This window comes from Equus quagga, chromosome 4 (genome assembly GCF_021613505.1).
Source record: "Equus quagga isolate Etosha38 chromosome 4, UCLA_HA_Equagga_1.0, whole genome shotgun sequence".
NCBI classification, from domain to species: Eukaryota; Metazoa; Chordata; class Mammalia; order Perissodactyla; family Equidae; genus Equus; species Equus quagga.
In genome coordinates this window covers 3557281-3629369 of record NC_060270.1, presented here as the reverse complement: position 1 = coordinate 3629369, position 72089 = coordinate 3557281, and the positions used below count along the sequence as shown (strand labels likewise).

At 40.7% G+C, this 72089-nt stretch overlaps 3 protein-coding genes across 6 annotated transcripts; 1 reads left to right on the top strand and 2 right to left on the bottom strand.

The window, feature by feature from the left end:
* Positions 1-23212: 23212 nt before the first annotated feature.
* On the bottom strand, positions 23213-25072 carry GPR15 (G protein-coupled receptor 15). Its single transcript, XM_046659459.1, has one exon. It carries the CDS (start codon positions 25042-25044, stop codon positions 23962-23964), a length of 1083 nt encoding a protein of 360 aa, XP_046515415.1. The 5' UTR covers positions 25045-25072; the 3' UTR covers positions 23213-23961.
* Positions 25073-32930: 7858 nt separating this feature from the next.
* Positions 32931-42498, top strand: CLDND1 (claudin domain containing 1). 4 transcript variants are annotated; one of them, XR_006888268.1, is made up of 6 exons: positions 33974-34078; positions 34309-34618; positions 36749-36859; positions 38248-38385; positions 41364-41565; positions 42218-42491. XR_006888268.1 is itself a non-coding variant. In XM_046658961.1 (5 exons), exons 2-5 carry the CDS (start codon positions 34327-34329, stop codon positions 38768-38770), a joined length of 762 nt encoding a protein of 253 aa, XP_046514917.1. In that variant the 5' UTR covers positions 32931-33028; positions 34309-34326; the 3' UTR covers positions 38771-39971. The 4 variants fall into 4 exon arrangements, 3 of the variants coding, with proteins under 3 accessions (XP_046514917.1, XP_046514918.1, XP_046514916.1); XM_046658961.1 differs by lacking the exons at positions 33974-34078; positions 41364-41565; positions 42218-42491 and adding exons at positions 32931-33028; positions 38550-39971; XM_046658962.1 differs by having other exon boundaries at positions 41364-42498.
* A 25023-nt stretch (positions 42499-67521) lies between these two features.
* On the bottom strand, positions 67522-68487 carry LOC124238628 (olfactory receptor 5K1). Its single transcript, XM_046659802.1, has one exon. It carries the CDS (start codon positions 68485-68487, stop codon positions 67522-67524), a length of 966 nt encoding a protein of 321 aa, XP_046515758.1.
* Positions 68488-72089: the final 3602 nt, after the last annotated feature.

Below are 72089 nucleotides of genomic sequence, written 5' to 3'. Positions count from 1 at the left end.
TCACACACAAAAAGAGGAAGACTGGGGGCTGGCCCCGTGGCCGAGTGAATAAGTTTGCGCTCTGCTTCGGCAGCCTGGGGTTTCACCAGTTCGGATCCTGGGTGAAGACCTACACACCGCTCATCAGGCCATGCTGAGGCAGCATCCCACACAGCACAACCGGAAGGACCTACAACTAGAATATACAACTATGTCCTGGGGGGCTTTAGGGAGAAGGAAGGGAAAAGAATGGCAACAGATGTCAGCTCAGGTGCCAATCTTTTAAGAAAAAAAAGCAAAAAATCTTAAAAAAAAAAAAGAGAAAGATTGGCAGCGGATGTTAGCTCAGGAAATCTTCCTCAGTGAAAAAAACAAAAGAAAAAATTTAACTAATATTCAAAAAAAAAAGAGAAAAGTGTTTAAAACCCACTGAGTTGAGTCTTCAGCAAGATGTGGGGATGGGTGGGGCAGAGAGAGGTGTGTCTCTGACTCACACAGTTGCTAGGGTTTCTCTTTAGGTCTTCAACTTCCCCACCCACATCACCCGTGGACCTCAGCTACCAAGTGCTCTCATCTGCTGTGTTTTTGCTTTGTTTCTTGTTCTAATTTTCATCCCCCCCCAGACTCAAAAACTGATGTTAAAATGATGAATGAAATGGTCAGTGGTTGCCAAGGGTTAGAGTGGACAGAGGGATGGACCGGCGGAGCACAGAGGGTTTTCAGGGCCCTGAGACTGCTCTGTATGATACTATAATGGAGGACACATGTCCTTATACTTTTGTCCAAATCCATAACATTTACAGCACCAAGAGTGAGACCCAAAGTAAACTGTGGATTTGGGGTGATGACGCATCAATGTACGTTCATCAACTGTAATGAATGTACCACTCTGGTGGGGGATGTTGACCATGGGGAAAGCTGTGCATGTGTGGGGGTAGGGAGTATGTGGGAAATCTCTATACCTCCCACTCAATTTTGCTATGAACCTAAAACTGCTCTAAAATATAAAGGATGCTAAAAAAAAAACCCGTGATCTCAGACCCTTTCTCACACTAAAGTGACCAATGGAAGTGCTTCCTCTCCTGAGGGCCTTTGTGTTTTGACAGGGGACGAAACCGTAAAGCGTACGGCTAAGGCCTCAGTTCTGGCTGCAGGTTACTGTGAGAATTTACCAACATCACAGCCTTCCATGAATCACAGGTGAGGAGGGGAGCACAGATAAAAGGCTGGAGGCAAAACTGTGCAAGTGGAAGAACTGAGGGCGCGAGATTTGTGCTCTGGTCATGGCTCTGCCATTTCCTGGATGAGTGATCTTGAGAAGTCCCTGAGACTTGAGTTTCTCACCTCAGCAACAAGCCTAATGAGAAGAACATCCTATCAGGGCTTTAGTTAAGGTAAATCGAGGTAATATCTGCAGAATATGTGCAGACGTGCTTCCCTAATTGAAGGAACACAGAAGTGTCGATCATCATTTACAAAGGATGCAGACGTGCTTTCAGAACATGTAGCCTGAGGTGGACAAAGGGATCAGTCTGTCTGGATTCCATCAGTTCACTCTCCTTTGCCATTAACTTGGGGTCTCAACTTTTTCACCCCTGAAACTGGGGTAACAACATTTACTTCTCCAGGTTGTTTTAAGGCCTCAAATAGATATGCTGGTAAAGTGTTTAGAAAAGTATCTGTTTCTCATCTCTCTCACCTCAGTAAGTGCTCAACAAAGGTTGTCGTTGTTGCTCCTATTTCCTTTCCAAATCCATGTGGAAAGACAAGTGTCTGTCTGTGAAGTTCAGCTCAACCAGTCTTGCCCCAATGCCCCAGGAAAGCAGAAACTCTGACCTTCCCGTGACTTCTTAGGGCATTTATCACTTTCCATCTCCCTCTGCTCAAGGTCCCACTGCTCACTCCTCAACACTTTGGGTGGGTGTGTGGCTTTTGCCCCCACCACTCTATTAAAATTGCACCTGTTTCTGAGGAAATAAACTATAAAGTGTTATTTGGACAGTTAGAAGTAAAGTGATGCATTTAGAAAAGGTGAGAATTTTAAAAACACAGAACAGCAATCAATTCTATTTTAACGTGCAATATATAGCAGAGAGCAGCAGGCATAGGTGAGAACTAGAATAATTCTCATTATTTGTTCCTGTTGACAAATTTCTGAAAAAGCTGTTTATTCTTGTTTTCTTCAGGTTTGTGTTTTCAGTTGCCACCTGTCTTCTTGGATAGAAACGACGCTGTTTCTACAAAGCTGCTGGGTTTCTCTGGGAGCAGGAGCTTCTGAACCTTGCGTGTGACTGCCGTCCTCAGTTCAGTCAAGAGATCAGTCAGCAAGTCGCCCTTTGCTCTCCTGCGATGGTTGCCACCTCTCGTTTTCACAAGAAAGATAAAGCAAATGAGTCAGCCCCTCGGACCCTTCCAGATTGGCACGCGATGCTCTAGCTAACCTCAGCTTAGCTGTAGCTAAAGAGAGTTCAAAAAAAGCCTTCAGAAACCCTTCTTCCAGAAAGACAGACACACATCTGGCTTCCTTCTTTTTTTCTCTTCTGCCTCTTATTGGCTTTCCGGATTTTTTTAACTTTTTAAAAACACCAAAGTCTGATTTTTATATATAGTAGCCTGTGATCTTCCCCTTTAAGGTAAGATTCTGCATAATTATGTGGAAAGAGAAGGCATTTCGAACAGTAGAAGAGGGTGGGTTTGTTTACTTCTACTTGTTATCAGCCGCCTCCTGGCCACCAAGCGCGATGTTAGAAAGATGGTTTTGCTCATCTGCGTTGTTGGTTTCCTTTTCTTCCTGCGACAAACTTGGCTTCAATGACTGTTTTCATAACTCATGTCATGTCTTCTCCTCTGTCGATTTTCTAACTACCTTTTTCAAAATCACAACAATTTTTAAGTACTTGGAATGACATGTACAATAAAATAATTCTTAAATAAGGGGAGAGAAGCAAAATATGTGACCAAGAAATTCTAAAGGAGACCCAGATCTGAACTACTTTTTTAACAGGCTCTGTAAATAATTACTTCTTCATAAGGGAGGTGGTAATTCATGTAGCGGGAGGGGTAAAAGCATTTTGGCTCCTTTGAACTAGATGTATCCTCTAGAAAGAAAGCAAACCAACAGCGTTTTGAAATTGTTTCGTCGCTACTCATTGTATTCCTGAGCATTCTTTCTCGTTGGCAAGAATTCAGCGTGTTACCGTCGGACTGAGTAAAGTGAAGCCGCAGAAACAGAACTTTAGGCAGCAGGAGCCTGAATAAAGTTGAGGGGAAAGGAAATGTTGATATTAGAGAAACCAACTTAGCTCAGAACCCAGGATGGGAAAAGTCAACTATTTGGCCAAAGCATCTATGTTTTAAAAAGAGAGAATTTGAATCAGATGAGCAGCTAGGACTTCAGTAGGAATGTTTACTTTTGTCTGTTTATACACATTCTTTATAATCAGAGCAAAGGACACAGATTAGGCAGCATTATGCTTATATATTCTAGTAAATCGATAGCCACAATAAAAAATGTTATAAGATTGTAAGAAATGCCAGACTAGGCCAGATCCATGATCATCCACCGTAATCTCATCTGTTTCCGACCAGTCAGGATACTGTGTGTTGCCCTCCAGACAACTTCCGAAGTTTAGGAAGAGCCTATAAACAATGCCGATAGCAGAGCCTGGCAAATGTGCGCTTGGTAATGATTAACATTTGTGGAACAAATGAACACACCATAAGGCCAACCGCCAAATAATTATCTTCATTCCCTTGAAGCTAATCTTGGTTTATGTTACCTGTTGTATAAGACAAGTACTCTAAGGGTCCTGCATTATCTTTAAAATTACCTGTCTGTAGCATCAAGCAAGTTTTTTTTATTTCCCCACTTTGGTGTTCCAGATTTGATGGGTTTAGGTAGACTTAAAGAGTAAAACCGAGAAGGAATGATATATTCCCCTGGTTGATGTGCTCCCTGCCTCAGTTGAACCCCTGTTTCACTCAGAAGTGGAAGAATTCCGGCTTAGGTTGTAAACAACAAAGCCGTAAGAAAACAAGCTGTTTACCAGAGTGTTTACAGAATAGCCTACGTGAGAATGAATGTTAATTATGACCACTCCTTAACTCCAGGGATGTCACAGGATTAATAGGGGCAGATAAGAAAGAGAAGAGTAATTTGTAAGTAATGCTGGCAGCAGGTTGATTATAGGGCAGTGCACTATTATCATGTGGTAAGGATTTATTGCAATAGACCCTACCAAGCCTTTTATAGCATATATTACTACACTTGGAAAGGCCTGGAGGGGCTGAAAGAGGAAGGAAGCAGAAGCTAAATCCTTTGTCCAACTGAGAATCTGTTGACAGAGACACTCATTACCGTAGTTTACAATTTCTAGGAGCGTGAAACGGTCAATTAGTCACATCTGCTGTGAGGATGGAAGTGAAGAGGATGGCAGTTGCCCTGTATTTGCTACCCCAGGTTAGATGTTGCAGAGAATTTGGCTTATTCTTTTGGGTAGAAATGCAATTAAAAGAATAGATCCAACTGGGGATTTTTAATAAAGAAATATACTGGATAAAGCTGGACAGTATGAGATTCTCAGATTGATATTTCAATCTCAATGATGTGACTGTAGGAGTTTGACCCCAGTGGCCTTCGGAAGCAATGCTGGGTGTTGAAGAGAGGGCTGCAATTTTAAATCTAGGAGTTTGTTTGTGGGTGAAGTATATTCCACTGAGTGTCTCCAAAGAAAAATCAATCTCTCGAGTATTAAATTACAAAGAATAACAAGTAATAAACTTTTAGGACTTTTTTTTTGGCCAGCCGTCTGACCTCTGGTAGGGCACGCACTCTGGGGTAAGGAGTCCTTTGGGGTCTGTGCACTCCCACCTCTCCCACACCAGCAGGTCTGCGTTGCTTGGGGAGAGTGTTGGTGAAAGGGCTTTCACCTCTGACTTCTCCTCAGTGAGAACATACTTTCAACAGATTGGGGGAGTGAAGAGAATTCAGGAACTGCTTCAACTAGCGAGGACTGAGATGTCTTCAAAATGCCTTGCCCTGGCTGCAAGGACATTTATTCCCCTGGCTCCCTCCCTGTAGGGTTGATTCAAGTTGGCAGCCTTTTCTGGAGATGTTTCGAGAGGGCTGCGCAGCTCCCTTCTTTGGGGGGCTGGCTCCCTCTCCTCTTCCTTTTGGACGTAGATACAAGCTCCGTTCTTACCCACTGAGTTGTTACCAGGCTATTGCACCACCCCTTGTGATCCCCTGTATTAAGTTCCTCTTGAATTACAATTTTGGCAAGCCATCTGTTTCCTCCTAGGATCCTGATACATCACCTCATATCCTGAAAGAATATAAGAGGCATCTTCAGTGTGCAGTAAGAGTTTTGTGCAATCTGAGAGAGAGAAAAGATTGGTTCCACTAATGGATCACCCAACTTGTGATGGGATTTTGTGCTCAAACCTGGAAGAACATTGAGCGCAGGGAGTGGTCAGGTAAACTGAAAGACCCCCAAGGACTCTGCTTGCTCAGTGGGCCCCCCTCCTGGGAATGGCTTGGGCGGGTGCTGTTGGCCATCTTACTTCTCTGTTTCCACGTGGGGTCATTTGGTACCATAGCATGTTTCTTAGCATCTACCACAAAAACCCTCTGCCTCCCTTTGGTAATGCTGCCATCCCTTCAGTGACGATTCTTCTTTCAGTTCTTATAAAATTAACCAAAAGTGTGAGATCACTGCAGCATCCATGCCCTGCTCTGAATTTAGATTCAGAGTCATAGGATTTTCAAGTTGGACGGTCATTCGGGGCTGTGTTGTACAACTTCCTCCTTTTACGCATTAGGAACTGAGAGTCTCTGTAACCAGATGCTGACAGCCCTTGTGACAAGCACCAGAGCTCGTGGTGACTGTGAGTGTCAGAGCCCATGAAACCCACAGCCCGTCTTCCCTGGTCTGACCGTTCTGTCCAGAGATTTTGGACTTGACACGTCCCACTACTCCAGAGGCATCTGTGGGGAGTTTTGCAGAATGAACGAGGAGAGAACAGTATAAAAAAGGGGAAATGTTTTTAACTCCTGTGGGCATTTTCTGAGGCACGCTTTGAGGCCTGTGCTTTAACAGGAATTCTACAACAATCCAGACACCAAGGATTTCTGCCATTTTTTTTTAAAGGGTGGATATTTTCAAGAAATAGTCAGGGATTGGGGCCATGTATGAGGCCGGCAGCTCAGGAAAGCAGTCCACCGCACCCCCTGCTCTGCTTTCCTCACGCCCAGTAAATGAGGGCGCCAGGGTGGCCCCGAGGCTGGTGTGTGCGGGGCTGAGCTGGGCGCAAGCATCTCCCTGTCAGCATCGGGCGATAATCCTGAGTGGAGCCAGTAAATGTTGTAGGTTTGCTGTCAATCCTTGGATCCCAGGATCATTCTTTGTAATTAAAGTTCATTCTTAATGTAACATGGCTGGTCTCTAAAACTAATATTTTATTTATAAATGTGGCAGCTCCAGAGGCAGAATATGTCCATGACATCTTTCAGGAAAAGAGATACTTTCTTAACCATTTGAAATAAAAATTGAGAATATGGAAATGGCATTCCTGGCAGTTTAGTTTTATCACTTTTGTGCCTTCATGGGCGGGGTTCTTCTTTGTATAAATTTCTGCTGACTTCCCGGAGGAGGTCCTGAGCTTCCACGAGCTACTGGGAGTGGGCAGAAGAAAGTTGAGGCCCAGTGCTTTTAGGAATCTGTGTGTTTGGAGGGACACACTTGCACATGGTGTGTTTCCTAGGGCGGCCACAACAAAGTGCAACACAGTGAGGGGCTGGGAACAACAGCGATGTGTTGTCTCACGGTTCCGGGGGCCGTGAGTCTGAAAGCCGGGCGCCGGCAGGCCGTGCTCCCCGTGGAGGCTCCAGGGAAGGGTCCTTTCTGGGCCTCCTCCTAGTTTCCAGCAGCTCTAGGCATTCCTCGACTTGTAGGTGGCCATCGACCCCCTGTGTCTGCATCATGTTCCCTCTGTGCATGTCTGTGTCCAAATTTCCCCTTTTTATAAGGACGTCGGTCATATTGAAATAGAGCTCATCCCGAGGACCTCGTTTTAACTTGATGACGTCTGTAAACACCCTGTCTTCAAATAAGGTCACATTCTAAGAGACTAGGGGTCAGGACTTCAACATATCTTTTTAAGGGACACAACTGAACCCATAGCAATACAGGCTGTTGAAATTGAATGGAATTGCTACTCAAAGTTTCTGAGCTACTCAGAACCAAACATACTGACTGGGCTTGTCACAGCCCAGCCGGGTCCCGCCTCTGCTCACTGTGCTGCTCGCAAGTTAGGGTACAGCCGAGTGTTTGAAATGAGTGGTCCTGAGGTGTGGGCTGGCTGGCTGTTTTCTCTCTGCCCTTTCTGAGTCTCCTAGGCAAGCAAGACGCTTCTCAGAAGTTAATGATGACGGCGCGCTTGTCTTGTGGTCTAAGGCAAAGAACGTGGCTTCGGGCAGAGCTGTGAGGGTTGAAAAATCACAAAATGCACATTTTGGGAATTTGGTTATAAAATAGACAACTTTGTGTCTTGTAATTATTATATTCTTAGCCAAAGTTGCTAATGATGTTGTTTTCCCTTTGGGTTAAGCATCCTCCTTTCTCTAAAAATTACCTAATGATAGCAATAAAGATAATTCTCAATTATACATCTTCTAACTCAATGGAAATGATGTTCAACATTTCAAAAAAAGTTTTCTGTGACTAAATACAGGAAGGTACAAAAAGTATAGTTGTAATAGAGGACTCCGGAGGCATGTTGATTCCCTTAGCCATATTCAAACGTATGGAAATACTTGCTTTCTCAGATCTATAAAATCAGAAACGCGTGGATTTGCAAAGTGACACGTGTCCCAAAGATGAAAGCCGTTTGCTATTTTATAGTTATGACCAGTGCGTTACTTTTGCTGCTGCCCGTGCTGCTGCTGACAATGGTGTTTACTGAGCACATCCTCTGTGCCGGGCACTGTCCCGGCTGTTCGACCGTGTTTTGACTAATTTCACTTCCACCACAACTCAGTGAGGTAGATCCCCTTATCTGTGATTAAAGAAACTGAGGCATGGAGCCTAATGTTACACAATCAGTGGCAGAGCCAGAATTCAAATCTGGACTCACAGCTCTTACCCTTAATCACTAAAAAAGTCTTCCAGGGAAATACATTCCAAAGTCTGTGCCACAGATCACTGACTTTATTAAAAGCTCCAGGAAAAAAGAAAAAAGAGAAACTTTACATAGTTGAATCCTTTTGGGAACTACTGCAAACAATACCCGCTTTGTGTAGACTCATCATGCATGCTGTATCAAAACTTATGAGAATCCTCCCAGAAAAGAAACCTGGATAACAGAAGGCAAAACTGAAATTTCGGCTCGGCATCAAGATAAAATAAATGCAAAATTCCCCGGTGAGGGTTAAGTCACTATATGCATATGTCCAAGCACAACATCTGGGAACCGGTTCCACAGCTCTGGAGCCTCTTGGGGAAGAGCGAGGTTTGGTAAGACATCCTCAAGAGACACAAGCAGCTGTGCTATGGGCCCCAACCTTTTCCCCTTGGAAAGCTGCTCCTCCCACACCAAGCCCAGTGGGCAAGGGCTTCAGGGGATGACTCCGAGAGCTTAATGCTGGAACACTGCAGACTGAGGTTGATTCCCTCCTGGGAAATGTAGATGCGAAAGCCCATCAGCACTTTGGTGGCAAATCTAGGAGCTTGCTGCTGCTTGGAAGTAAGGATGTCTCATGCTTCCCATGGACCAAGGGTGGGCTGTAGGAGTGACAACTGGTGTGGGGCCTCCCAGCTGATGGCCTAGGGGCTAAAGTGGGGCAGGCATCCTGGGGGCATGAGAGGTATCACTCAAGTCTTGAGAGTTGACACTGGAGAGGACCCCCAAGTTGGAATGTTCAAAGAACTCCTAAAATTGGCCCATAAGGAGCCACTTTCACCATCTGCCATGCCCAAGGAACATGAAATCACTCAGCAAAGTAAGGACTGGAAATCCCCTCACCTCTTCTGCCTGCCCTCACCTAGGGGTTGCCAGAGAAAATACAAGGTGCTCAGTTAAATTTGCATTTCAGATGAACAGTGAGCACTTTTTATTATAAGGGTAGCCCATGCAATATGTGGGACAGTCTTACATTAAAAATTATTTGCTAGTTATCTGAAATTCAAATTTAACTAGGCATCCTGTATTTTTATCTGCTAAATCTGGTAACTTTACTACACCCCACCTTCCCGGAGCAGCTGGTGAGGAGGTGAATGATGACAGGAAGAGAAGAATGGAGGTTATTCTGTTGTTGGAATTAATGCTGTGTTTTGAGATTTAAAGTTCTTCCCAAAGAATAAGCAGAAAAGTCCATAGACCAGCCAAAGTCTTCGGGCAGGGGCAGGAAATGATCAGCATACTGAATAAATTAGAAAAGGATTGGGTGAGAAAAAAAAATTAAATTTAAATTTTGAGTACACCACAAATCTTCTCTGCCGGGTGATCTAGTTCTGTCTGTTTGACTTTTCTTATTGAGCTGTTCCTCTCCAGGACCATAATATCTATTAACTTCTCTTGGAATTCGTGCTCTTCAGAATATATCTTGGGAAATTCTACTTTGTTTTATAACTTTGTGGTATAATTAACTTTAGGGCTGTACTGGATAATTTTGGCAAAACTTCACTGGGGAACCAGGGTATGAGTTTATGAGGTCCCTTAAGGTTTCAAGTAAAAGAAAACCAAACTGGGAGGGGCTTCAACAAGAAAAGAAGTGCTTGGGTCAGGTGACTGGGAGTCCAAGATGTAGTGAGGACTTCAGGGATGGCTTGATCTAGCAGCTGAGCTCTGCCAGCAAGGACCCAGCTTTTTTTGTTTTGTTTTGTGTTGCTTTGCTTTTCTGTCTTTTCTCCATACTGTCAACAATGTTAATTTTATTCTAAGACTGGCTCCCTTGCTGTTAATGAGGTGGTTGCAAGTTTCAGTAGGGCCCAATGCCAGAGAGAGCAGGGCTGTCTTGCATTCCAAATAGCCTGACGGGCTGGTCACATGCTTACCCTGTGTGACCGTGGCCAGGGGATGGAAGTCTGAGGACCTGAAGTCTATCCAGGCTTTTCCATGGGGCTGAAAGCAAGTTCAGCTTTTACTCAAACACATGAGTCGTGTGGGAAAGAGCAGAGAACCGATTGCCTAGGGGTTGGAGTAGAGCATGAGAATGCCTGCCGGGTCAACCAAACAAATGTCCAGTGGGCTGGGAATTTAAGTTTCTGTCATTGACTGCATGCAGGGGTGGCACTCAAAGCTATTTAACAAGCTGCACCCTCCTGGGCACCACCCAATGGAAAGGACACTGCTGTCAGCACAGGAGGCTGGCTCCTAGCGGCCTCTAGCTTGGAAAGTGTTAACCCTTCAGTTGCTTGATGCTGAAGGGTCCAGGAGCTCCCGGGGAAGGTGTCCAAACGCCGCAACAGGAGGGCACTCAGAGCACTCAGGGCAGGGTTGTTTCCCGGCTGGCACAGACATACATTATTCTCTTAACAATGTTTGTAGTTGTAGCCATGAGTACCAGCACAATGTTGTAAAAAGCACAACTGAGTTTGGCTTCTGACTAAGACTCTTCACTTAATTTCCTCATTTGAAAAACAGTGGGTTGAATGAGAAGATTTTACAGTTCCCTTGACAGCCATGTGTGTGTTGTATTCTATAAAAATTTATATAAAGGAGCCTTTAATTCTGTCTATCATGCACACTGTGATATGTCTGCATTAGATAGAATATTGCAAACGGTTGTTATGAATTTTAAAATGCAGAGAACCAAATTTCCTTTTGAAATTCAGCACATTAAATTGAACTGAATTTAAGTCTGAATTTAACCAGAGCTTTACCTCGAAATTTCCAAATACACTATTTCTAAAGACGATGAGGAGCTTCTTGCTGTTTCTCATTTTCTGTATTTTGCAGTAAAACAAAGGAAAATACCCACCGTTTACCCTGTCAAAAACCGTTAATGCTGTTTTGACCTTAATGGAGAGCAGAGAGGCACAAAACCAGAAATGGCTGAGGAAAATTAGACTTGAGATGAAAGCCATGCATTCACCTGAAGATGGTTCAGCGGCTGAGTATTCCGTGCATGGCACCGCTGCTGGCAGCGTTACCCAAGGGTGAGGATAGCAAGGGGGTATCGGCCCCAAGGTCCCCTCCCCCCTCCCCCCTTCTGGGCCGGCGCCCTCACAGGGCACAGCTGAGTGCAGTCAACAGGCGCTTTTCTCCAGGGCTTTGCCTGCTGGTTCTAACACTCCTTGGAAGCCTTCCCCACCCCTTGGGTTCTCAGCTGGCTGGTCATCTGAGCCACAAAAACACACAGGGGAGGGGGCTGGCCCTGTGGCCGAGTGGTTAAGTTCGCGCTCTCTGCTTCTGGCGGCTCAGGGCTTCGCCCGTTAGAGTCTCACCTAAGCCAAGCTGAGGCGGCGTCCCACATGCCACAACTTGAAGGAGCCACAACTAAAAATACACAGCTATGTACCGGGTGGCATTGGGGAGAAAAAGGAAAAATAAAATCTTTTAAAAAAAACAGCACAGGGGAGGAATTTTTTCCTAAAGTAAATGGAAAATCAGTAAGAGTGAAGATGCCGTTTTCTTATTTCTCATCCTCTTCCTTGTCTCTCCCACATGCCCCCCACCCTGCCCCCAAACTGAGCTCATTATTCCGGAGGGTAGTGTGGTGGGCACCACAATTACAGGCAAGAATATTATATCTATCTCTTTCTTTTTTTTTTTTACAGACATATGCACAAAATGTGTGTGATATTTTGAATTTCAATCTATCTGATGGAGCATTTTAAACATTCGCAGATCTATATTCATAGATCTGTCTGCACTTTTTAAGTTATCAAAAATGTCAAAGCCAAGAAAGGGTTTGACTTTCAAAGAGAGAAGTTCTTGCCTACAGCTAGCATTTTCTCCTACCCTCAGAGCAAAACCGCGGCTGGTAGATATTTATGTCCCTCCCTCCCTCCTTATGTATAATTTCTGACAGAGATATGTGTATACACACATCTGTGTTCATTTTTCCAGATGAAAAACTTGACGTACAGAGACTAAGGAAAGACACAGAGTCACGGGAATAGGGATGATCACCTGATCCCCTTAAAGGTGTTTTCTGTTACAGCGGGAGCTGGAGCTAAATAATAAATGTATTATAATGATTTGAATAAAAATCATTCTCAAATATAATTTACATAATTTGCTGCCCAGAGGCTAAAATAGATTTATTAACCATGAAAGAGGGGCCTGGTTCTTTGGGTCTGCATGCTTGGGTATGAATATAGTCTGCCTAAGACATCATGTTATGTATAGTTTATACAGACTCCAACAACAGCTTGATGAATGTAAGTCTCCACAATTAAATTATTTTAAATTAAAATTTGTTTTTTAAATATATATATATATATGTATACATATTTGTGTCTGTGCACACAGGGTTAATAAAGAATATAAGAACAAAGCAGACATTACTTTCACAACGTACATAAGTTAGCTCACTTATTTAATTCTCAACAACTCCAAGGAGATTAGAGTTATCCTCATTCTCCAGGTGAGGAAACTGAGGCAGAGAATGTAAACAACTTGTTCAAGGTCACATAGGCTGTACTAGTGGTTTCTTGTTACGGTTTTCAACTCTAGTTTTCTGATTCTAAAGTCTTTGTTTTCCATTGTATCACACTATGGTTTTTCACTCCATTATTTTAAGGCACTTCTCATTTTAATTTTCCATGGAAGTGGGAGAAAGTTTGGAAATAGTAGAAAGGTGCAAATAGACAAACTCTAATAATATATTAGACATCACTATAGTACTAAGAATTATTACCTATCGCCTAAGGTGTCATTGAGGATTTTTCTTAAGTCAGTTAAAAAAGATACTTCTCAGAGGCACATTTCTACAATTCTCTGCTGAATATATGACTTTCACAGTACGAAAATGCACAAAATACTTGTTATTCTGTTGTATAGTGTGCTCCGTCTTTGATATGTCTGAAAACATTTCCCAAAAGGATTCTTGAACCCTCAGAAAACTTATATTCTCTCAGAAATTTTTTTTGTCTTCATGTGTTAGTTCAGGTTTGCAGAGAAGCAGACCTCAAGACAGGAGTAGGGAAGAGATTCTTGGCGGAGGAAGATAGAGGAGGAGGGAACGGACCCACAGACTGAGCCGAAGAAAACAGAGGGCAGGAAGGAGCAGAGGGTAGGCCTTTCCACAGGCTGGTTTATGGGTTAAATTAGGTGAGCTAGTGTATTGAACCATCTGACGGGTCCTTGGTACTAAATGAACACTTGATAACCACAGATTTGATTCTCAACCTTCATTTTGGAAAGTCTTTGCAACGAGAATTGTAGACACTGATGTACTGTCCTCTGCCCTGGGCACTTTTCTTGGTGATAGAGCCTCACTGTTAACAATGGAAAATTGACATCAGGCCGGTGGTTCTCTTTCCTTGAGAGTTTAGTGAACAATCTTCAGACATTGAAACTAGAAAACTTTCTAGGTAAATCCAAGCGAAAGGGAAAAACATTAAAGGTCGACATTATCCTCATATGACTATTCAAATAAAAGATTCAGTACTTTCGTTTTAGAAATTTTTTGCTTGCGAGTATTTGCTCTTTTCTGGAAGTATCACGTTATTTATAAATATTTTAGAATAGAGCATTTGGAATGAATGATAAAACTCACAGTCTACTGTTATCCTATCCAAGCAACTCTAACTTGCACTTCATTGGAAAGTTTAAATATTTAAAAATTAGATAAAGACTGTGTCTATATACACAAACTAGCCTGACCTTTGACTTAATGGACAAGTCAATTTAGCAAAAGTAAATCAGAAGCTTTGAACCAAACAATAGCTTTCTGCATTTGATATGAGAACAAATGTGATTTGATTAAGTTTTAATTTGATAAGGCTTTGCCTAAAGTTAAATCATCCCAAAGTTATGGATATTAAATTTAAAATTCAATATGATGTTTAGAAAATTCCTATTTTGACTGTAGAGGAGAAGGCAAAATTATACTGAAATGTTAATAGTTGTTTAATGCCACCTGTGACATTTAGTTCAGCATCTTTTATTTTAAAGTTTAAAAAAGAAATACATACTCATTATAGAAAATGTAAAATATTCATTAAAACATTAAAAAATAAATTAAAAGTAAAAGTAAATTTATCCTTATTTCTACTACCTAAAACAGGTAAAACTAGTTTTAACTAGGTTAAAACAATTGTTAGCATTGTAATATATTCCCTTAGAAAAACAAGCTGAGATAATTGTTCTTTGATGTTAAAAAATAAAGAACAGGTTTAATACTCAAATACCATGCTGTCTTATTCTAAAAAAAATTATGTTTCCTTTTCTCCTTGGTTGTGAGTCAGTAATTCTTAACCTTATTAGCGTTTTCCTTCATTACATTCTGAACTCCCCCTCCTAAGAATGCTGCATGGAAAATATAATTTCTTGTTTAAAGTAAATTTAAATTGTTTTACTTTATGATTATGGCAATCTACAATGTTCCTGATTTGAGAAACCCCTGTGTTTCCTAAAACTAAATTTGGGAATCCCTATTCAAATTAGGTTGCTCGTACAAACGTGCCTTCTGAAAAGTGTAAAGGGATCTCCTGCAGGACAGGAGCACTGTCTGCTGAGTCTCTTCTGCACACAGGCTGGTGCAGCTTCTTGTCGTCCCAAACAGCGTCTGACAAGAGGGACGGGAAAGTCTGAACTTGTGATCCTGGCTCGGGTCGCACAGCCCGTGGGCACACAGTGCACAGAGGGAGCGTTGGCATTAGATTTACTTTGTCTTCTTGCCACACGTGTATTACAAGAAATATGTGACTAGAAAAACTTTCAGGGATAGAGAAAATGAGGCTACAATTCTTACTTAGTCTGTATATGCTCTTAAAAAAGTTGTTTTCCTGTGAGGGCCCCTCCTCCAGGTGCTGCTGTCCCTTAGTGTGGGACTGGGTTTGGGGTACGAAGTCAGTAACCGTTCATGTCTTACAGGCAGCATGAGATTTTTACTCACCATCGGAAGGGACAGAAGATGCCATTTCCAGTGCATCACTATTAGGAGATCATGTTACAGGGAAACATGTTACAAGAAAGCATTTTCCTTTTGGAAAAAAAATGTATTTTTAATAAAATGGACTTCCTCCTCCCTCAAGCCACATTTTCCTTACGTTAGTCCTGAGCAGGCAAACTGTTTGGTGATTTGGGATATTTGCACTGGCAAAAAATAAGAAACGTAGTTTGAATGTGAGAAATTATTGTAGAGAGAGAGAGAGAAAATAAACTAAACCAAGAGAAGACTGTGGTGTTAACAGAATCTATCAAAGATTCTGGGAATCCGAGAAAAAAATATGGTGAAGTGGAAAAAGCTTGTGGTTTGGGATCACATAGACCTGGGGTTAACCGAAATCAGAGTTTCATTTTTGGTTCAGTCACTAAGAAATGCGTGAAATCTGATTTCTTCGAATCCTATTTTCTTCATTTGTGAAATGGAGTTGTTTCTGAACTATGGTTTATCAAGCTCTTCCCATGTACCAGACTCTGTGGCAAATCCTTACACTCCCACTTCAGTTAATCAGAGCTGCCGCCATCTAAGGCCAGTAGGGCAGTCCCCATTCATGGAGAGAAATAGACTCAGAAAAGGTAGGAAACTGGCCCACATTCCATAGGCAATCAATGGCACATTTGGGTCTATCTGTGTCCTTCAACCACAATGCTGTACTACCATCCAGGGGAAGCAGCTGGATCATAGTGAATATGATCAGCTAATGATTTAAATGTTTTGTATCACGGTACTTGAGTTAGCTCTGCTCTTTTCAGGCAGCCCCAGAAAGATACTATTAACCGGTATAGTGTTTTTTACAGTCTTTATGGAGTTTATCTTCCAATCAATTATTTGACCCATAATACTGTTCCCAGTCCCTCTCAAGAGTGCAGAGTCATACAAATTAGGCACTACCTAATGTGGAATATAGGCTTGGAGTTTGTGAAAAGATTTATAACATCCTGGCGATAGCTGGAGGCACTCTTCACTCTCAGATGATTATAATTGGGAATCACTATTTTTTATCACAAATCATAGTGGATTTACATTAAGAAAAGTCTTCCACTTAAATAGGAAATCAATGTCACAGAGAGAAAGAGCTGACTAGGACTCAAGTAAAAGTTATGTTTATTTCTCTAATCATAATCCAGCTAGAACGACCTAAAAAGTTAAAGGAGAGTTCCCAAATGAAGTATGACTGGTATAGACTTCTGGCCCCCATAGTTACAACACGTTAAAAGCAAGGAAGTTAAAAATACAAAATTTGAATAATAACATTTGTAAAAATTCTTCATTTTACTTTTAGCCAAAGGTGTCAAGCTTCTAGCATGTTCAGTGCAGTTCAACAGTCCCGAGTGCCCGATTTAGAACAGGGATGTGGATGTACAGACGTGAAGACGTGGCTGTCCCCGTCTTGGGGGCTGTCTCACCTCAGCTGGGGGACAGCCCACCAGATGATTCGGCACGCAGGCTGTAATAGCTGCTGGGCTAAGGGAGGACACGGAACATGCTGGAATGGTCAACCCCTCATCACCATTTAAGAATTTTAAATGTGTACCAGTTCTGAAAGTTTTTCTCTTAGGAAATCAGGTACTTGCAGAGGTAAGAAGAAAGGCCCTTCTAAAAGAATCAGAAGATTATTAGGGAAGGTCTCAAGGCCAGTGTAGGAGTTATACTCAGAAATCAGAAATACACTATGATGAAGAACCGGAGGACCTGTGGTTCAGAGTCGATGTTCTACAGCAAATTTACTTTAGCTACTATTTTTATCTTGTGTACTTCATTTAGAAAAGCAGCTAAATTCAGCTTTTTTTCTTACTACAAAATTAACACATGTTCTTTTCGGAAAATACAAGCAATAATAAAAAAAATAAAAATCACCTTAACTTCACTACCTAGTGATGAACAAAGTTAACGTTTTGCTGCATAGTGTTCTGGCATTTTTGTATTCTCACATAAATGAAATAGTCACAAATGTGATTATTATGTAGATACTATTTTGTAGTCTGCTTTTTTCACTTAATTTCTTTTAATTTGTTATGAAGACTTTTCAGTGTTGGTAAATGGCACCTATTTTTAAAGGTTACACAGTCTTCCATTGTAAGGATGTATAGGAACCCTAATTTATTCAGACAATCCTCTATTAGTGAACATTAGGTTGTTTTCACTTTCTACTTTTGCAAACAATACTTCAATAAAAATGCATGTACTTATATCTTTGCACGTGGCCATAATTACATTCCAGGGTAAAATCCTCGAAGTGGAATTGCTTTTCATATATGTTTCTTAATTTCCTCTAGAAACTTAATCAAATTACACTCAATTAATAGTCCAAGAAGTCTGCCCACACTCCACACCTCCAATTCTGATCAACCTCAGTATTTAACGTTTAAATCTTTGCTAACTTAATAGGTAAAAATTATACCTTTTATTTTAATTTGGCCATCCTTACTTATCATGCTAAATATTTTCATAAGTTTATTGGCAATACTTTTTCTATGTTTGAATAATAGAAGTGAAATTATGGTTTAAAATCCTAAAGACTGTATAAGTTATGCAGTTCTGCATTGACTTTTTTGCAATTCTTTGCTAATTGTCTAATTTTAAACCACTTTCGTTAATGCACACAAGTCAGGCCTGCATCGCATGAACATCTTTTTCATTAGAAATAGAGCAGCCGTTTCCAGCCTCCTCCAACTCCTCTGAGTCTGCGTTTTTTGCTTTAAACCTGAAACCACAGGCAAGTGTCTTTTTTTGCTTACCACGTCTTCACCTGACCTGTCAGTTTTGCTTTTGGTGTAGACTGAGGGTAAGGGAGAGGGCATCTCATGACATCCCTGTCTTTGGGCAAGGTTTGTGTAGTCACCACTTTGCATATCTTCTTTACTTCATCATTTGAAAATAAATTGAAACCTAATGCTTTTCAAAGATGTGCTCTTTGGTTTAAAATAATCTTTTATGTGTAAAAATCTTTAAGGATGATGAAAGTATTTTCATTTGGTGATGCCAGTGTGAACATTTCTTTAAGAAAATATGACAATATTTAGTAAATAACCATATCAAAATGGCGGGTAACTAAGTGACTTGTACATGGACTAAGTATGGGCTTCTCCCTGAACATTGGAAAAGAGCAAAGAGGGTGATCTGACTTGTAATTTTCTTTTCATCTACCAAGTTCTTCTTGCATGCCAGTACCTCATTCTTTGATTCAAAAATAAGTAACTATTTGGATCGTAAACTCCATGAAGAAACAAGTTCTACTTCTTCCTCTTTAAATTTTAGAGTTAATAGTGCCATATATAGAGCAGCTGATTGTGGAACAGGCTGTTTGTTCAACCTTTTAATAGGGAATTTTTTTTTCTTTTAAAGATTAGCACCTGAGCTAACAGCTGTTGCCAATTTTTTTTTCCTGCTTTTTCTCCTAGATCCCCCCAGTACATAGTTGTATATTGTAGTTGTCGGTCCTTCTAGTTGTGGCATGTGGAACGCCACCTCAACGTGGCCTGATGAGCGGTGCCATGTCCGTGCCCAGGATCCGAACCAGCAAAACCCTGGCCACGAAGTGGAGCACATGAACTTAACCACTCAGTCACGGGGCCAGCCCCTTAATAGGGAATTTTAATCCATTTGTATTTTATTGTTGCTGTTGATATATTCATATTCATATGTGCCACTTTGTTTTGTATTCTCTATTTACTATATTTTTTTCTTTGTCTTATTTTCTCCTTTCTTGTATGTTCTGTCAGGTACCAAAGTCTGATTATTAGCAACAAGATTCATAGATGCTTATCAGTTTCATTTGCACACCATGTGTTTGTGTATTTGTGTGTGTGTGTGTGTGTGTGTGAGATAGAGAGAGAGAGGTTTTGTGAGTGAGAGACCACTATATGCCTGGTTCAAAATCTATCAGTTACAATAACAAATCCTTGGCTGTCGTAGTGCATTGTGCACAGCAAACACTTCGCATTCACAGTCTGATATTGAGATGCTGACTGTTTTCAAGGAACTCCACAGGTCTGTAGCATAAAGGGCATAAAATTAAACCACTGACCTATGATGTGATGAGGAATGAGTGACTTAACTAGCGAGTCGGGCCAAACATCCAGGACTGACATCTCAATTCTGCTTTATTTTCCGCACATCATGCAGTAGCTTTGAAGAGGTTACACTTTACCAAATTTGTATGGAATAAATTATATGCTATACCAGAATTTGCAAAATTTAGGGATTTGTGAAAGTTTTGCAATAGACAGTTGTTAATACCGTCTATACGCTATAAGGGAAAGAGCAGAGTTGCTTGCTGAAGACTGCCACAGAAACATTTTTTTAAATTAAAAATAGTCTTTAGCCACACAATTTTTGATGCATTAAATTTTATTTGCTCTAAGAACATCACAAGATCTAAATATTCTGCGTTGTATATAATTAAGAGCAAATGGGAGAGTACACTTTTGAAATATAGATCATAAAGTATTCTAGCAATGAGGACCTTTCATGTTTCATTTGAACTGATAGTAACAGAGAAATGAAATGTTTCTAATCAGAATTGATAAGAGTTAGCAGATAAGTATGTTAAATTTCCCATCAATGTTGACAAACATGAAATACTCATAGATGAAGCTTAACTCTTGTTAACGTGGGCGTAATAGGAAACTAGCTAATTATTAACTCCTCTTAATTAACAAATAAGAAAATCTCTGAATAATGTCAGATTGATGATATCTTCCCTTGGTCCATAGAGCATTATAAAACTAATATGAACATTGTATCATAAATCTTTTAAATTGACCACTTTAAGTTAACCAAGATTCAACTTAACCACATGTGGCCAACTCAATAAAGTTCCACTGTAATTTTAAAGCACCTTTGGGTCTTAGAAATTTGGTATTCATGTACGTACACCAAGAAATGTTTAGTTTAATAATGGCTGCCAACTAACACAGTACTTCCCTCCACTTTTAGATTGACTGATGGACATTTCATGTGAATTATATTTTGCTATGATTTAATTTGTCATAAGAACCTTCACTTTATTAACAGTTTAAAACATTGGATATTTAAAGTAGGTGTTTTTTTTAATGCTGTAGGTTAATCTTAGGATGCAACGCCCACTGATCAAATACATTTAGGAAATGCAGCTCTACTAAAGAAATGACAAGGATAACAAGAGACCAGGGTGACCTATCCCAAGCTGTATTTTTCCGTCTGCAGGACAAAGGCCGGTCACTGGCACTGTTGTTTTCCCCTAACACTTATACTTAAAGTCTAGTCATAATTGTTTACTCACAGAACTGATAAAAACAAAGAATGTTGACTCACAGAAAAGTACTTAACATACGAACAGGCATTTTCAAGAGGCAATCCAATCCACACCAACCTCTGCGGAAGGCCAAGCGCAGTGCCGTTTGCAAATATTCTGGCGGTTGGAACCATCCTCCTGCTTTCTCTCCGAGGGCACTTTTCTCTCGGGGCTGGAGGCCTCATCTTGCTGGCAGTCTACACCAGTGGCACTTTGAGAAGTGAATTTGTAATTCTTTTAATAATGCTTGACTTTTGTGAATGAGCACTGCAGGGAAAGCCAAGGCTCACTGTCTTCTGTGGCACACATTTGACAAGTCATTTCTTACTTCTGAGATTGCTGGGGGAATAGAGAATGATTTGAGGAGTCGAGATGAATCATAGAGGAAGACTTCTTTCACTCAGCTTACCATCGCACTGTGTATTTCTGCATCTATTTAAAAATTAACTTGTGACCCCTAGCAATGGTCTACTGTCAGTCACGCACATGGCTTCCTCCAAGACAGCCGTTCTCACTCGGAGGTGATGTGAGTTGTTAGAGAGGACAAAGGCCGGGGCTCCCAGGAACGTCAGGTTAGTCTTCATCTTTCAATGCGACCCAAAGAGAGCAAATGTGTGTTTGCGACTTCATGCGCCTTGAGGATATCTATTTTAAAATCAATTGTAAGTTACCAGACAACATCTTACGTGCGCTTTAATGGAGAGTTTTTCTGTGGTAGGTTCACGAACAATTGCTTGAGAAATCCTTGGGAGATGACTCTCCTTTCATATTTGTGATTAAAGTGCTGGCAGTGGCTTTGGTCTGCTTAAACAAATGACAACAAATAGTATTAATCTGCACTAATTTCCTTACGCAATTATTCTTGTTAAATTTTATTTTGTTTTTCTCAGTTTGCACGTAACCAGCAAGGCATGATCCTGTTAGGGTGCCCAATTAATTTTCTAGAAATTTGTGGCAACATGTGTTGATTTGTTCTGTAATGACATTAAATTCCCAGAAAGTAGCCCTCAGCGAAGTTTAATTGAGAGAATAAAAATATTGAAAAGTTATAAATATATGTCTATGTTTCTATATATGTGTATCTATATATGTATATAAACAAAATTTGTTCACATCAAAAATGTGGAAATTATTATGGTTTAAAATACATTTAAGTGGTTAAAATATTATAACGTAAATTACATTTCATACTAGAGGAATCCATATACGACATAGTAACATGCCAACTTAATCAAGTTTTGAGTTACCTTCCATCAGAGTTATGCTATCTGTAAAATTATGCCTATTTTTCCTTCCATCACTGGTACATTATGAATATAAAATACACTAAGTTTCTTAAGGCACAAAATTATCATATCCATTTAAAGTAGTAAAAAGCTCAACAGTATATTTTTCTTCTATGTTATTTTAAATATTCCAGAAAAAAGTAAAGAGATAAAACAGAAGTGAGACAGAGTCTTAATATTTGTTAAATGAGAGTGATTGTGTCATTTGATAGTCTAGTTTGGAAAATTTTAAGTAACATTCAATAATTAATAATAGAAACTCAATCACTTTATATCGTAACTTTTTACTCAATATTTTAAAAAACTTTATATTTATTAGTCTTACAATATCCTTGAGAATTCTATAGACGTGGGTATTACATAGGTATGAAAGATTAAAATGATTTGTTCAATGTGCCAACATTAAGGATGAAGCTCAACCTAATAACTCCAGTTTTCTCATTTCCTAACAAATACCTCAGCTGATGGACTGGGCTCTTGTTCAAGGGTTATATCTCTCAAAGGTGATGCTTCGTGATGAGTAATCCTGCTTTTGCTGATTTTGCTTTTGTTTTATAGAAGTGAATGTCTTCTATTCTCTGTATTTTGTTTTTATTTAACTTTTGGAGATCTATTCAATTGTTTTGAAGTTTTCCAACAACTTTATTTCTTATGATTTACACAGTCTTTTCTTTCTCTATTTATGATAATTTATTAAAAGGCTGTTTGAATATCAGTATTAATATCAATATGTTGATAGAAATTAATACAACATATAAGAATACTTATACATGGAAATTATATTTTTTATTTAATAAAAGTTTAAGAGAAATTAACAAATTAACCAATGTATAAAACCAAAAACTATATTTTCAACTTTTAAGTAGATTATAATATAAGAAAATGCCTGGTATTTGAGATTTCATTTAATGTGAAAGGTACATAGGATGAACTTGAATTACCTAGTCTCTGAAAAGATTTAAAGCTTTCCCTGATTTTCAAATCTAATATTTAGAATTAAAATAGTAATTCATTTGCATCAACAGGGGGGTAAAAACATAACCGTTTCTCCTGAATCAAAAGATGTTTACCCAATAGTATGTTGCTGCTCCAAAACCTTTCGTGGTTGCTGCTAATCACCTATTTTTCACTTCAAAGTCTTTAAAAGGAATATGGGTACCAATTGACTCAATATACATTTATTGGGTGAAGGAATTCAGGAAGGTTGTCGGGTTTGGAAAAATGTATTTAAAATACGAGTAACATCTTCATTATAGATTTTTCATTTCAGAGCATCCTACCTTCCTATACTACTGGACCAAACCTTGAAAGTATATACACTGAGCAAATGATGCTACAGGGAATGTGTACTACTAACATTTTAATTAAAATACAAAATAATAATCTGCATGTAGCTAAGCATTTGATGACCTCCAATTATATTATTAGTAACATTTTCATTTGATAACTAGATAACTGGGTAATTAAAAACATGTAATTAAAGCAAAATCATATCCTAATTTATAAAGGCAATGAAAACAAAAGAGCATAGTAAAACCCCATCGCAAAGTAGTTATTGCATCATTCCAATGAGATACATTTTTACCAACACAGCTTATAAAGAAAATAAAGGTCAAACCTTGCTCTATGCTTCCTTGTTAAAATACTCTAGAAAACCGGGTGATAAAATAAATCATAAATGCAATCATAAACACAATACAAAATGATTTTATCCCCAGGAGCTTTTGGCTAGGCCAGAGTTACTGTGAAAGGCACAGGGTGGAAGACAGTGCTGGAGATGGTAAAGAATCACCATGCAAAGTTTCAAAGATTAGGCCAGACCCTCACTCATTACACAGGAACAACTAATTACAGAGCATAGATGTATTATATTTTTTTCTACCTGCATTGTCACCACATTTGTCACCAGATGAAAGTGGGCAGAATCCTTTAAATGTAGTCCAAATGGAGCCTGTGCAAAAGGTCGTATGGAGGAAGGCACCTTGGTTCTTGGAGAGGAAAAGGCCTGTACATGCACGAACACTCCTGAAGAAAGCTGGTCCAAGCAGGAGACTTGCCCTCAGAGTTCAAGGCCACAAAGCTGTATTGTGCCTGGTGAACTTGATTGTCAAAGGTCAGATAAGGCCACTCAGCTAAAAAACAGCACACAGCTTGATTATATCCACAAACACAGGGACTTTGCAGTCACGTCTTCAAAAGTCAACTCTTGTATTTATGAAGTAATGTGAATATCATCACTAATACTTTTCTTTGTCGCTGACAAGTTAACTCTCCAGCCAACAGAGCTTGAAATGTCCCAGTCTCCTTTAGAGTGACACAGACCTCTTCCTCCTTCTGGCAAAATCCTCTGCATGGACGAAGTTGGAGAGAACCTTAGTGAGGTGACTGTCTGAGGTCTCGGTGCTGCTCCCAAAGTCATAGTTCTTCAGGCAAGGGCACAGGCAGCGCACGATGGCCCGGCGGATGTAGCCATCAAAGACGTAGTAAATGAAGGGGTTGACACAGCTGTTGGCAAATGCCAAGGGCCCGCTCACGTACATGCCCTGCTTCAGAAAATCTTGGGAAATGTAGAGTTCTTGCTGCAACCCAGAGACAATGGACAGGAGCTTGAAGGTATTGAAGGGCAGCCAGGAGAAGACAAAGGCTGCCACGACAATAAGGATGATCTTTATGGATTTCCTCAGCTTTTTGTTGTGCTTTCCTGACTGCTGGTAGTGGGCACACAGCTTCCTCGCGATGCAACAGTAGCAGGTCACAATGCTCACCAAAGGTGCAAAAAAGGTAAAAATTAGGGTCACCAGGCTCCATGCCCACTTAATCGAAGTGGCTCTCTTCTCTGCACAGTATGGCTTGTCACCAATCATGGTGAGCTCCCTGGACAGAAGAGTAGGCAAGCCCAGGAGACAGGAGATAAACCAGACACTGGCGCAGACTCCATACGCACAGTCTCTCCTTCTGAATTTCCTGGAGATGGCTGGACACACGATGGCCAGGTAGCGGTCCACGCTCATGCAGGTGAGCAAGAAGACACTGCAGTGCATGTTGACTGTGATCATGTAGGAGCTGGCCTTGCACAGGAAAGAGCCTGTCCTCCACAGTCCTGATGATGCTTCTTTATCCACCCAGAGAGGCAACGTGATGAGGAAAATGAAGTCAGAGGCAGCCAGGTTGAGGATAAAGATGTCAATCAGTCTTCGGCTGCCCCGTTTGAAATGCAAGGCACTCATGAGCACGAGGTTCCCCAACACTCCGGCCAGGAACACCGCCGTGTAGAAGATGGGAAGGAAGATGGATGTGTAAGGCACAGGGGAGCGGGCCTCCTCAATTTCAGGGTTTTGGCTTGTAGCATAGAAATAATCCAAATAAGCTGAAGTTGCTTCTGGGTCCATCACTAAAGATCAGGAGCCAAACCTGGTGAGTTTCCTTACCCAGGAAGTTTTTGTATGAATTTTAGAAATCTCAAGACAGTTTCTTTTATACAGTACCTGCCTTTCCCCAACCCCCACCCTCAAAAGATCTAGGGACAAACATAAAAACAGAGATGAAAAACTGCAGTTTCTACCAATCCTCAGAAAGGGCCCACCAGGAACACCCCCTGATTGGTGTCGGGTGGCTGTGGTTGTGGTTTTCTTTATTTGCATTTGCCCAGGAAACTGAGGTGTTTTTTTGACTTTTTTCTTCAAGATATTCAATTTGTTTCTTTAAATCCAGAAATTAGGAAATGAATGTTTTTCCTCATCAACTTTAAAGACATCCTCTGCTTTCCTGACGCTGACCCCTCTGATCCAGCCTTCCATCTCACATAGAGGATTCTCTCGTATTTTAGAATTTTAAGGTGATGATGATGAAGATACTCTTTTTACTTACATCATTGATGAAATGTGAAGAACACAGTCTTTCATTGCATAAAGAGTAAATTGAAAATTTCCCGATTCAGACCAGTCCACATCTGCGGCAAACACAATGATTCCAACAAGGGTTTGAGATTTTCCCCATTTATTTCGCTCTTTTATGTCAGACATAATCGATTCTGTCACATTCAGCATGTTCTTAAAAACAACTTGTGCTTTCATTACTACTTTCCAGACTTTTCCACTACAATTAGCACAGCAACTTGCATATATCTGGTGCTGTGGAAATGTTACTTTATTTGAGTTGATTAGGAAAATGTGTGTTTCTGTGATCCAGTGTTGTCGGCAAGGATGAATTCACTGGGGTCTAGCTGCAGGCATTCTTTTTATTTATGTAGTTTACAAACAGGTTTAAAAATCACAAAGTGCTATTTTTACACTCTTGTCTGCTATTCTAATTCAACTGATGAAGTTCCCTTAGGTTAGAGGCACCATCCCTGACCAGGAGCTTTTCTCCCGACAACCCTCCATACCCATCCTCCAGCGGACTCCAGACTCCCTCTGATCTTCTCTTGCTCACACCTACCTCCAGTGGCAGTGAGTTTTCAGCTTTTGAGCGATGACTTTTCCTTAAATACCTCCACACACCAGTGAACTTCGCTTTTGGAATTACAGACCCGGCAACAGACAGACCTATAGTAAGTGACGTTATAACGGAGGTGCCAGTATAGACACAATAAAAGGAAGATCTTTGGTTCAAAACACTTTGACAAACAGGCTAACACCGAAAGGATCCTATTACGTTTTCCTCTCATCTGTTCATCTTTAGACAATAGCAAAACATAACAAACTCTAGAACTGACTCCAGCTGTTTCAACTCCTTTCTGGCCGAAGCAGCTGGAGGCTCTCTCACATTCTCCTCTTTTCCCTTTCCCTCCATCTCATTTCATCGCCAAGATCATAGTTCCAGGCTGATGTTATACTGCACAGAAGAATGTATGCCGGTAGATGAAAATACAACTGTTAACCATTTGAAATCCTTTCTATTGAATTTCTATTTCTTCCGTAATTAATACATATTGAAAAGCACGATCCTACCCGCTGGACGCCCTCCCCACCTCCTTTTCCTGATGTGTTCTAATGTCACCTCAGTCTCTAGGGAAGCACGAGGGCTCCCTGATCTGGGGCAGCCCCGGGAGTCACCTGGGAGTTGAATTATGGGCCTGCGTCTGCCTTCTTCTGTGTCCCTGGCGGCTCTGTGTGGTTCATGGGGCATATCCTTCACCCAGCAGAAGCCACAGGTGAGAGAAACGAGTGAATACTTGACATTTCTGGGATACAATCTTTCCCCTGGGTAAGCATTAAATATTTAGTAGAGTAATTCATTTTGTCAAGTAGTTTGAAGTAGGACAATATTTGAAAAGGATAGATGGTGTAAACAGAATATTTAAGCACTCTATCTGTGTATATGTGTGTGCGTATTAAAGTACCAATCATATATATATATGATCGTAAAGTGTATATATGTACATATATATACTTTATTTACTTGATTTATAATTGCACTTTAATTATACTGTTAGAATTTTGCATTCTACAACCAGAACTTCTTATGGCATTTGAGAAAATTGATGAGATTGATTCTGGGCCTAAGATATTAAAAAGTTTCTTTTTTAGTTATGTCTCAAGAATTCCACATAAAAGTATTATAAAATGAAAAAGAGTTCACACGCATACTCTAGAGGAAAACATCTGGCCATACGTTTATTCTGTGGGCCTTACATTTTCTTTCAGCATTCAAAACAGCATTCAAACATTGTGGGCCTGCTGATATAAACTATCTCAAAGAAATCTGACTTCCTCAGTAACCTTTGAAGCAGTTTGTAGACAAAATGACTCACTTTATCATTCACAGTCACTTTATAATATGGTAATTAGTGTAGAATGCTGCCACACAAGAGCATCCATCACTGACCAACACTATCTTGGGACCCCAGTTAGAAAACAAATCAAGTGTTTTGAACCAAAAAAAGGGGAACAAATAGCATAGTACTGGGCTTTTAATAACTCAAAGAGTACAAAGCTTTTCTAAGACAGAACCCACAGTAAAAGCTGACTAGATAAAGGCGGAGGTCATACTTCTAAACAAGCTTGGTGCAACGGTCATTTTTAGGACTTTCCCCTTTGAAATAAAGGTGAGGTTTCTAACAATAAAACAACCAACTATACGCAGACCAAAACTCAGGAACAACACTGGACACCATAAGCACATGGAAAGACAGCGTGAACAGTCCTAGCAAAAAGAGAGTAAGATGTAAATATTAGTCACTGCAATATAGCACACATGCCACCTCTTAAGAATTGTTTTCCCAGGAAAAACGCTCCGCTTTCCTTCCTCTTCCCTGGCAGAGATAATTACTTTCACCTTCGTGTTCTCTAAGAACTTTACAAGACTGTTTGCAAAGTATCTATTACCTCATTTCACATGGTTGGTTTGGAGTCTGACCTCCTGAGCGGATCAGAGCAACTTGAAGGGAGATACCATCTGTGCTCTCTCCACCGGCCTCTGCTCATGGTAGTTACCCAACTACAGTCTTTTTTGGACTTTCAAAACCATTGTTTTGAACCTGTGGGTGCCAGACCACGTACCCACATTAGAGTCACCGGGGCTGCCTTCTAACTGTAGCTTTCTGAGCCCCGTCCCAGAGCTATTGATTGAAATCATTCTGAGTGGAGTCTAGGACTCTGTATTTAACACGCGTCCACAGTGATTCTTACTCACACTAAAGTTTAGAGTCACTGTTCTAGTTTACAGCTGAACCAACCTTGTATGTTATGCTTTGTTATTATTTTGGCTAGCTTTTTAAAAAGTTTAAAAAATCCCCTCTAAATTTGAACTTCTTAGAAGTCTTCTAGCCTGGATCTCACAAAATTTTAGGAATTAGTTTAGACTTCTGGGCCCTCCCTATTCTGGGTCCCAATTCCTGAGATATGTTCAGCATTGGGTCAGACATTGGAGATGAGGAGAAAGTAAGGTTTTGTCCCCTGAGACACACGCTCGAGTGAATCTATCATCATCTATTACACGGCCATGGCTGCAACTTGCAGCCTCTGCTTCACGGGTGGGCTGCAGGTTTCGAGTGAACACAGCCATCCCTAATGGCATTACAGTATATTACTTCTGCTTCTTCTCTGTCAACTGCTCTGGACCCCATATTAGAGATGGATTCATCAGACTATATAGCATATGACATGGCAGAAAGAAACCTCTATTCATACCTGCTCTACTGATGTGTCCTAGAATAAATGGCAAAAATCATGAAGCAATCAGAGTGATATGTTCATTTGTTAGAGAGAAATACTCTCTTGTCCATTTCTTACTTGAGCATCATAAAGTATATAACCATTTAAATAGTCCAGTTTAAGAGATGTGTTTATACTTTAATAATTAATGATTTTTTTATTCTGACAGTTACTTGGCGAGTTCAGTGCAATGCAATGTAATATATCATGCCAAGTTAAGTGGCATGTATTTGCTGTTATCAGGGTCCTCCCCCACTTCATTTATTGGATTATTTCCCTTGGTACTCCACATTTACATAAACAGTAGTGACATTACTATTCTAGGTACATATACTTTAGGCTTCTTCATAATAGTTGATTTAATCTGGATTAGGTTGTGCATAACACAAACTGTATTTATTTACATTGGTGTCCCTGGTACCAGCATGGTGTCTGGCGTAGAATAGGTGGTCAGTAAACGTTTGTAGATAAGGACTGAATTATGCTTGAATTTTGAGTCATTTCCAATGAATAGTGTCTTTTCACAAACTTCTTGGATGGCTTCCAGTTTCCATGATTACCGTTTGTTGTTGAAACAGCAGAGGGCTGTGTTGTTGTATCTTTTCTAATTAGAATGCAGAGAGCCTTCTTGCTTTTCCTTTGTCTGTCTGCGTCTCCCACTCTCTCTCTGCCTTGCATCTTTCCTACGCTGGAGGTGTAGGATACATGAATTCCCCAACGGAACCTGAACACTGTGGATCTATGACAGCCACATTTTGGAGTTACGTTCTTCTTCTTCCAGCAGAATTATGAATCATAAAATTCTAGAGCTTCAAGTGACATTAGCGCTCATCCAGTACGACCATTTTATGAAGGAAGATACTAGGGCCCAGAAAGAGGTCATTCCCAAAGACTCACATTGATGACTTTAAACTTCTCTTGGGGCCAGCCCAGTGGTGCAGCAGTTAAGTTTGCATGTTCCACTTCAGCGGCTTGGGCTTCGTGGGTTCAGATCCCGGGTGCAGACATGGCACTGCTTGTCAACCTATGCTGTGGCTGGCATCCCACATACAAAGTAGAGGAAGATGGGCATGGATTTTAGTTCAGGGCCAGTCTTCCTCAGCAAAAAGAGGAGGATTGGCAGCAGATGCTAGCTCAGGGCTAATCTTCCTCAAAAAAAAAAAATAATAATAAAAATACACTTCTCATCTACACATGGTCCACTCCCTGTCCTTCAGAAGCAGGGACATCTACACAGCTATAGTTTGTTACTTTGTGTAGATTTTGGCAGAAATTGCTCAAAGGAAAGAGCCATTTTAGATGCACATTTCCATTTGCCTCATCCTTGATTAATTTTGCCACCATTCTAGAGTGAAGGAGTACAAAGAAATTCAAAGACTGATGCATCTTTTTTGAGGATGGCTGTTGATTGGAACTCAGAGCTTGCATATATTCCTATTTTCCTCCTTTCTGCACTCCAAAGTTCACAAGGAGAACAATGAGGACAAAATTATATGAGAAAAGCATAACGTAGATCTATCTTGCTTAACATAATTTTTAGTTCCTAAATATACGTGCAACTAAAAGGAAATATTTAAGGGATTAGGGAATTTGGTATTGAAGGGGATTCTCACATGGAACTGTTTGTAAGTATGTAATATAAACAAGTTATAATATCTGCATATCTAGATCTTCAGTTTTGGGGTTTATTTAAAATGTAGTGTAACTATACAACCTTCCTGCTGAAACCAGAACCATCTTCAACAAATTAAGCCAGAGGTCTAGTGCAACTTCGCTTTTAAATCTAAATTTCACAATCTGTACATGGTTGCACTAAATCATCTTTAACATTTGTAAAAATACGTCAGGCCAGCCACTGTTTCCCAAACAGCAGAGTAAGAAACAGAAGCAGAAATTTAACTCCATTAATTCATTAAGGATTTATTTTGCCCACCCACACAACATGCAAGCAGAAATAGAAAACAGAAAACACTCACAATACAGGGAGAAATCAGAAATACGGCTGTGTGCTTGGTGGTCCTGGGAGGGAGGAGGCGGTTCCAGTCCTTTGTGCTGAGCGGGAGGACAGTCTCATCTCCACACGCAGACTGAACGGGTGAGTGAAATGTGTCTTATGTGTTCTTGAGGCATTCTGCAGACTTGATGGGTGACAGTGTCCTCCTCCTTTGCAGGGCTCCCCAGAAGCATCCACTCTTGAATCACGAAGACTTAAGTATGCTGTGAGCCCAGCCTGGGAATCTCCTGGGCAGAGCTAAGCATGGATGCCCGACATCTGGTCCCGGCAAGCCTTTCCTAGTCGTTTGGCAGTTGGTCCAGAGGCTGGTAAACCTGCTGAAGTGAGCAGGGACACCTACCTCTATAAATGGCTTATTTCTAGCCTCTGGGGAAATTGGGAACTTTTAAAGCTGTTTATACTGACCCTACTCAAATATTACAGATGTTCAATAAATATTTGCAAATACTAATTATTTAATAATTGTTTACTAGGCCCTAGGTCCTGTGCCGGGCATTTTATGTGTATTTTCTCATTTTATCCTCACAATGATCACATGGGACAAGTGTTATTGTCAACATCCATATTTTGAGAAAAGAAAAAAGACTAAAAGAGGTTAAGAAAATTGTCTAATGTCACAAAGCTAGTCAGCTCACCCCAGTACTCAAGCTTGGTAAGTCACTTATTCACCCTGGGCTCAGTTCTCTAGTCCATGAGTCGAAGTGGTGTCTTTCAAACTTCCTGTTTACCTGGGTCTGTCTACTGTGTGACTTCACCGGACAGGTTGTTCTGAAGGTAGGGATTTCCAGTGAGGGCCATGGATGGAGATATTTCCTGGTGCATAAATGCACTTAGGAGTCAAGCTGCACAGAAACAATTTGCCTGTGCACCTCCACCACTTTCTCTAGCCGGTGCCTCTGACAAAGTTCTCCTTTGATCAGGTATTCTACACGAAAATCCAGTCATATTTGAATATTACATTTGGCCGTTACTTTATTTTTTGTTACTTTTATTTTATTTATTTACTGGATATGAATACCAGTTCACCAACTCAGGCAAAAGAAATATAACTCCAGATAGAAAAACAGATCAATATCATACCTCCAATCTGTCATGAATGCCTTCAATCATGCCTAAATCTAGAAATTTAATATCAGTGTGAGGCTCCCACCTTTCTCCCGTGCGGTGGCTAAATTCCAAGGCACTGGGGGATGGGATAGCGTTTGCGAGCCGCTCTGGTCCTTGAGTCGGCTGTCTCTGCAGATGTCTGTTGAGAAACCCATCATTTGCTGGTCCCAGGCCACGTCCACGGGTCCACACACGTCATTGCTAAGATGTCCCTGCTTCCTGTCCATTAATTTCGGTGCAGCACTTGACAGCTTAGAATCATTCCGCTGACTCTGTGCCACACAGTCATCTGCAAACTCTGAGGCTGTCTGCCACCTTATCTGCTTACGGCAATATTACGCCAAATTCAGTCTTTTTCCTAGTACGTAAGCAATTTTCTTATACACGTTTTTTGACATATCTGGTACCCTCACTATTATTATTAATTTCATATTTCTGTTTAACTAAATGGAGTTTATTTTAAAAGGAAACTTACGTACAGTCAATAGAAAACCAGTATCGTGCCATAAAGAGAAGTATGCATAAATTATTTGCATCCCCATGTCATCACATTCTAGATGAACCCTGTCAAGTCACATCCTTCTTAGTCTGAAGTTCAGCGATAAAACCAGGACTATCTGCTCCAGTGGGAGTGAGGTTGTGAGAAAAGAAACAAGCAGGTTAATATTTAAAAAGCGTAATCTCGTTGCTGTTCACAAATTTAGAGGTCGGGAGGTGTCACGGGGGAGCACCGGACTGGACCGCCTGAGTATAGAGGTCACAGGCAACGACTAGCGGTGACCGCAAACAGATGGCCTCCGACCCAGGACCTCGCTCTCCTCTAAAACCTACAAAGGCCTCAGCCCACACCAGCCTCTGGCGCACGGACGTGACTTTCCTCTGGCGCGGAACTACATCCCCCACAATGCATCGCGCGGCGCCAGGCCCCCGCTCCCCCCCCCCTTCCCGCCTACAATTCCCACAAGCCCCCGGGCGGGGCGGGGCGGCGCGGGAGCGGTGGGGGGCGGGCTCTGCGGGAAGTGCGTCAGACGAGGCGCGCGGAGGACAGGGCTGCGGTCCGCGCTGGACGGCGAGGCCGGCGGAGCAGGAGGATGGGCGGTGAGTGCGCAGCCCGGCGCCGGGCGCGGGGCGCGGGGCGCGGCGCTGCCCTCGTTTTCCGGAGGGTGAAAGGGGTCCTGTGCGCGGGGGCTGGGCTGCGGGGCTGGACGGCGGGTCCCGGCCGAGCGGGCTGGGCGGGGCCTGGCGCGGACCCGGGTCCCTGGCCGGGCCGCGCGGCCGCTCGACCCCCGGCCCGCCGTGCGCCCCCCGGGTGACAGCGCCGTGTCGGCCCGGGCGGGCGGCCGGCGGCGGCGGGACCCTCCGAGGTCGTGGGCGAGCCCGGGCTGGAGCGGGTGGTGACGATGAGCGCGCGGAGCCGGCTCTGCCGTTGCCGCTGCCGGTGGGCTCGCCGGCCCCGAGTGCCCGGTCCCCCGACGCCCGTTCCCCCCTGCGCGGGGTTCGGGGTCACGGCGGACTCTCCGGAGGCTGACTCAGCCTGTCCGCCCTGAGTCATGGTGCTGCGGCCCTTTCCCGCGGCCGAGCAGCCGTCCGCGCCTTGGGAGGGCTCCTGTTTTCCTCGTTCAGTTTTCTTTCTGGTGGAGGAGACATCGTTTAGTTTGCAGATGAGGTTCAGAAGTTTGAGGAGTGGGGAGAGTAGATGGGAGCGAAGAAGTCGGCAGCGCGAAGGAGTTGGCTTGGCGTTGGTGGATTAGGGGCAGATTAATATCTAGCATATTACATGTTGTTCTCTTTGCTGCTCTGTGCACCCGGAACAGCTTTTCTCTCTGGGTTAACAAACATCTTCAACCCTGTCTCCCAGATAGCGCCTGACCCTTCCCCTTGTTGTAGAAGGTTACCCTCTTCAGAGGAAGAGCGGATTTCCTCTGCTTCCTTTCCTCTGCCCTCTTCACACTCAAACCCAGAACGCTTAATGCTCTGCAGTTTGTATAAAAATTCAGTCTGTAATTACAGAGGTATTCACGGTGCCTTGCTGACTCCGGGCATGTCTGTTGTTTGTATCTGTAATGTGTATGTCCATTTCAGTGTTGTCTGTTTTAGTGTGCAGGTGATAGACTAGAGAACAAGACCTCTGTCTCCGTAGCATCCTGGGTATGTGAGCATTCAATAAGTACTTTCATGATCATGAGTTTTGTTTTGAACTTAATTAAGAACATGCTTGCTTTTTTTCTTTTTTTTTAATTCCTTAATGATCATATGTTACTTTAAAGAGTCAAGGGATGGGGAATAGGGTCAAGGGTGATTTTCAGATAATTCTTTTCAGAATAATCTCTATTTGTCCTTGAAGTCTAACTTTTCTTCTTTCTTCAACTTTTAAACAGAGCAGTCTGAATGCCAGAATGGATAACCGTTTTGCTACGGCATTTGTAATTGCTTGCGTGCTCAGCCTCATTTCCACCATCTACATGGCAGCCTCCATCGGCACAGACTTCTGGTATGAATATCGAAGTCCAGTTCAAGAAAATTCCAGTGATTTGAACAAAGGCCTCTGGACCGACTTTGCTAGTGATGAGGCAGATGAAAAGACTTACAATGATGCGCTTTTCCGATATAATGGCACAGTGGGACTGTGGAGACGGTGTATCAGTATTCCGCCAAACACGTACTGGTACAGCCCGCCAGAAAGGACAGGTATTCTCTTGTTTCAACTTCTGCCGCCTGCACCTACTCAGTAGTAGACAGAGGGATGTGCTGAGGCCCCACTATGTAGAAGCAGGTTTGTGGGTTCTTGTTCTCCCCAAAGAAAGAAATCTTACTTGTCTCTTCTCTCTCTACCACCTTCCTCTCCCCAGCTTCCATGAATTACCATGGTGCTGATTAATATTGGTTGGATGAGGAACTGTCTTTATCTTGGGAAGGCCATTTTAAATTTTTGTAGTTATTTACCCACTCATTAAAATTTTTTTTATTAACCTCACACATGTTGTGAGGAAATAGTTGGAAAAGTACGTTAGAAAACTTGAAATACTTGGTAACTGGTAAAAGGACTAGTATCCAAAATCAAGTCAACAAATATGAATTGGTAGACTTTTGTGTGTTAGCTGTATCTTAGTAGATATTAGCATTTGCCCCTGAAATCTTAGAGGATATAATCTGACCAATTCTACATTTAAATCTGTGCATATTTGAGGCTGTTTTACAACAATCTTGATAGAATTTGTAGGTTAAAAATATGCATTACAGAAGTAAAAAAAGAAATCTAAGAAATTGTGTCAGGTTTATTTCGCAGGCATTCTTAACATTTAAAAATTTTAATTTCAGTCATGAAAATGGAAACTTTGGAGCTCTTTACCAAAAGGGAAAACGTTACAATTTGTTTCTATTTGTGACTACTTCACTTGGCCTCTTAGTGGGAAGCACTGTATTCAAACCTGAGCACAACAGGCTTGAGTTTCCATACATCAAAAGAATGATAGTTGTGATTATATATGGAAGAAAGAAAGTAGTTTGGGAAACAGGGGGAAGTTAGTTAGAATTAGTTGTAAAATGTTCAGTTTTACTTATGAGAGGATAGGCACACTTGATATTTGAATCTTACCGGTCATTTATCATTCAGTCAACAAATGTTTATTATGTGCCTCCTATTCCACAGCCTAGTAGCTTGGAGGAAATCAGAGAAAAACAAATATTCTTACTCCTGGGGAGCTAACATTCTAAGAAGGAGTGACAGGCAATAAACAGAATAAGTAAGTGTAACAGTATCAACAGAATAAATAATTATATAGATGTTAGCAGATGACACGTGCTATGGGAAAATACAGCAAAATAAAGGGGATTTGGAAATAGGTGGGAAGGGGATGTTTGTGGGTGTATGTTACGATGTTCAGTGATAGAGGCGGGATATGCTTCAACGAGAAGGCACCACTTGAGTAAAGATTTGACGTAGGTGAAGGAGTTGGCCGTATGGATAATTGTGGAGGCTGGGGGTTGATGTGGATTAGAGGGAACAACCACTGAAAGGCCCTGTGGTGGTAGTCAAGGGCCAGCAAGGAAGCCAGTGGGCTGGAAGGAAGGGAGAGAGGAGAGTTGGTGCGCTGTCAGATGTACCCTGGGCGTGGAGTGGGGCCGGTGGGGCAGGATTCCCTGGGCATGACGAGGACTTTGGTTTTTACTCTAAATGTGATGGGCGCTTTGAGCAGCGGAGAGGTGATCTGGTCGCCTAGGCTGATGTGCTGAAAACAGACAGGCGGCAGGCAAAGGTGGAAGCCAGGAGACTAGCTGGGAGGCCGTTGGGCTAATTCAGATTTGAAATGATTATGACTCAGACCAGGCTGGTAGCACTGAGCACTGGCTGGATTCTAGATGTGTTTTGAAGGTAGGGCCTCTAGGATTTCTTGATGGAATGCATGTGGCAAGAATGACTCAAAAGTTTCTGGTCTGAGGAACTGGAAGGATGGAATCGTTGTTACCTGCGATGGGGAAGATGGGTGGAGTAGGTTTTGGGGGAGAAGAGCCAAGTCTCTGTTTGTTTCAGGCTCTGTCCCCGCCTCCTCCTTCCTAGTTGTCTTACCTGTCTATTCTCATTCATTTTACTCCTCTCATTTTCTTTCCCTTCTTTGTGCCCATGTCTTAAGCCTGCCGCTGAGAACCACTGGCACCCATTGGGCATTGATGGATCGTGTGTGCCACTTAGGGCCAGAGAGGTTGCTGTCCCTTCCGGGAATATCTTTCTCTATCACTATTTCAGACAATAATTACTAAGACAGATTTTTGAATGTTTATAATTAAAACAACAAGCAATCATTTTTATTCTTGTTCTAGAGTCATTTGATGTGGTCACAAAATGCATGAGTTTCACCCTAAATGAGCAGTTCATGGAGAAATTTGTTGATCCTGGAAACCACAATAGTGGGATTGATCTGCTTCGGACCTGTGAGTACTTTGACTCAGCAGGACAATTGGGAAAAAAGGAAATAATTTTATTTGCCTTTTGTTGAACTCTGTGTTTTGAATAAGATGAATTAGTACATTGTGTCAACTGGAAATGAAATCTCTGATGGTATCCCAAGGAACTCTCTTCTGTTGATTCTATTTTAGAAGTGAGATGGATTCTTAGCACATTGCAAATAGGAAGTTGAGAGAGGTAGCTAATACACTGGATGACAGAATCCAGACACCCCCCCCCCCCACAAAGATGTTGTTAGTGGGCCCATTTAAAGAGGAAATCTAAATAAGGATAAATATAGGGATAAAAACTTATCCCTGTATTTGAGTTAAACACTTCAGCTACCTGATTTCAGATAGGAATATGACAGCAAAGTTGACTGCAAGCTCTGTATGAGTCAACTGAGGGTCAGGCCTGCCAGAGTGTTCAGCCAGTCTTAGGTTGTAGTAACAAAGGTGTATCTATTAGGAACATTCTATTCCTTGATGGTCAGGCTGCGCAGGAAATACTGTCTTCAGATTTGGACCAAGTTTCCAGGCTAGAGAGACTTACTGGAGCTTGCCCGGAAGAATGACCACATCATGAGAGGAAACATTGAATCAAAGGCACGTGTTCAATTTTGCATTGCGAATAAGGAGAAGTTTGTTACTAACAGAGTTTGAAGGGAAGTTAGAGAAAAGATGTTTATGTAGTTCCGGAAAGTGAAGCCAGCACTAAAAGGTAGACTTTGGTTTAGAGTTGATATTAATACATTGCTAATAATTCAAATAATTTAGAAATGGAATGGGAAGCTTTGTGAAGTCATCAGCTTTCTTCCTACATTGTCGAGGGAATTTACGATAACTAAAACTGCCGTTTATCGAGTGCCTGGCGTATACTGGGCCCTCTGTGCTGTGCCTGGTGTGCGTTCCTTCCACAGGGCTGTTACAGTCACCTTCGGTTACTCGTCCTCCCGCCTGGAGGCCCTGTGAGGACTTAGCTTTGCTGGTGTGCAGGCCAGGATGTTTTGCTGCACGTGTGGGTCTGCCACTGACTGCACTGCCCCGTTCAGGTTATTGACCCTCCTTGGTAAAATGGAGGTGACGGTAGTAGTGCCTACCTCAGAGCAGCGTTGGGAGGAGTACACAAAGCATGTGTGGAGCAGTGACACACAGTAGGCCCTCAGGAATTATTCACCGTTCCTGTCCTTTTACCTTCATCAGGACAAAATTTGCATCCTTTTAAACAATGTGCTTTAGAAAAGAAACTGTAATATTAAAGTACCCCCTTCTCACTTTTCAAGAAAAGATGTAATTAGAATATGAACAAAATCGCTGTTGGGGTAGACTGTCTGAAATCGTGGTAAGGTTTCTTTCTTCTCTCTTTCCTCCATCAGATCTTTGGCGTTGCCAGTTCCTTCTGCCGTTTGTTAGCCTAGGTTTGATGTGCTGTGGGGCTTTGATTGGCCTGTGTGCTTGTATCTGCCGGAGCTTGTATCCCACCATCGCCACCGGCATTCTCCATCTCCTTGCAGGTGGGTCTTGCTCATACTGACCTTCCATCTTCCTGTCTCCTTGGGGACCGGAGAGTTGTCATTCTTAAACATTCACATATTACCACTCTGTCACGTTGCCAGAAAAGCTCTCTCTGTGCTCTTATCTGCCAAGTTTTGTTTTGTTTTCTAAATTTTCCTCTAAGGTCTGTGTACCCTGGGCTCAGTGAGCTGTTACGTTGCCGGAATTGAACTACTCCACCAGAAGCTGGAGCTGCCCGAGAATGTGACTGGCGAATTTGGATGGTCCTTCTGCCTGGCTTGTGTCTCAGCTCCCTTACAGTTCATGGCTTCTGCTCTCTTCATCTGGGCCGCTCACACCAACCGGAAGGAGTACACCTTGATGAAGGCATACCGTGTGGCATGAGTGGGAGCTGCCTGCTTTACAATTGCCATTCTTATTATTTTTTGATATTAATATGTTTCCTTGTCTCCCCTTCCAATTGTTTTTAATTTTTTTTATGGATATACCATTTTATCCTGAAAATCCGTTTTATTTATTCACACAGACAGTTGTTCCTTAATACCACTAAAATTTGTATGGATTGTTCTGAGTGATTCCATCTTTCAAACAGACTAGTCTAAGTTCGGAGTCCAGACAGAAAGAAATGGGTAGACGCTTGGCACAAATTTGTGAAAGAAAATTGATAATGGGAAATTGACCCAAAGCGAGTTCTGCTGATGTCTGTTAGACTTTTCAGTAAAGTAACTTTTCATTCAATTGGAAACTTTAGTTTCTTTGGGAAACCTCTTATCCTTGTTAACATTTAGGTTCACTTTGCCGTTGTAGATAGCCAGTCAGTCAGAGGTATTAGCGCTGTTTTCAAAGACTTATACTCTATAAAATAGAGAAATTACCTAAGATCCTTTCCCCTAAATGTTGGCATATAGCTTCATCTGAGGTGAAATATGGCAGCTGTTTATCTCCACTGTTCCTGTCTGCAAGAAAGGAAGTGAAAAATGTAGTGTTTCCTTGAAATTTTAACTTTGGATCTGCAAGAATTCCAATTCAGCCAGACAAGAGGACTGACCTTGTTTTACTTTTTTTTTTTTTTTTTTTAACTCTCCTTGCGATGTCAGTAGGATTTTTGGTACCACCAAACCATTTTGGATTTTGCTCCTTCCTTCACACATCAGGCTTATTAAGAGTGCTTTCTTTTTAACACTGTATTGGGGTCATAAAGTAAAATTCTCCAACTGCTATCTATTTATTCCAGCTAAGTACCATAAAGAAAGTTCCACCATAATGACCCTCCCAAGCTAGGAAAACTACCACAAGACCTAAAGTTTTGGCTGGTCATTAACTTCCAACTATGGTCTTTATTTCTTGTGGTGAAACGATGTGCCTTTCCTTGCCTAATTCCCTTCCTGATGTGTATTAATGTTGTTTAACGTCTTCTGATTCAGTCACTTTTTATAAATATGTCTATAAACATTGAACTTTAAAAAATCTTATTTATTTATTCCATTACTGTAGCACTTGACAGATTTTAAAAAAATGTAACAGTAATTTCTTACAGTATCCTAAATCTGTCTTTTTTAAAAAATAAAGTAAAAAATGACACTCAGAATTGTGTATGGTGTCTGAGTTGATTTAAATCTCAGTCGCTCAGGATACAGAGGTACAGGATTCTGAATGAGGATCTCTGTGCTTCTCCGTGGAAGATGCACTGTTGCTCTGCAGGCCTGTCTTTAGGACCAGTGTTTGGGGCTCTGTTTTATCTTCCAGAAAGTGTGGGAACCCCTTACCCCTCTTAGAAAATGAGAGACTCTGTCTCCTGTGTTTGAGTTTTAGAACATGTTTTCAAAGTAGTTTTGCCATCTCTCTGTATCATACCTACTGTGGTATGACATCACGTCGTTTAGTGGCTGTGGATGTTTGTGTTCTACCTTAAAGAAATAAGTCAGCTTCTGACACGACAAAGCCACTGTTACTCTGCGGCCTTTTTCTGCCTGTGAGGTGGCTGCCTACTCAGTTTTCTACCTCTTCCTAACTTGAAGTTTCACTGCCTTCTAGCACCTTCTGTGGAAGGTGGAAGGGCTAAGTGCACAAACGTAGAACACTTTTGGGAATGGGATTTGAAATTTTGCCCAATGACATTTTTGCATTGGGAAGTTATTTATTTTAAACTGTCCCTGCCTCTCTTTACCCTAAAGTTCCTCCAGTCTGTAGTGTGCGCTGTGGGACCTCGGTCAGACTCAGCCTCTCGGGCTGTGGGCTCCACAGTGGCCTCCCTCAGCCTGGGAAGCAGCACCACGAGCCCTGTGCTGACTGTGTGGGCTTCATGTTTTAAGCACATTTCCGAGTAGCTGCGGTCATCCTGTCCTGCAAAGACTTTTTTCTTTGGAATACATGGGGCTGCGTTTCGCTTGATGTGAGAATTAGTTTTTCAACCGTCTCATTCTAATCAGGTAGAACCATGTGAAATTACCGGTATTTGACTGTTTTTGATTAAACTAATGCTATATAAAATCAGTGGCAAGTGAAGTCCTATTGATCTCCTTTCACTTAATCTTTGAAAGCAACCCTCAAAAAATTAGTTTTTAGATTTTTCAGAACATGAGTTATACGGCAATTTAAGAAACGTGTTTTAAAATCTTAGTTTTATGGTTCCTAATTTCATTAAATGATGTGAATAAATATCTTCTATATCCTTTCTAGCAAAAGACATTTCGAAATTTCTTAGGGATAGCCATAAAAACAAAGATGCAATAAGAAAGGTGGAATAATTGTTCAGTTAACACTGTGTGCCTTTGCTCTGTGTGCTAGTGCACGGGGGCCTCGGGAATTAATCTAGTAGTAACGCGGAGGTTTTACCTGCTGTAGGATTAGTGTGTGTGTGCTGGGGGAGATAGAGTTGACAGGTCACTTGTAGGGGAACAGATTTAGTCACACCAGTGACAAGAATGACATGGCCATCCAAGTTGATTTAGAGAGTTTGATTGTTTTTCCGTTTCAGAGACGTCACTGAATTGCAGACTAGCACTGTTCACACTTACGGCATGGCTCCAGCATCTTCGATCGACTGTACGATATACAGTGTGAGAGCATTTAAAATTTAACCCTCATGTAAGCTTTCTCCAGAAGTGAAAACGTGTTGCATTAACCTGACTTTGCCAGTTGCGACGCTTCCTGAAGTTTCCTGGGAGCTAAAGGAGCAGGTAATGGGTGCAGTTCTGAAGACGCAAATTGTTACTTCATGGGCTTGATGCAGCTCTGTCCTGGACAGACGGGTGGAGTCTGCTGGCCTCCTTTCAGCCTTTTACTCATAACTCATGAGGGAAAAATGATTCATACCATGAAAAGAAAGGAATAAAACAAGGAAACACGTCTATGTATAGGAATTCCCTTTCTGTTGCTCGTCACGTGTTCCAACGTGCTCTTCTCACGAATGCAGTTTTCTCTTGGATCAAATGATGATACATGCCAGTATCTTGCAAATCATTATGTGAATATTCTAAATTGCAAAAAGAATAAATTAGAGTAACTATTTGCTCTATAGAAGAAGTTACCATAAAAGTCATTTAAATCCTTTTCAGTGCTAAAGTTTCTATTAGCAAAATTAGTACATTATTTGACATTAACATTTACACACTTCCAGCAAACTCATATAAAACAAGATCCAATTTATATTGCTTTCTACCTTTGTGGTGTTTTAAAAATATGAGATGAAAGATAATTCTGTTTGTCTTCACCTTTTACAATGTTTGAGTTGTGGGGTAACACACCCCCTTTCAGCTCCAGACGCGGCGTCTCGATGTGACCCTTGCCTCACCTCTGCGACCGCCTCTCTTCTCGCTTGCCTCTCCTCAGCCTGTACCGGCACCTGTAGGTTCACAAGCAGCCTTCTCATTCGATTGCGATGGTCTCCTCCCGTAGTCTCCCCTGGCACCTTCCTTTGCTGTCGGCACGGACTGTGCTATCCAGTTTTCTTATTCTCCGTCTCCAGATGCTGAGGATGGCTGTTCGAAACTAAAACTGATTCTGATTTAAAAATTATGCTCTTTGGGGCTGGCCCCGTTGCCGAGTGGTTAAGTTCGCGCGCTCCGCTGCAGGCGGCCCAGTGTTTTGTTAGTTCGAATCCTGGGCGCGGACATGGCACTGCTCATCAGACCACGCTGAGGCAGCGTCCCACATGCCACAACTAGAAGAACCCACAACGAAGAATACACAACTATGTACCGGGGGGCTTTGGGGAGAAAAAGGAAAAAATAAAATCTTTAAAAAAAAAAAATTATGCTCTTTGACTTTAGCTGCTTGATAATTTTAACTATCTGTGACTGTTGATTTATTACTCCCCACCACACATTTTCCAAATCTCTACAAAAGTTAGTTGCTGGAAACCCACATTCCTCCTCAACTTCCACGGAAGGAGTTTATGTTCTCTTTAAGGAGAGAATATTGGAATGAACTCTTCCAGTTTCTCAAACCCTCTTTGCCCCTCCCTACAAACGAAGGCATGTGTTATCTGACTGGAGAGACTTCTGGAATCGTGGCACCAAAAACAGCAAAGTGTGTGGTGGTGAAGTATCCAGGTCAGGAGACGCACACTGAGTTTATGATTCTAGGTCTGTCACGTGGCCGTTCCAAGCCCCACTTTCCCCATCTGGGAAATGCTATGATTATCATACCTGCCTCACTGAGTTGCAATGAGGATTATGTAAATTGCTCAGCAGAAAGTAGCCACTCAAAAAATGCTGGTTATGACTGGCTGCGTTAAGAGGGCATGGGGTTGCCCCGACCGCATAAAGCAGTGGTTCTCAGCCTAGGCTGCACCTGGGAACCTCCTGGAGAACTTCTAAAAATACTTGTGCCCTAGAGATCCTGATTTAGTTGATCTAGTGTAGCCATGTCACTACAATTTTTTAAACCTTTCCAAGTGATTCCAGTGGGTAGGTATGTTTGAAAACCACATTTAAAAGCAAGAGAGAGGATTCTCTCTCTCCTGGGCAGGTTGTTAGAAAGAGACAGTAGTCTCTGTCAAGTAAACAGACCTGGCGCAGTGCCTGCTTCCCAGAACCCACTTCTGTCCTGTGCTTTCCAGCTCTGTCTGCTGGTGACTGGCTCTTTGAGATGGGTCCCAATCCATCACACCCCTGCTGGCTGGAGGTGCGTAGGAAGAGTCTGCCTGCAGACCCGACCCCCTCCAGCAGCTGGTCCTAAGGTTCAGATTCAGCAGGAGGGAATAGGAGGCCTCGTTTGCTTTGGCTTCAATTCCAAATGACTTTTTCTGGTCCAGTACTCTCAGGGACCCTGTAGTTTGGGGTGATAGGGCCTCCATAGAGAAAGGGAATACTTTGACTCCTGTCCCCTTATCAGTTCATTGCATTCCTACTCTTTTGGGTAGAACCAGGAAGGACAGAGGGATGAGTGACTGACATTATTAACCTTTATACAAGTCAGAAATGCTTGAGAATGCAGGGATAAAATGAGGCAGGTGACTGTGAGTCTTAAATAGGAAGGTGCACAGATCCTGAAACATCAGAGCTCAGTGATGGTAGGTTTTGTTCTTTGGAGGCTGTCACAGCATGCGGGGAGGAGGCAGCCTTGCCTGGCTGTGGTCAGGCTTTCCGACTTGCGGGAGGTGGAGCTGTGGCGGCTCGCATCTGCATCCAGCAGGCATTAGGGCTGGGGCTGGTGCTACATGTCAGGGAGAGTCTAGTTTCCAGCTAAGGGTCATTTGAAAGCAGACAGAGCTTTATTACACGGGCTTTTTAGCCATCCTTGCATCTCAAAGTGGAAGAATTTTTTAAAGCTTTTTTATTCTTTTTCTCAAACAGGACTGCACTGGTGTGGGATTTTTGTTTTTTCAGTGATTTTGCTGAGCATTGGTTGGTGATTTAAGATTCACTGTACCAAAAGTCTGTCTTTATCTTGTTTAAATTGGATCCAGGTCCCTCAAGGGAAGGGGAACGGGACGAACTTGGATTCCTGTGGCTTATTCTCGGGCTCCTGAAATCAACTACCACCAGAGGCAACACAACTTGATTTGGACGGTTCATTTGAAGTGCTCAGGGTGACAGCAGATTTCAGAAGCACACACCTACTCCCTGTAGGGCCAACCCCCTGGTGTTATTCATGAGTGCTTATAGTAAGTTGCCGAGTGGCACTTCTCCTGTTGTCCTGGACTTAAAGGAGCATTCAAAGATATGAAAGATAAGAAATTATCTTAAAAAATTCTAGACAGAATTCAAACACTTGGGGCTAAAGCCCTTCCAGGATTTCCTTAGAGGAGGCAGAACCCAGTTTTATTATCCTACCTGTCTAGCCATCTCCCCAGGCAGTGCTCCCCCTCCATCCCCCGTTGAGCCAAGAAGATGACAGGTGTGGCCTCCCTGCTGTGTGCTGGACATTGTTCTAGGTGAACGGGCAGAGCAGCTCCCAAGACAATTCATGACTCAATCTGGAGAACTGCTTTGGGTTGAGACAGCACCTCCTTCCCTTTACAGCCGGAGAAACTTTGTGCAATCTCCATTATTTCTCTAGGTCTCGGTGGGATAATAATGTCCACTCTCCACATTTGTTGTGAGGCTTAAATAATACATGTAAACCACTTAGCATGGTGTCCAGCACATCTAAAGCTTTCAATAAACGGTAACCTTACCATAATTTGTCTGCAAATGATTCCACATCCCCAGGCGTGCCTTTTCTCCTAAACTCTAGGTCTCCATTTCTAACTGCCTTCAAGATAGCTCCATTGCAATGTTTTCATGAGACCGCAAACTTAATACATCCAGATTTCTTTTTTTCTTTTCATAATTTCTCCAATTCCCATTTTCTTTATGTTTCTCCCACCTCCTAGACTTTCAATGGCATCGTCTTCGACCCCTCCTGTCCCCTTCCTTATATATCGAATCAGTTACCAAGGCTGTTTAATTCTCCTTCCATAATGATCTCACTAAAACCCTCCTGTCTTACCCTGGTTCTGGCTACCGGATGATGACGGTAGCCTCTGCTGGTCTCCTTGCCGCAGCTCTGTCTCCTGTAATCCATTTTTTATAGCCTGCCAGTCTAATTTGCAAAAACATAGATTTGATCACATCAACCTTTTACTCAAAAATTTTCAAACACCTCATTGCTTACAGAAGCAATCTAGAATAGTCTAGATTTACCCTCACATCCAAGTTCTAACATTAACCAGTTGTATATTTGTAGTGTTTTCTGTTCTCCTCCTTTGACTTTAGTCAAACTCACTGTTGCTTGTACCCGCCCAGCTTACGCTTTCTCAGATCCACGCTTCTTGTTATGCTGTCGTTATTTCCGGCATACTGTTCTCCACGTATTCAAATCCTGTCCATATCACTTCACTGAAATTATAGTTTCAAAAGTCACGACCCCTTCTTTACCAAATGGAATAAAGCTCATCTCAAATGTCTTATTCTTTCAACCCTTACAGTGTTGAGTAACCCCGTTCTCGTGGCTTTTGTCACTTTTACCTTGTATGACATTGATTAATGTGCATATCATCTTCTCTACTAGAACTTATTGCCTATTTAATCTTTGTGTCACCTAACATCTCCCACATTGCTTTGCAAAGCATAGTCACTCCAGATATGAGAGAGAGGTTTCTGGGTTATAATCCTTGAAATTATTAAAAAGTCTATTGTAAAATATATACATGAAAGTAGATTATCTGTGAAAGAATTAGAATTGACAAACAGGAGCTCAAGTTTTTCACTTTGAAGGGAAAGCTCTGTAACGACTCCTTCAAGGTAACTTTGAGATTTATAGATTCAGTAGTCCCCACTCATCTGAGGGGGATATGTCCCAAGACCCCATTGGATGCTTGAGACTGCAGATGGTACTGAACTCTGTGTACGCTATGTTTCTCCGCTACATACAGACCTTTTTTATAAGAAAGTTTAATTTATAAATTAGGCACAAAAAGAGATTAACAATAATTAAGAACAGAATAATTATAACAGTATACTGTAATAATAAAGTTACCTTAGATCTTAGCAACCTCAGAACATGGTTTTTTTTCTTTCCTTATAGAGAACTTACACATTTTCACTTACAGGAAACACTTTATGGCTTCTCTTAGGCATATCCAAATTGCCAGCATCACTACGTGCACTTTGGGGCCGTTATGACGTACAATAAGGGTGACTTGAACACAAGCACTGCGATATTGCGACAGTGATCTGATAACCGAGAGGCTACTAAATGACTACCGGGCTCTTGGTGCCTACAGCGTGGATCCACTGGACAAAGGGACGAGTCACGTCCTGGGCGGAATGGAGCCAGAGGGCATGAGATTTCATCACACTACTCAGAAGGGTGTGCAATTTAGAAACCTATGAATTGTTTACTTCTGAAATTTTCCATTTAATATTTTCAAACCTCGGTTGACCGAGGATAACTGAAACCGCGGATAGCGAAACCATAGATAAGGGGGGACTGCTGTATACTTTTTTCCCCCTAAACTAGAAGAGGATGTGGGTTCAGTTCTTTGTCAGTTCTGATAGCAAATGAACAATTTATCTCAATCGCTTAGGCTTTTGTGATTTTTGGACATTTCATGTGAAGAACTTGTACTAGAAAATGTTTAAAGCTTTTTGTTGACGTGGCTAAAAGACAAAAATTCAGAACTAAATATAGCACTGATGGAGAAGTTGATGAAGTCAATATATCCCTCTCCATATTTAAACTATGGAGTAAAGTTCTACAGGGCAAGCAGGGCATCATTACAGTTACAAGTTTGATAGCTAAGTGGAGGCGAGCACGACAGCTTTAACAGAGAGCCAGGTGAAGATGCCTCATTTCGAAGGCATCTTCATCAACAGGAAAGTTTTCATCAAGAGGAAATCTTACCCTCTATTTCCAATCAGGGTCTGTTCCCAAAGAATTCTGCCCAATACTATGCAATTCTGTCTCGATTACTAAAATAGCACTCATCTTGATTAATAGTAGATGTTTAATAAACAATAATTGATTTCTTTCAAAGGGAATTAGTCACATTCTTGGTTTAATGAATAATTTTTATGATCCCATGCAGTATCTTTGATAATTATTTATTTATCAACAATCTTTTAATTTTCTCCCATTTCTCTTAGGACAACTTCCAAGTTCCTTAAATGGCCTTACACACATACCAGCAATTTCTATACTTTAGACACACTGATCTTTGAGTTTTTTCAGTGGGCCATGCCTACAGCAGTTTAAATACGTGGCCCTATAATTCTCTGATCATCCTCCCATTGCGAGGTGGGATCTCAGTCCCCCTCTCTCGGATCGTGGCTGGCTTGTATTGCTTTGCCCAATAGGGTTTGGTTGAAGTGATAGGATGAAGTGAAGTGAAAGGCTATGTGGCTTCAGACCGGTTTTCTTGGAACACCTGGTTTTAGAATACTCACCTGTGGGATGCTCGCTCTCAGAACCCAGCTCCATGCTGGAAGCCCAGGCTGCATGGAGAAGCCTTGTGTAGGTGATCAAGTTGAAATCCCGAGCTGAGCTCCCAGCTGATGGCCAAGATCATGTTCCAGCCATGTGTGTCAGCCATGTTGGATGTCTCATCCTGCTGAGGCTGCACATGATTCCTGCCCAGCCACTCTCTTTCTATAACCCTGTGAGACTCCAATCAAGACCCACCAAGCTGAGCCCGATCGACCTACAGAACTGTAAGAGATAACAGTAAGTTGTTGTTTTGTGCTGCTACATTTTGGGGTCGTTTGTTACACAGTCATAGTATCTAGAGCAATGCTCTTTCCCACCAGAGGCTTTCAGAAGGTTTTTTCTCTTTCTACATGGCTTTTTCTCCCCCCACCCCAAAACACACATTTTTCTATCTCGCTAACTCCTATTTATTTTTCTAATCAAAGCTCAATATTTACCTATTCAGCGAAGTTTTCCCTGACCACCTGTCCTGGGTTAGTTCTCCCTCATATTTTTCACAGCACGCTGAAGTTCTTGAATGTCGCAGGCAGTAAAGTCCAATTTTGAGGGTGATGCTATTTGTCATCGCTCCTTTTAAGCTCCATGGATCCATTCTTCCCATTCCTTAATAAAATCTAAGGTGGGTTTTGGGTTACTTAATAATGAATGAAGTTGTCCTTTTTGAGAGGGACATGAAAAAGTTCAGTCCAGTCTGATAATCATCCCCCGGGCCAGTTAGTGACACATTAAAACTACAACACCACGCAGAGTTACAACCACTCCTCTCTCAGCGTCAGCCTGCCTCTAGCTGGAGGCCTACGACGGGGGAAATGACCTGGTCAGCTGCTCTGTGACCTCAGTCGCTTTCTTCTCCATGCACAGGGAGCATTTCTGAGCCCTCTCTGGTCAAACCCTGGGCATAGGGAAGAGTACAGTTTTCTGTGGCTGGTACCGTTGTCATCTGAGGGCGCATGCACACTCGCTAGCTCTTTCTCTTTTCAAGGCCACTTTGAGGGTTTCTCAGAGACCCTCCCTCTGCAGACCTGTAGACTACAGTCCTTTTACAAGGGAGATTGATGTCTCTCCTTAGCTGTCTGCTCCCGACCCGCCTCGGCCCCAGGTTCCTGGCGGTCTGGTTCCTCTCTGTGGGGCTCTTGCTGCTCTCAGGTGGTTCAGGGGTCCTCTCCTACCAGGACCCCAGCTCAGCTCCTTCTGTGGAGAAACTCAACCGGCTAGCTCTCTCCCCACCCCTCCTCGGTCTCGCTGCTTCAGGTTCAGGTAGCCCAGCCCCTGCATCTTCAGATTTTCCAAGAGTAGGTCAGGTAGTCTTCCACAGGTTCTCAGCTCTGGGGGGCATGCATCAAGCTCTCTGAGGAAAGCCCCACTCGGCTGGCTCAGTAGAGTGAGGGGGAGGCAAGCTCCTTCCTCTCCACAATGGGGGGATTAGGGGAAGCCCATAAGCCCTCAGGATGTCTCTCCAGAAATGTCCGTCTCTTCATTCTCCAAACTCTCATCAACCCCCGAGGTACTTAGAGATCCCCGGGAGGAGCGATGCGCTAGGATCAGGAGACGGGTTTGTGGAGCACCTTCTGCAAATCCTGCACCGGGGTCTGACACCTCAATTTAGAATGTGGGGCTTTGGACGAAACTAAAATGAGGTAACAGGATAAATTACATTTAAATCCCATTAAAAATTAAATTCTAAAAATTTTTGTTTAACATCTTCTCCCTCTCCTGCACTACTTTAAACCATGAGAGCAGAAATCTTGTCTGACTTCTCTCATAGTACACGGTGCTTAGCACAGTGCCTGCTGGATGATAAAATGCTCAGTGAGTGCTCACTGAGTGAGTAAATACATACAGTTAGATTAGGCAATTGCTTTTCATCCTCTGTGAACTAATCGTCTAAGTCCAGTTACCCACAACACTCATTTTTCAGAGGTAAGTGCATAGATATACACATAATTACTTAATTTTGAGATCATTGTTTCCTCTCCTCAGTCCTCAAACAAAAAGAAGTTATTTTCTTGGTGTGTTTCTCCTCCGGAGGAGAGTAATACATCTTTCTATCTCAAAAGTTAATATTTCCCTCTAAGTAGGGGCTACGTGTTTAAATATGTAGTTAAATAGAAGAAAAAATTAGGAGAGGGAAGCAGCGTGGAGAGTGAAGTTTACTCTTAGTCAGTCATGTTCAATGCGCTACATGTATCCTCGACTATTTTCTTTCCTTTTTTAACAGCCTGCTGTAGATAGATTTCTAAGAGGCAGGGATGGTGCTCATGTCATTGTTTTTATCGCGTGTAGTTCTGTATCGTTTCCTACACTGACAGGAGCTGACCTCAGAACCTACTTTCCTGGGGACGACATGGGGAAAGATGACACGCTTTACAGGGGCATGAGGAGGAGAGAGTGGAGAGCAGAAACAGAGCAGGACAACCTTCAGGCAGCGGAGGGAATTAGGCCAAAGATTTCATCTTTGGTGCTCCTGGCTTGCCTCTGCCAGAATCCTTGTCATGATGGATTCCAGTCTTAATTTGTTTCCTGGGACAAGGTAAGACTAAGAGAGTGCTCAGGTGGTGTGTTCTCCTGAGAGTCTCTCTCCTAGTCCAGCCAACATAACACCGAGAAGATAACTTGTTTCAGAGCCCTCCTCCCTCGCACTTTTAGTTCTGCTTTTTCTTGTACAGTCTGGTGTCCCCTGGCCTGCCAGGAGCCACATGTTTCGGGCATTCTCTGGCCACTCTCATAGAGAGTACTGGCTTCCTGGATTAGCGCCTCATTCCTCTGGGCTGCTTCCTGCTGAAAAGCTGGCAAAGTAGCTATTGAATTGATTTGTGCTACTCAGATGAGGAGTCACACCTTCCAGCTAAGTTATTTCCATTTCAACACCTGGACTTGCAAGACTTTGATCTTAATGTTTTGCTTTTTGTCTTCCTCCCTTCCTGCCTTTCTTTCTTAATACAGTGTTTGAGCAGCTCAGCTGGTGCAGACTGCACCCTTGCCCTCGCGGCAGCCATGTGGAACGTGGGCTGCCACTGAAAACACCGCACCACAACTCATTTTCTTTAATATGGAAGCAAAACACATTTCATTTTTGAGTCCATGAACAAACCTCTAGTCAGTCATTGTACTCTTACTTGCTCATTTGGCAGAAAAGATAAACTCTATTCACCATGTTTGTCTCAACATTCTAATGGTGGAGTATGTCGTTGCTATAGAGATGGAGAAATATTTTGACTAGGAAAATCGTCTGGAGCCTCTCAAATCTTATTACTCTGCCTACTCACAGAGCTAGTCTGTACACAGTCATCTTCCGGGGATGTATAAGGCAATTTCCCTGCCCCGTTGTCCCCAGTTGTGCTGACCTCAAGGAACTCTTTTAGTCTACGTCCAGTTTTATTCCCAGCGTGCCAAGCATATCCTCCCCCCACCCCACAGGTGACACACCAGGAAGCCTAGGTGCCTGCGCGCAGATGCCCTAGCCTTCCCGCCAGAACGTCACTGCCCAAAGGCGCTTCTTTTCTCGTGTTCCCGCTCTGGTTTTATGAAGAATTAGTTCCACACAGATACATATCTGGGCATGAAATCATGTTTAAAAAAACTCCCAGTAGATTTTCTCTTAACAGAAAGTTTTGGGTTTTTATCTCAGTTTTCCTTCGTTCGGGTTCGTGTGTGCTATTCCTTCCCTTCTAGAGGGAGGAGCAACGACAATCTGTCGGTAAGTGCTATCAGTACACAATGACTCATTTCTCCCAAATCAGCGTGCTAGCGGGATAGCACCCTCTTTCCCACATTAGCATTTGGCTTTCCCTCCTCCATGGAAGAGAACTGCCCTCCCTGTTAACTCTTTAAACAGGACTAACTAGTTTGTAGTCTCTGTCTCCTGGGATTGCTATTGATTCACCAACAAAAACAAAACATAAAATTATAATACAAGGCGATGAAGATAATTTAAACTAAGTGAAATAGGAAGTTCACAGTTATCGAAAGGAAAACATGTATTTGCTTAAAATGAATTGTATTGACTGTTGTTGCACCATATTTCTATCAAGTTCATTACCTTTACCTCCTGTCCAATGAGATTGAAATAATTTTTTTAAAAAGAATGTACAACTCAACAGTCAACTGTCTACTGTATATGATTTTCCTTTTAAAAAATGAATTAACATATTTAGCTTATTTATTTACTGTTCATTATTTTTGCTTTTTTTTCTAACCCACTATATATCTGACTACATATTATTTAGTCAGTGAATTAATAAATTATTCCTTCTGGGCCTTTTCAGTCATTTCTCTCTCTCTTTTTTTGGTGAGGAAGATCGGCCCTGAGCTAACATCTGTTGTCAATCTTCCTCTATTTCGTATGTGGGACACCCCAACAGCATGGCTCAATGAGCAGTGCTAGGTCCGTGCCCAGGATCTGAAGCCACAAACTCTGGGTCACCGAAGTAGAGCATACGAACTTAAGAACTACACCACTGGTCCAGGCCCCATTTCTCTCCTTTTTTAACATTTTCACTGTAAAAGATGAGCTGAGACAGTGAGAAATTGTTCAGATCACCATATTTTATAGTTTATAACAGCAACTTGGTAAACATTTTTACTACAAGTTAGTACTGAGGTACAATGAGAGGCAGTACTTTGTAATGCAAGGTTATGCATTCAAAGGTTCAGAGGGGCCAGGCAGGTGGCATAAAAAGCACTAATTGTTACCAGATCTCCCAGCTTTTTGAGAGAAGTTAAATTTTCTTTTAAAAATATTCTCCTGATTTTTAAAGCTTGGAAATTAATTTTTAAAAAGTACAATGCTGTTCTGCATTGCATGGGCTAAACTAAACAATTCTGTGCCACCCTGGGTGACCTTTGTGACTTCTCATGTGATAATTGAGAATAGGGTTTGTAGTTAGTCTGGGGTTCAGATCACAGGTGCAGTGGCCCCCCTCATCTATGGGGGATATGTTCCAAGACCCCCAGTGGATGCTTGAAACTGTGGGTAGTGCTGAACCCTGTATATAGTATGTTTTTTCCTATACATATAGACCTATGATAAAGTTTAATTTTTAAATTAGACATGGTAAGACATTAATAACAATAAGAGCAGTAATAAAATACACTAATTCTAACAGTGTACTGTAACGAGTTGTGTGAATGTGGTCTCGCTGTCTCTCAGAATATTTATTATACTGTACTCAGCCTTCCTCTTGTGAGGATGTGGGATGCTTCCACGCCTGCGTGACGACGTGAGTGAGGGGAATTACATAGGCATTGTGACTGTGTTATTTTCAGACCACAGTCGACCGAAGCTAACAGAAAACACCAATAAGGGGGAGACTGTACCTTTGTGGGACATTGATCAAGTGACTCAACCAGATTGGGCTTCATTTTCTTACCTGCCACATGGGGATAAGAACCGGACCTCTCTCATCATAGTTTGGCCTTTTGGCAGGTGCCAGTTAGGGAGCATCTGAAAAGTCCAGAAACTGAAGAGCCAAACTCCCTCAGAGTTCATTGCTTTACTTTTTGTTTCAAAATAGCCATCTTACATTCATTTAGAGGAACACAAATTTTAAAGAGAACAAGCGAGGTAAGCGTCCTTAACATTGCCAGCCTTGATGTACCCTCATTCATGCCCTACCTCCTCTTTCACTCCTCCTAAACTCTTGCAAGGTGGGTAAGCTGTGACGGCCAACACTGCGTCTCCTTCCGCAGGCCTGTCTTACAGCATGATGTTGACTTTCTTCCTGTCCAGGTGTCTATGTCCCCTCTCCTTGAATGTGAGTAAAACCTGTGACTGCCCCAATGAATGAAGTACCCTGGAAGTGCCATTATGTGACTTCCGAAAGCGGGCCTTCAGAACACCGTGCACTCTGCCTGTTCTCTTTTACACTGGTTCTCGGAACCCAGGAGCCCCACTGTAAGGACACCCAGGTGTATTTGTTTCCTGGGACTGCAATAACAAAGTACCACACAGGGAGTGGCTTAAAACAACAGAAATTTATCGTCTCACAGATCTGGAGGCTAGAAGTTTGAAATCAAGCTGTTAGCAGGGCCGTGCTGCCTCTGAAACCTGTATGGTAGAATCATTCCTCACCTCTTCCTAGCTTCTGGTGGTGTGCTGGCTCTCCTTGACGTTCCTTGGCTTACGGCTGTCTCGCTTTAATTCTCCGTCTTCATGTGGCATTCTCCGTCTTCATGTGGCATTCTCCCTGTGTCTCTGCATGGTCTTACCCCTGCACGTCGCTTGCTGTGTCCAAATTTCCCCTTTTAATAAAGGACGCCAGTCATATTGGATTTGGGCCCACTCGACCTCATTTTAACTTGATTACTTCTATAAAGATCCTATTTCCAAATAAGGTCACGTTCTGAGGTATTGGGGGTAGGACATCAACATATATTTCTAGGGGGCACAATTCAACACCTAACACTGGGTCATAAGGAGAGGCCGCATGTTGGCTGAAATCCCATCTGACAGCCAGCGTCAGCGGCCAGTCATCCTAGTGAGGGAGCTTTGAGATTACTCCAGCCCCAGGCATCATCTGACTGCAGCTGCACAGTATATACTGAGCGAGAACTTGCCTAGGTGAGGACAGGCAGCACCCAAACCACGAGAGAGAATGAAATGGTGATTGTGGTTGTCTTAAGTCATCGAGTTTTGGGGCCATATGCCAATAAATAACTGGAGCATAAGTCATGGTGGGATGGGAAAGAAGCTTTCTCCCCGCTTGTAAATATTTCTTAGGACCTGTGGCTGGATCATGCCCAGCCTGCCTCCTGCCTAGGCTTGTTCTGGCATTTTTCAAGATGAACATCATAAAGTCTTACCCTTTTTAGATGCCTGAAGCCTCGTTTATCACTTTTTACCAACAATTCTCTCATTCCTTGTATGCAGCAATTAAAATGAACCTTTTCTTTAGGTCCTGCCTTGGCATATATGGTGCATATTCTCTTGCCACTTCTTGTAATAGTATGGGTTTCTGAAGGAGTTTCTGTTATTTTTGATCAACACAGAATCTGAAATAACTTGGAATTTCAAATGTTTGGAAATAACATATTCTTTCTCAAAAAATGCTAACTTAGTTTTCTACTATAAACATTGGAAGTGGAAGGAGCAAAATGTTCAAGCTTAGTGTAATATACTGTTACCAATTTTTGAAAATTTATCTTTCACTTTTTGAAATTATTTTATTGAGGTCATACTGGCTTATAACATTGTGTAAATTTCAGGTATACATTATTATATTTCGGTTTCTGTATAGACTGCATCGTGTTCACTACCAACAGTTTGGTTTTTATCCATCACCATACTTACGTGCCTCTTTCCCTTTCAACTTCTCCCCAGCCCCTTCCCCTCTGATAACCACCAATCTGTTCTCCTTATTCATGTGTTTGCTTGTTTATCTTCCACATGTGAGTGAGATCATACAGTATTTGTCTTTCTCTGTCTGATTTATTTGGCCTAGCATAATTTCCTCAAGGTCCATCCGTGTCGTCTCAAATGGCACGATTTTGTCTTGCTTTATGACTGAGTAGTATTCCATTGTTCATATGTATATATATATATATATATATATATACCACATCTTCTTTACCCATTCATTCATTGAAAGGCGCTTGGGTTGCTTCCACATCTTGGCTGTTGTAAATAATGTTGCAGTGAACATAGGGGTGCATGTATCGTTATGCATTTGTGTTTTCATGTTCTTTGGATAAACACCCAGTAGTAGAATAGCTGGATCATATGGTATTTCTATTTTTAATTTTTTGAGAAATCCCCATACTGTTTTCCATAGTGGCTGCACCAGTTTGCATTCCTGCCAGCAGTGTATGAGGGTTCCCTTTTCTCCACATCCTCTCTAACACCTTATTTCTTGTCTTATTAATTATAGTGATTCTGACATGTGTGAGGTGATATCTCATCATAGTTTTGATTTACATTTTTCTAATAATTAGTGATATTGAACATCTTTTCATGAGCCTGATGATCATCTGTACATCTTCTTTGGAAAAATGTCTGCTTATATCCTCTGCCCATTTTTTGATTGGGTTGTTCATTTTTTTGTTGTTGAGTTGTATGAGTTCTTTATGTATTTTGGACATTAACCCCTTGTCAGATCTATGATTTGCAAATATAAAATTTATCTTTTATTTTTATCAAAGTAATTTATATGCAGAATTTTGGAAATCAAATAATTTTACATGGCTGAAGATGAAAAATAGCGTCTATACCCTCACCACAATTTCTGCCTGCCCCAACCCTCAACTACCTTCAACTCTTTTAACTTTTTTTCTGGATTCACTTTTATATTTGTGAACAATATGCTGATACTGCTCCTTCATAGTTATATAGATTTCTATTAAATGCCCTCCGTGTAAGAGGAAGACTGTGCTATACGCTACGCCGTACCTCTGCTCACAACGCGCTCTGTCATTCCCCTCGCTTGCTCAGTCAAGTTGTACCACAGTTTCGATTAGATCAATCCTCAGTATTTCCATCCATATGAATATGTATTTATTTTTCATACCTGAGCCATGTAGTGTACCATGATTTTACTTTTTTTCTTATTCAAAAAATTTCTGCTTAGGTTAATGAGTGACCCTTTTTCCATTTGCTTATTTTCCACTCCACTATTTTGATCCACAATTATTTCCAAAAAGTGTAACTCTTCTCAAAACAGTGATGCTCGAGATCAAATGCATAAATTGAGCCTCCTCCCGGGGCCCTCTGTCCGTCTGCTCCCGCCCTGCTCGTTCTCTTGTCTTGAGCTTTCGCTCGGCGGCCCTCCTGGGCTCCCTGCCTCTTCCCTGTGTTGAGTCCCCTTTCCTAGGCCTATTTCTTCTTTGTAGTTTTTGCGTCCTTTCTTGTCTAAATGTGTTTTTCTATTCTTAACCTTTTTTAATAGTTTGATGGTGTATAGATTTTATGTTGGAAATGTTCTTCGAATTTCAAAGGCTCAATAATTCTGATGCCATCTTGATTTCCTGATCCTTTCTTACGTGAGGTTTTCTTCACTCTCTGGAAGATCTTAGGATCTGCTCTTGTCCCTGGTGTTCTGATATTCAGTGTGCTTGGTGTGGTCTCTCCTCTTCTTTCCTTCCTTCCTTCTTTCATTTATTGTGCACTTGGTAGGCCCTGTAGTCTGGAGAGCATATGTCATGGCAGGAAATATTTATGTATTATTTCTGTGATGATTTTCTCCTCTCCATATTCACAATTTTCTTTCTCCTCTCAAACTATTATTTGAACGTTGGAGTTCTGAATATAACTTACCTTTTTCCCCCTTTAATATTTAATCTTTTTGTTCTCTCTAATATAGGTTCAGCTTTATTTTCTAACTCAAATTGTGTTTTCTCAAAATTTCTGCTATCTTAATTCAAATTTTTCAGGATCTTTTTGTATTCTGAATGTTCCTTTTATATAGGTTCTATTCTTATATTTTGGATACCATATCTTTTTCATGTCTTTGATGATATGAATTATAATTTTTTGAGGTTTTCTTTTGTTACCTGATTTTTTTTTTCAAAGTTCTTTTTTTCCCCTTCGGTTGTTTTCTCATGAGAACTCTGGAAACTTCTAGCTCCAGGGCATTTGTGGGGTTGCCCTGTGCCACCCGGGATCTCTATTTTACTGGATGTCTTCCCCTGCCAAACCCTTTCTCCTCCTACAAGAATTAGCCCCAAGGGTGTCTCTCATAAACACCCTACGCTCCCTCTCGCAGCCTGTTTCTCGGGAAATCCTACCTGAGACACTAGTTTTGAGAGAGATGGTTTTGGCATGAGGGGGAGAACATGATGTTTTTCATTCCTTGTCCAGCCCCTTGTACTGGATTCGAGCCCCTCAAAAGATGGGTACAAGAGGCAGAAATTAAAGTTTGTGTAAAGTATCTGCTGAGACAGTCAGCAAGAGCTGAGGGCCAGTCTCAAGGAGATTTTAATGAGACTCCAGGAGTAAGAAAAGATGCCTGCTGTTTGTGCCACTATTGGAATTATTTGTGAAAATATATTAGGATGAATCATGAAAATGTCAATATTCTACCAGTTTTTGCTACAAAAAGGTTTCATATGGATTAATCTAAACTATCTTTACTTCTTGAGAACAAATTTTACTCTTTCAAGCTAATACTGGGTCTTATTTAATTTTTATTTTCATCCAAGATCTACTTGAGTGTTTCACATATTGTAAACCTCAAAAACAGTTTGGCCAAATGAAAGGACAGGTCTTGTACATCTGGAAAAAATGAAAACGAAAGAAAAAGACTTCTGGTTTTATTAAACTGGTGAACAAACAGAAAACAGGGAAACGGTCAGATGGAAAAACAAGCAGGAGACTATGTTTTACAGTCAGTTGTAGGTAAAGTCAAAAACCAGCAGGAGACCTGGAAGGAATAAAAAGAAACTGATCTTTGCTAGTGACTGGTAGACCACAGAGTGCTTGGTGAGGCAGAACCAGGTGAAAAGATTCACGTGTGAGCTACAGACCGTGTGTTTGACTTTTTTTTTTTATGTTTAATAGACTTTATTTTTTAGAACGGTTTTAGGTTGACAGCAAAGTTGAGCAGAAGGTACAAGGTTTCCCATTTACCCCCTTTCCTCACATAGGCACAGCCTCCCCTGTTATCAACATCCTCCACCAGAGTGGCACATCTATTACATTTGTTGAGACGTCTTTATGGACCCAAAGTCCACAGTTTACATTAGGGTTCACTCTTAGCGTCGTACACACTATGGGTTTGGAACAATTTATAATGACATTTATCTACCATTATAGTATCATACAGAGTAATTTCACTGCCCTAAGAATCCTCTATATTCCTCCTGTTTATCCATCGCTTCCCCCTAAGCCTTGAAAAGCACTGATCTTTTTACTGTCTTCATAGTTTCTTTCCTTTTCCAGAATGTCATATAGTTGGAATCATACAGTATGTAGCCTTTCAGATTGGCTTCTTTCACTTAGTAATATGCATTAAAGTTTCCTCCATGTCTTTTCATGGCTTGATAGCTCATTTGTTTTTAGCACTGAATAATATTCCATTGTCTAGATACACCACAATCTATCCATTCACCTACTGAAGGACATCTTGGGTGCTTCCCAGTTTTGGCAATTATGCATAAAGCTACTATAAACATCCACCTGCAGATTTTTGTGTGGACATGTTTTCAACTCATTGGGTAGATACTAAAGAGTGTGATTGCTGGATGGTATGGTCAGAGTATGTCTAGTTTTGTGAGAAACCACCAAACTGTCTTCCATAGTGGCTATACCATTTTGCATTCCCACCAGCAATGAATGAAAGTTCCTATTGCTCCACACCCTTGTGTGTGGAGCACACAACCCAACTTCTGGTGTTGTCAGTATTCCAGATTTTGGCCATTCTAATAGGTGTGTAATGATATCTTATTATTGGTTTAACTTGCATTTCCCTGAAGGCATAGACACTGAGTATCTTTTTATATGCTTATTTGCCATCTGTATATCTTCTTTGGTGACGTGTCTGTTAAGGTCTTTGGCCTATTTTTTAATTGGGCTGTTTCTTTTCTTTAAAAATTATTTGTATATTTTGCATAACAATTCTTTATCAGATGGGTCTTTTGCAAATATTTTCTCCCGGAATGTGGTTTTCTTTCACTCTCTTGACCGTGTCTTTTGCAATCAGAAAATTTTAATTTTAATGAAATCCAGCTTATCAATTCTTTCTTTCATGAACCATACTTCTGGAGTTGTATCTCAAAAGTCATCACAATCTCAGTCATCTAGATTTTCTCCTTTGTTATCTTCTAGGAGTTTTTATATTGTATTTTTCTTTTAGTTCTGTGACACATTTTGAGTTAATTTTTGTGAAAGGTGTAGGATCTGTTAGGCTCCTTTTTTTGCATGTGGCTATCAATTATTCCAGCACCATCTGTTGAGAAGACTATCTTGGTTCCATCGCATTGCCTTTGCACCTTTGTAAAAGATCTTGTTATATTTATGTGAATCTATTTCTGGGTTCTCTTTATGTTCCACTGATCTATTTTTCTATTCTTTTGCCAATACCGCCCTGTCTTGATTACCGTAGCTGTATAGTAAATCTTCAAGTTGGGTAGTGTCAATCCTCTAACTTTGTTCTTCTCCTTAAATACTGTGTTGGCTTTGGGTCTTTGCCTCTCCATATAAACTTTAAAATCGGTTTGTCAATATCCACAAAACAACTTGTCTGGATTTTGATTGGGATTGCATTGAATCTGTAGATGAAGTTGGGACATCTTGACAAAATTGAGCCTTCCTACATATGGAATATCTCTCCATTGTTTTAGTTCTTCTTTGATTTCTTTCATCAGAGTTTGGTAGTTTTCCTCGTATAGATCATATATATATATATTTTGTTATTTATACCTAAGTATTTCATTTTTATGGGTGCTAATGTAAATGATATTGTGTTTTTAATTTCAAATTCCACTTGCTCATTGTGGGTATATAGGAAACCAATACTTTTTAATATAGTTTTGTATAACTTTCTATTTACCTTGTATCCTGCAACTTTGCTATCATTGCTTACTAGTTCCAGGAGTTTTTCTTTGATTCTTTTAGATTTTCTACATAGACAATCATGTCGTCTGCCAACAAAGATAGTTTTATTTCTTTCTTCGCGAGCTGTATCCTCTTTATTTCCTCTTCTTATCTAATTACATTAACTAGCACTTCCAGTACAATGTGGAAAATCTGTGGTGCTTTTCCTTGCATTGTTCCAGATCTTAGTGGGGAAACTTCAAGTTTCTCACCATTAAGTATGATGTTAGCTGTAGGTTTTTTGTAGATATTATTTATCCAGTTGAGGAAGTTCTCCTCTATTCCAAGTTTACTGACAGTTTCTTTATGAGTGGGTGTTAGATTTTGTCAAATGCTTTTTATGCATCTATTGAGGTAATCATGCAACTTTTCTGTTTTAGCCTGTTGATATGATAGATTGCAATAATTGATTTTTAATATTGAACCAGCCTTGCACACTGGGACAAATCCCCCTTGGTCATGGTATATAGCTTTAATTTGCTAATATTGTTGAGAATTTTTGCATCTATGTTTATAAGAGATATTGATCTGTAATTTTCTTATAATGTCTTTGTCTCATTTTGGAATTAGAGGAATTCTGGCCTCATAGAATGGGTTAGGAAGCATTATCTCTGCTTCCATCTTCTGAAAGAGATTGTAGAGAATTGAAATAATTTATTCCCTAAATGTTTGGTAGAATTCATGAGTTGAACTTATCTAGGCTTGGTGCTTTCTGTTTTGTAAGTTTATTAATTATTGATTCTATTTCTTTAATAGATATGAGCTTATGCAGATTGTCTATTTCTCTTTGTGTGTTTTGGCAGACTGTGTCTTTCAAGGAATTGGTCCATTTCATCTTGGTTATCAAATTTATGGGCATAGAGTTATTCATAATATTCCTTTATTATCCTTTTAATGTCTATGAGATGTGTTTGATTTTTAAGAGTTTGAATAGTTTTAACCAGTAAATATTTCCTTAAGAAATATTGTTAAACATATTGTTGGTGTCATTAGAGAGTCATAAAGAAAATTGTTACATATATATATTTTTAAGGTTAATTTTTATTGAGCTTATGATAGTTTACAATCTTGTGAAATGTCAGTTGTACATTATTGTTTGTCAGTCATGTTGTAGGTGCACCCCTTCACCCTTTGTGCCCACCCCGCCATCCCCCCTTTCCCCTGGTAGCCACTAATCTGTTCTCTTTGTCCCCATGTTTAAATTCCTCATATGAGTGGAGTCATACAGAGATTGTCCTTCTCTATCTGGCTTATTTCACTTAACATAATTCCCTCAAGGTCCATCCATGATGTTGTGAATTGGATGATTTTATTCTTTTTTATGGCTGAGTAGTATTCCATTGTATATATAGACCATATCTTCTTTATCCAATCATCAGTTGATGGGCACTTAGGTTGTTTCCACATCTTGGCTATTGTAAATAATGCTGCAATGAACATAGGAGAGCATGGGACTTTTGGAATTGCTGACTTCAAGCTCTTTGGATAGATATCCAGCAGTGGGATGGCTGGGTCATATGGTATTTCTATTTTTTTTTTTTTCTGCTTTATCTTCCCAAACCCCCCGTACATAGTTGTATATCTTAGTTGCAGGTCCTTCTAGTTGTGGGTTGTGGGACGCCACGTCAACATGGCCAGACGAGTGGTGCCATGTCTGCGCCCAGGATCTGAACTCTGGGCCGCCGCAGCGGAGCACGCAAACTTAACCACTCAGCCACAGAGCCAGCCCCCCTATTTTTAATTTTTTGAGGAATCTCCATACTGTTTTCCATAGTGGTTGCACCAGTTTGCATTCCCACCAGTAGTGTATGAGGGATCCTTTTTCTCCACAACTTCTCCAACACTTGTTACTTTTGTTTTGGTTATTTTTGCCATTCTAATGGGTATAAGGTGATATCTTAGTGTAGTTTTGATTAGAATTTCCCTGATGATCAGTGATGATGAACATCTTTTCATGTGCCTATTGGCCATCCATATATCTTCTTTGGAGAAATGTCTGTTCATGTCTCCTGCCCATTTTTTGATCGGGTTGTTTGATTTTTTGTTGTTGAGTTGTGTGAGTTCTTTATATATTATAGAAATTAACCCTTTGTCAGATGTATGACTTGCAAATATGTTTTCCCCATTAGTGGGTTGTTTTTTTGTTTCAATCCTGTTTTCCTTTGGCTTGAAGAAGCTCTTTAGTCTGATGAAGTCCCATTTGTTTATTCTTTCTATTGTTTCCCTTGTCTGAGAGGACGTGGTGTTTGAAAAGATCCTTTTAATACTGATGTTAAAGAGTGTACTGCCTACATTTTCTTCTAGAAGCCTTATGGTTTTAGGTCTTACCTTTAGGTCTTTGATCCATTTAGAGTTTATTTTTGTGAATGGTGAAAAAGAATGGTCAATTTTCATTCTTTTACATGTGGCTTTCCAGTTTTCCCAGCACTATTTGGTGAAAAGACTTTCTTTTCTCCATCGTATGCCCTCAGACCCTTTGTTGAAGATTAGCTGTCCATAGATGTGTGGTTTTGTTTCTGGGCTTTCAATTCTGTTCCATTGATCTGTGACCCTGTTTTACATATATTTTTAAAAATATTTTTAAAATTCAGGTTTTAGAAGTTTCGAAAGTTGTTTATCCATTAACTACAAGATCCATAGAATATTAGTAAATTTTTGATGATATCAGTACAATATAAAGGTTTGTAGCAAAATACAACTTCTTTTACTTGTGACTTGTGAGTATAGAAGATGGAAATAAATTGTGACTGTATCTATTAAGTAGATACACATGAAATATTTTTGAATAAATATAGTTACTGTGCTATATTGTATATTTATGTTGTTTTGTATCATGGCATTCTCCTTTCCCACCTCATGTACCATACCCAGTGCTGGTGCGACAGACATCTTAACAAATATTTTTTCAAGAAATGAATGAATCCAATCCACTAGCAGTTTACACTTTTTGAAGAATAAGTGGAAAAACTATGTCTTGATTAGATAAAATTTTGTTTTAATAGGCAAATTAATGAAAACTTCAAACTGATAGAAATAATTCATGATATCAGTTTTAAATTTCTGAAAAACATACAAGACTCAGGCACATCCAAGGATGCAAGGGGATGTTTTATTTGCTCTGATGGAGGTAGAATTATCTACTAAAATGTGTTTTTTTCTCCCCTGTACACAGTCCAGATATAGTCCCAGCTTGACAGATTAAAAATACAACCTGAGAGTTATGATGTTAAACTAAAGAATTAAAGCTTTAACATTTGGCATCATTTCTAGAGTTAAATGGGCTATAGATATTGCATTCAGCTTCTCTGATGCTTCATTAGCATCACTTATGAGCCAATATTTAAAATCGTTGGGTGAGATTGGCTCATTGATAATGCAGACCTACACCAGCAAGCAGTGACAACTGCAGAGCAATTTTTCTGGGCTGGAAATGGGTAGAAAATGAGGACTAATAGAATCCTGAAGAAGAATGATCTGTAGAGGAGAGGTAAATGGCGTGCACAGAGGTGGAATGTAGAATAAGTATTCTTCACTCTACCAAACTCTGGATACTCAGATAGTTGACAATTCAGCCTGGTAACAGGAAACAGCATATTAGGATTCAAGTAAAACCTCAATAATGAAAATGTAAAAAGAAAGTATTGCCAGCATTAAAAATATCTACAGGGGCCAGCCCGGTGACGCAGTGGTTAAGTTCCCATGTTCCGCTTTGGCAGCCTGGGGTTTGCTGGTTAGGATCCTGGGTATGGACATGGCACTGCCTGGCAAACCATGCTGTGGTAGGCGTCCCATATATAAAATAGAGGAAGATGGGCATGGGTTAGCTCAGGGCCAATCTTCCTCAGCAAAAAGAGGAGGATTAGCAGCAGATGTTAGCTCAAGGCTAATCTTCCTCAAAAAAAAAAAAAAATAAGAAAAAAAAATCTACAAAAAGCTCAAATGTTAATCTTTGTGTATATAATGAGGTAATATTTTCATATTAACTGATGACCCAACACAGAGGTTCTTGTTATCACAGTATCAGTTTGTAAGTCCCTGAAGTGACAATACTTTCTTAGGGATGTAAGAATTGCCATAATGCGCAAATATTCCCGAATGAACTGACCACTCATAGAATTAATTTCCCCTCGAACTGACCACTCATAGAATTAATTTCCCCTCCCTGTTCAACGCCACTGTCTTCACCCATTGTGCCGACATCTCACCTACTCACCGATTTTCTGATAGAGTAAGCATAACTCAAATTCAATGTGAAGTGACCTTAAGAAAGATCTTCATAAAGTGGAGGAAATGGTGTTGGAGAACAGCTTGAAGGAAATGTAAGGCCCCATTGACAAATGGGGCCTGGTGGAATTAGAACAATTAGAAAGTGAATAACAAATGAGAAAAATAACACAAATGCAATAGATACGAATTTGTACGACAAGGATTAGGACGGACCCTTCGGAAAATTGGTGGAGCTTTTAAATATTTTACGACATTGCTCTATTATTATTATTCATTCCTATTATTACTTGAATTCAAAAGTGAAGTAGAGGCTGTCTCCAGTTATCACATTTTATCCTTCTGGAAGGTAATACCAAAGGAAACACTTGGCGCTTGACTCATTCTTTGTAAAATTAGTACACGTTTGTGATTATAACTAAATTTTGGTTAAATATGAAATTAAAAATATATTTCCATAAGTTTTAGTTTAATTTGTCAAAATCAAGTCCTAAACAAATCTCTTTTTCTCCATTTACCATGAAATATTGTCAAGATTTTAAAGGATTAGTTTTATGAGATTTTCCTCCCTGTAAGCTGCAACACTGAGGTGAAGTCTGACTGTAATTCTGTTTTGCCCGGTGGTCATTCCTGTCACTTCAGACAACAGCTTGTGCAGGTCAGATTTATTGCTTTAAGAGAGGGAGACCGGAGCACAACAACGTCAATCTCACATTCTTTTTTCCCTAAACATACCTTTGAAGATCCAGACAGAGAGAATAGAGAAAGTCTCACCTTTGAGGAGCATTCTAAAGCCAAAATTTATTTCATAGAAGTAGATTTGGGAAACACTTATAGTGTTGTAAGAGCTAGGTATTGCCCTAGAAAGAAGGATTTAGTGAGTTGGGGGACAAGGAAAGTCAGCGGGAATAACTGGTATTGGCTGAGATGGGGCTCTGTGACTCACATTCTCAGGGAGTGTCCTGGGAATGAGATGGGAGACGGTCAAATGCCCATAGAAGTTTGGAGAGCTGTGGGCAAACGGGACCTTCCCGAGGGACCCAGGAAAGTTTTCAAAATCCTTCTTCATACTGGTACTGTGTATCATCAAAAGTGCAAAAATGGTGCCCTTCAACTTTTTCTTCAACTATGTGCTGGGATGTATCAGTTACCAAAATACCAGTTTTTCCATCTTCTTAAGTATCCTAGTGAAGGATGTTAAGAGAATTTACTCAGAAATTATCAGAGAAAGAGCAAGAGACACTGAACCAGCCGACTTTAAGCCTTGTGGACTTGAAAGGTATATGTTTTAGCTCAAAACAAGCTTCCGTGTCTAGCCTGGGGGTTAGACACAAATGCAGAAACCAAACTGATGGTGGCAGAGAGAGATAACCAGAGGATCAGGGAGGATCCAGCATCTCAGAGGACCACAGCATGGACAGAGCTCCTGGGGAACGTGACAGCTGCCTTTAGTGCCATGATGGCAGGGAAGTACCTACACATTTAGATGCAACCAAGGGAGGATGGAGGCAGGTGCGCATATCCTAAATTGATGGGGTTTAAATCTGAAACAACCAAGGAAATTTTGAAATGTCTCCATTTCAAATCTTGAAATGTCTGATGATATGGAATGAGCTAGATTAGATTTTTTGGAGGTTACAAATAGAAACTAAGGGGTTATAATTTTGTGAGTTAGGGAATTGGAAATACTGTACCTGCATTCCCACCGCTTTTTCTAAATAGACCCAACATGCTGATTTTCCATGTGAAGGCAGCCTCGGATGGTTGGCTGGTTGGTACCATAGCTGCAACCTGACAATGGCCTCCTGGGAATTTAGATGTGACCTCAGAGCATCCACAGGAGACGTGTGGGGGGAATTTTTCTTTTACATGATATGAATCCTCCGTAATCCACATGGCAAAGTTCTATTATTTATGAAGATGGAGAAATTGGTATTTTTGTGACTGGTGTATCCTAGCACCGAAAGCAGCACTTCCACGTTGCAAGCTCTCAATAAATCTGTGTTGAATGAGTAATTGGAAAGTAATTCTTTCATTATGTCACAGTAAGATCATTCAATTCTACCTACATTCCACAACTTCAGGTTTTGCAATGATGAAAAGAAACAAAATAAGGAATTATTTTAGATAAGCCCAGCCACAGCTCAACAATCATCCCTTTCTTCATGCCTGTATGTGCTGTAGTAGTGTCCCCACTGTTGAACTCCTTCCTCGCCTCTCGGGAAAGGACGTAGAGGAGTGCAGCCCAGCTCACAGACCATGAAGGCTCTTCAAATCCTACATGAGGTTGACTGTCTGCCTGGAACTTTATGCTATGGCATCTTTATGCGTATATATATATGCATACGTGGGAGTAAATAAACCTCTATGAAGATAACTACTTTTGAAAATTGACATTCCGTGTTTAATTATTCAACTCCATAGGAACTTCAACTTGGAAACATAATATGCACTTTTATTTGATACCTTCATTTCTTCACTATCTCTGTCCTAACTACAATAATGTCCCCCCAAATCCTATTAAAACTCCTTCCTCAAAACTCACTTGCTTGATCTTTGTTGCTCGTGGTTCTAAGTGATTTCGTTGCCTGAAAGGTCAAACTCCCTTAAGCTCTGTTAGCTTAGCTGGAGTGCTCATGCTCCAAGCCATTGAAGTGGGCTGGCCAGAAGCATCTGACAGGATTCTCCTTTGTGTCTGTAGCTGCTGCTTTTGTTGTTTTTCTTTCGGGTGCTGATCCCTGATGCTGACACAGTCCATGAGCTTGGCGACATACTAAGTTGTTTCTTGAATGAATTCCAAGTTTGGTTTTGACTTTGTTATTTAGAGTTAAGATTTAGCACAGTTTTCTCCTTCCTGCATATTTTCTACCTTATGTATTGCTGCTTAAATTGTATTATGTTTTAATATGTTACATATAATTTGTGCATTTTCTCCATGTAATTTCACTAGGCAGTTTTTTCTATATTTAAATCTTTAAGCTACAGATGTCATTTGTTTCAAACTTTCTTGAGATTTGTTTTTCTTCAGAATTCTTCTCAAGAAAGTTATTACTTCCTTATTTCTCAGGCTATAAATAAAAGGATTTAGTAAGGGAACTACTATTGTAAACAGAATAGAAGCTGGTATATCTTTATCCCCCTCTTCAAGCAAATTTGGTCTAATGTACATGAAAAAAAGAGATCCATAGAATAATGAAACAGACAAAAAGTGGGATGCACAAGTGGAAAAGGCTTTGACCCTACCCTCTTTTGATTTCATTTTTAAAATAGTAAAGAGAATGTAGAGATAAGATAGTAAGACACTGCCTATGGTGAAGACTTGAATTGAACCTGAAAAGATAAATAGTACCACTTCATTGATATAAGGGTCAACACAGGAGAGTCTGTATAAAGGAAGAATATCACAATAAAAGTGATTGATTTGATGAGACCCACAGAAAGTTAACCTAAACAGAAGCCCTGTATGGATCAGGGAATGCAGGTTTCCAGCGATGAAGGCCCCTGTGGTCATCTGAATGCAGAGTTTCTTCGACATCATGGTGTGGTACTGCAGTGGGCTGCATATGGCCACATAGCGATCATAGGCCATTGCTGCCAGGAGAAAGCAATCCGCAGTTTCAACAGTGCAAAGAAAATAAAATTGTGCCATGCATTCATAGAGGGAAATCATTCTCTTCTCGGAAAAGAAGTTCCCTAACATCTTAGGAGTAATGGCACAGGCACAGCAAGAATCCACAAGAGCCAGGTTGCCCAGAAAGATGTACATTGGCGTGTGAAGATGATGCTCTTTTGAAATCAATATCACCAGACCAAGATTCCCCACCATGGTGACCAGATAGATGGCCAAGAACACCACAAACAGAAGGGTCTTCAGCTCTGGGTGATCTGTAAATCCTGTGAGGATAAACTCATTTTTCATAGTAAGATTTTCTTCAGCCATTCTTGACTTCTCTGTTGAGAAAAGAATTGTGGAGAAATGACATACTAATTATAAGATGCCCAATTCAACTATTGAGCTCTCTCTGGCCTGGAAGGGTAATGCTTTCACATTATCCATAATGCTTTCACACATTATGCAGGTTTTGGTGCACACTCAATTCTGGGGGAGTACCAATCTCCTGAAGCTATTACCTTTTTACTTATTCATTTAACATTTTTCCAGCATATTTTCAAGGACAACATCAGATTAGATGCATGAAAATGGCTTTTGAGGTCTCAAGAGGAATATTCAGTGCAAAAAACTTCTCTATATGGCTTAGGTAAGGCGGATTCATAATTTAAGTGTTAGCTATTGGTATCAGTATTCCCAAACAATTTCAGTGACTACCTATGTGCTGGTTAACAATGATGTTAAAAAGAGTATTTTCATACATCCACATTCATAGCAACATTATTCACAATAGCCAAAGATGGAAACAACTAGAATATCCATTGATGAGTAAATGAATGAACAAAATGTGGTATATACATTTAGTGGACTGTTATTCAGCCTTAAATGGGAAAGAAATTCTGACACGAGTTAGAACATGAATGCACCTTGAAGACATTACGCTAAGTGAAATAAACTAGACACTAAAGGACAAATATAGTATGATTTCACTTACAGGAATTAAAGTAGTCAAATTCATAGAGACAGAAAGTAGAATGGTGGTTGTCAGGGTGAGGGAGGGAATGGGGAGATTATGTTTAATAGGTTCGGAGTTTCAGTTTGGGAAGGTGAAAAAGAGATGGATGGTGATGATGGCTGCACAACAATATAAATGTACTTAATGCCACTAAACTTACACTTAAATATGGTTGAAATGGCAAATTTTATGTTGTGTATATTTTACCACCATAAATTTGTTTAAAAAGACTATTTTCATTTGCATAGTCTTAGCAATTTACTATCTCCAGTGCAAGTGGAGTATACATTTAAAAATAAAATGCTTTGGGGAAAAAAGAGGGCTATTTACAATGTGTTTATACCCCTGGGGATTGGTGAAAGGAAGTGATGTGGTTGGAAGCAGTGAGTGGAGAGAGAAAGGAGGGGAAAGGAAAAAAAGGCTATATTAAAAACTTTCCAGGTCATTTATAACACCATTTATGTGTGCATGTGCATCAAGAAATCTCGATGTTATCAAAAGAGATGGGAGAAATCCTAAGAGTTAAAATTTGATGAATTCAACTATACATAACTATATGCAAAAGACATCATGAGTAAAATCAAATGTCAAATGTGAACTGAGAAATTATAGCAATAAATATGATGATGTTTCTACAGTTTTATTCTGTAAAGAGCTTATACAAATTAGTAGGAATGTCACTAGAAAGATAAAGGACAGGAAGAGAAAAATCTCAAAGGCAATACAATTTTTTGGAAATTAAAAATATTTGCTAAAATATTCATTTTAGACTTCATTACTAATCAGAGAGACATCATTTGAAACAATTGAGGGCATATTTATTGTGCCTATCAAAATAGCAAGATTTTTTAAGAAAAAGAAATGATAATTTATAGTGTTGTCTAAAATACAGTGAAATGGGAACCTAACTGCACTCCCAGTAGAGGTATAAATTGATGCAATCATTGGAAAATAATTAGGTATTAGAGTAAGGATACGCTTAAATGTTCATCCTCTGTGACCAGTAACCATGAATCCAGCAGAAAGAAATAATAGGACCTCAAAGATTTACATATAGTGATGTCCATTGTAATGTTATTTATAAGAGTGAAAAATTCAAAACATCTATATGGTAAACATTTGGTCAGTATAATTAAGTAAATGTGAATTGTCCATATGATGGTATATTGTACGATCATTAAAAATGGTGTTTACTTAGAATATTTAATGTAATGATAAAAATAGACATAATAAAACAGTATGTGAAATAAAAATATAAAGTTGTATATACAGAATAATCCTAATTTTCTAGATAAATACTTACACATGAACGTAAGGGAAAGGCAGCACAGAAACACATCAAAATGTTACTACTAGTTTTCCCTATGCAATGGAAATTATAGGTCACTTTTTTCTCCTTTATATTTTCCTCTATTTCAAATTCTCTACAATGAGTATTACTTTTATAATCAAAAATCATTTTTTTTTTTTGAGGAAGATTAGCCCTGAGCTAACTACTGCTAGTCCTCCTCTTTTTGCTGAGGAAGCCTGGCCCTGAGCTAACATCTGTGCCCATCTTCCTCTACTGTTTTTTTATATGTGGGATGGCTATCACAGCATGGCTTGCCAAGTGGTGCCATGTCCGCACCCGGGATCCGAACCAATGAACCCCAGGCCACCATGAAGCGGAAAGTGTGCACTTAACCACAGCCCCCAAAAAACAAATTTTTAATTAAATAAATCAAATGACATGCTCTTACATCTGCTATGCTTTATAACTTGATTACCCCACAGTAACTATTGGGGATCCAAGTAATGTTTTCTGCACTCTGCGATTCTTTAGTGAAGAATATCGCAGTGGATGTAGTGTGAGGAGGTATCTGCTTCATCCTAGTGATAACGGCGGTCACAGTTATAAATAATAATAGTTTGCTGACAATCTTGCATGTATCTGAAACCATTCAGGAATATATTCACATCTGGTGGTAATGCAGTCTTAAGGCACCTGCTTCTATGTAAAGCAAGAACTCTTTGGTGTCAAGTTTTACTCTTTTGAGCATCAAGTGTTTCCACAATGTTCTGAGATTCTATGATGCTCACATTTATTAAACCTTCAGTATATTTTTAAAACTTCAATGATCTATCCCTTAGATATTTCCTTATAGGCAAAGAGTTCTAAGCTTTTGAGCAATACTTTATTTTAACCTACATTTGTTTATTTTAGTTAATTCGAGAATCACTTATTCATTGACCTGGCATTTATTAAATGTCTGCTCTGTGCTACTTACTTTCTTAGAAGATCAGTTGACCTTCCTAGGCATTTCCACATTGATGGTTTTCTGGATATTCATTGACCATAACTACACTCTATATTCCAGGAACAGTGGAAAAGCATCGTGGAGAGATGTAGGAAAAGATCTCTTCCCTTTTGGCTTCCTGAAAATATTACTAACTTTTAAAGCTCAGACTATTTGGGACTGATCCCTTTAGGAACAAAATTAAAAAATGAACATTTGAACTCTATATAATTTGAATCATTTTTTCATTAAATACCTTACTCTTGGCAACCTGAAGTCTAAAAAATGAACATTTTAAATCTGTATAAGAGTAATTTGAATAATATTTTTCATTAAATGCCTTATACTTGCCAGCTCGAGGTCATATAACATAGCAGGATTTCTTTCAGTTTTCCCAGTTGGTTAAAATTTATCAGACAGAAATGTTTTACGTTATTTTATTTCTGTAACAATCAAAAGAGAAACTAGAAACCTCTCTCAAATTACATCAGAGGTTTAAAAGAATCACTTGAAATTATATTCCTTCCTCATATGATTTATTTAAAACATAGGAAATGTCCAAAACAAAAATTCTAAACACTGTTTCATTGTAGAGGCTAGTAATCCATTTCATCTGTTAAATTGTAAGTTATATGGCAACC

Bases quoted from the DNA above. Each gene is read 5' to 3' on its own strand.
- GPR15 (XM_046659459.1), bottom strand. From the start codon at position 25,044: ATGGACCCAGAAGCAACTTCAGCTTATTTGGATTATTTCTATGCTACA.
- CLDND1 (XM_046658961.1), top strand. From the start codon at position 34,327: ATGGATAACCGTTTTGCTACGGCATTTGTAATTGCTTGCGTGCTCAGC. The intron at 34,619-36,748 runs GTATTCTCTTGT...TTCTTGTTCTAG, and splicing joins CAGCCCGCCAGAAAGGACAG to AGTCATTTGATGTGGTCACA. The intron at 38,386-38,549 runs GTGGGTCTTGCT...TTTTCCTCTAAG, and splicing joins CATTCTCCATCTCCTTGCAG to GTCTGTGTACCCTGGGCTCA.
- LOC124238628 (XM_046659802.1), bottom strand. From the start codon at position 68,487: ATGGCTGAAGAAAATCTTACTATGAAAAATGAGTTTATCCTCACAGGA.